The sequence below is a fragment of the Echiichthys vipera genome (assembly GCF_963691815.1).
Source record: "Echiichthys vipera genome assembly, chromosome: 3".
Classification (NCBI taxonomy): Eukaryota; Metazoa; Chordata; class Actinopteri; order Perciformes; family Trachinidae; genus Echiichthys; species Echiichthys vipera.
In genome coordinates this window covers 5,232,615-5,304,703 of record NC_139828.1, presented here as the reverse complement: position 1 = coordinate 5,304,703, position 72,089 = coordinate 5,232,615, and the positions used below count along the sequence as shown (strand labels likewise).

Below are 72,089 nucleotides of genomic sequence, written 5' to 3'. Positions count from 1 at the left end.
GGGCCAATAAGGCTACGTCCCAGTGACACCAAAGCATTATTGTCACAATAGACATGTACACAGCAGAATCTTTCCTCCTTGGCACTGTGTATGGTTATGAGGCCCAGGCAGCTGGGGTTCGATTAATTACCTTGGCAGTAGCAGCGTTTGGTTTTTGTTCTGCACCGAGTGCACAGGGGTGTTTTAGGGCTGTTAAATTAGGTCTCGGGAACAGGGGAATGCTTGCACCAGATTCAAGGAAAATTACAGCCGGTCAGATCACGAGGGAAGAAGCCTCTTCTGGAAGCTCTCTGTAATTTAACATGGCTGTCAATCACTGTTTCTACAGGGCCCCCAAATCCCCCTGTCTGTAGTGGGGATAAAACAACAACACCAGAGATTGGCAACAGCTCTGTTTCTCACTAAATATTCACCAAAACGCTGGAAAACAGATGTCCAATATTCATACTCTAAATGAATGTTGATAACTGAAGGTTGGTCTTGTAAGCCAGCCAAATGACCACATTCAGTGTCCCAATAAAAGCACATATCTCCTGTATGTGTGAAATAGAAACTTTGTGGGGGCGGCTGTGGATCAGTGGAGAGTGGGTCGTCCTCCATTTGAGAGATCGGCGGTTTGATCCCCAGCTCCCCCTGTCCACATGTCGAAGTGTCCTTGGGCAAGACACAGAACCCCCGAATTGCTCCCCGTGCTGCATGGGTGTGTGGATGTGGTGTGAGTGGTTAGATTAGATGGTATGTAGATGTCCACTGCCATCTGTGTGAATATCTGTGTAAATGGGTGAATGTGACAAGTAGTATAAAAGCGCCTTAAATAGTCAGAAGACTAGAAAGGCGCTATATATAAGTACAAGTCCATTTACCATTCCTGAGTCATGCGGTTAAAACTGACTTTGAGTTTGACTAAATGTTCACTGGTACAAAAAAAAGCTTCTAGCGATCACCCTTCCTTGTGTCCAGGTTGATGGCCATGTATTTTTTTTTTAGGTTCCACATTTCTGATCCCAACTCAAAGTCAGTTTTCAACCGCCTGAATATTATCACATGTTTCAGCACCTGTTATAGTGCCTAAAAATCAGTTTGTTGATTTATTGAGACATGCCGTAATTTTCCGTTAGAGGTTCGGATGCCCCTTGTATTACTTATCACCCGGGCTATAATCAATATTTTTAAGAATGTATTTAATGTCATAAATGTTAAAACAGTATGGTGATGTTAAAGAGGTGCATTCAGTGACCAACCTACAGAGAATTGTTAAGTTTAAATACATATTTTTCGTAAAAAGCAACCAGTTGTTTGTTTTCATGTACAGTCGTGTTCATAGACTTTGAGTCGAGTGCTAGCATGCACGGAACGTACCAAAAGCTGAGTTTGACCTGACTATTCTGTTGTTACCACTTCATTTCCCTTGATTAACATTTATTGTAACAATAATCAACTCAACTTGAAACTCTTAAGAGACTAAATCGCTAAAGACACAAGCCAGGTTGTGTTTATGTGTTTCCACAGGCAGGTGAAAATTGAAAAACATCTTTTGGACTTCATTAGTCTTCATTGAGGTGCACTGAAGTTAGGGTGAAGTCAGATAGTAGCAGAAGTTGTCCTTTATTTTGTCTTACATACACACATCAGTAGCATGCATTTTGAATGTATATATATTTATTATTAGATAAAATACTAAAAATAAGCCCTAAGCATGGTAAGCATTCTCATTCAGTATCCATGAGTGACTGATGAAAATAGTGAGCGAGTGGCTTTTGCTCTATGGCCAAAAAATGCAAATCCATTCTGCTAAGCTCCACTGTAATTGAAGTAATTAATTTGTGCAGACAGATATAAGGGTATTATGGTAATGTCTAAAAAAAGAAATCAATTTCTCTGCATAATGTTGGAAGCGCTGGTTTTAGTAATACTTCAATGGGGAAAGCCAGGTTTTAGTTCTGCTTTTAATTTGTGTGTTTAATCAGGGCCACAGAAGAAAATCATCAGTTCACTCCATGGTTGGGTGCACACTCTGAGATAGGCCTGCTGCTTTTGGATACTTAAATATTCCCTTTAAAAAAAAATGCTCTTCATCACAAAAAGCTATAAATCATGGGTGATTCAACTGATACTGACACCTTATGTCCAGCAGAGAAACCCCCGCAGGGAGCAATGGGGTGCCTACGTCACTGTTTGACAAATTGAAACCACGCCTTAACCATAACTGTTGACGCTGTTACGACTTTACACAGAAACAATAAGTATCTAAGCAGCATTGGTACATTATGATATTGATTATTTAAATGAGTGCCCATAAAAATGCCTTAGCAATCACATTTATGGCATCTTCTCTTTTCCTGATGAAATGAAAACTGGAGATAGTGACATCTTTAATGACAGAGGAAGATTCAACGGCCAACTGGGCAGACAGAGCACCGGCGAGCTCATCCCTGATAAATTAACTGTGGACAACACAGTGCCAAACCCATCACTGCTTGGACAGCTTAAGTAGAGGTAGGTGTAATAAATGATTCAGTAGTCCCAAGAAGTAGGGTGTCAATTTGTAATGTCCTCCAAATGCCCAACCACCTCTACCTACATCCACTGCTTACAGATTTGTCTGAAACCAGCTGTAAATTTAATTTTAATGGCACAACACCTTTCGCTGAGTCATGCACTTTCCCCCCTTTTGCCTTTCCCCATTCCTCGCTGCTTTTACAAATGCTGTCACAAAACAGTCTTTCTCTCTGCCTTGTATTATCTCTGTCAGCAGAGGCCCCATGGATCTATCAGGCCAAGCTGGGAAATACAGATAGTGACAGGGGTAATGTGGACCGGGTCACTTCACATGCCTTAACTTGTCTCTTCTTCCAATGCTCAATCCTTTGTGAACCGCAGGTTGAGAATTTATCAGTACGGCTTCCACTCAGCTTTGTGTCATTTGTTTACTCTGTTCTAGCTGAAGCAAAAGGTTGGAAAAGGAGAATACACCATGAAAAAAAGCCAAGAAAACGTTCCTTTTTACAACACTCCTTGGTTGCAGTGAGAAAGCTTTACATGTAAATACCCACCTCACCTGCCTTAATCCTAACGTGGTGCTGCAATTATAGATGCCATAGGTTTATTCGACTTGCCAAATAACATTTTGATGCCAGCAATGGTCACAGGGAGCAACACATCTACCCTCAGGAACTGACAGACAGGAACTTGGGAGCTCATTGTTTTATCATTTCTAAGGTTGGCCCAAGGATTTGTTGGGGAACAGAACGCGCACAAGGCCGAGCTAAAGTGATCCCATCAAAAGCCCTTTTGCTCTTTTGCTGAGCTGCCCCCCTCGATATTTTTTGTTTTATGTAATTGTGGTGCCATAAATAAGAGTAGCCCATAATTGCTTAAGTAAGATCACGTCAAATCACCATAACAGCCAAACTATTTGACTTTTTGACAGGCATGCCACACATGGCACAGGGGTGGACAATAAACAAAGTGATGCAGACCACTGCCCTATGTCCCCTATGATCTGAGACTTCAGCATCCAATGGTTTAGTTGCCATTGAGGGCTCCTGGTAGGTCTTTTCAAGTTGTGGAAATTATTAGCAATGAATGGTAAAGCCAAAGGGATGCCGTGTGTATAAAAATATAAACATATGCTACCGAACAATGTGCAGCGCCACGTCTCTATGTCTCATATGTCTTACAACACAAACATAAATATAAAAGTAGCCATTTCTGCACAAGTAAAAGCATAAATGACTGAGCAGCTAATGATAAAGAACAGCTCCAATCAGCTTGGTAAGGGCTTCCAACAAAATCAGTCAGTCATCAAGCGTGGGAAGCCTGTGAGATATCTTGCTACAAAATGAATCCTAACGGTTGGACAGGGCATTTAACTGCACAAAGGATGGTTCGATCTCCAGGGATTGAATGAATATATGCATTACTAATGAGTGAAGATCATTGCTAGCAAGTGAAAAGAGCCATGTACACCCGAACCCTTCTTCCATCAATTGTGATGCTAAAATACTGATTTGTTGCTCATGTTTTGAGGGTAAACAGAATTTCTGCCTGGATAATATTCACAAGTTTTTATGTACTGCATGCAAAGGGAGTTTTTCTATTTAAGAATTTCCCCTGTGTGGATCAACGAAGGTTATTCTATTCTTTTCTATTTGTTTGGGTGTACAAAATGTGGTACCGCGTAGGGTAAGGTTTAACAACTGTGGTTTGGTTTAGAAATAAGATGTCTTGTATCGAGCTTGAAATAACTATAGACTTTTTCTGCATCAAACCAGGCCCAGGAAAAACATACACATGGCTATTGTAAGAAATAAAATATGATATATTGAGACATTTTACACATTTTTCAGTATCCTTTCCTGGGTTTTTAGGAGAAACGGTTCACCAGCCCAACATTTATATAGTATATACTATATATATATAGTTTTTGGTTTAAATAGTTTATTTTTAATATGTGAAAACTAAATGATCATACATTAATAAAGAAAAAAAATGAGAGAAAAATAAATGTACAATAACAAAGTAAACAGAAACATATAAATTCTGTTTACATATCCGAAAAGGAGTGGGAAGAAGTATAAACATATTTAATTGTATCTTTTTAAGAAATGATCAAAAGCTGATCTTCATTATTCGTCCATTCCTGTTCAAACGTGCAACAAAACATACAGAAACTTCTCCCTGCCATACAAAATAGGATACTTAATTAAATTTTATTGGAAACCATTAAATAAAACCTGTGACCCCTGCTGTATTTCTTTAATGTATGGACATTAACAAAATATTTAAACTTATACAAATAGGCTCATTAACTTTAATGCAGGCATTATGCGATGCACAAAATGGAAGGACATGTAATAAAGAGTGTCTGCTGATAGAAGTCAACTTAATATTTAATACAAAATCAGGACTGTGGGCTAAAAACTTAATAGGGACATCATTACCTAAAGCAGACTGGTATTACCAGGATTTTGTATTGCGATATTATTGGTGAGGGTCTTGCTTTTCGATGATGAGGCATCTCTTTGATAAACTGTGTTTATAGACTAACGTAGGTTCAGTTTACTAATGATAATGATGTCTAAGTCTATTTTATTTTTCTTTTTTTATTTCATTGTAGAATAAAGGGAACATGTGAGGTACAGACTGGTGAAGATACACATTAGCAGCTCAGTGTGAGAATAGCCTTCTGACTTCCCCTTCGAGCACTGATGTTTAAGAGGGGGGACTCTCCATCCCATGTCTGGAGACAAATTGTTTGTTTGTTCTTTTCTGTCAGTGCACACACACCACCCCCAACAAGTAATAGTGTTGATATGAGGTCTCTTGTACAGAGACGAACTCTGGCTGTTGTATTGAAAAGGGAAGGCTGTGTGTGCTGGGATGGCCATGGGGGAGTTTTCACTTTCATCAAGGAGGTCAGACTCTCAGCAAGAGCTTGTTGCTGCCTAGTAGTTTATCTGCAATACATCATCGGTGATGGATGGGTAATGGAGGAGCTGTAGCCTTCTCATTCACAGCACTATATCATTTCTGATAAATCTCCAAGCTATCTGTTCATTGGGTTTCAGTGATAGGCTTCATCCATGGCAGCATACTGTAGGTATGAAGCACACTGGTCTATCCATATCTAGCATCTCAATTCCACTTCCACAAGAGAACTGACTGATAATGCCTGCGCTGTTGAAATGTGCAAAACTACAAAGACGGATACCCGCTGTGCTGCAGATCACAAGTATTTTTTTATTGGTATTTTAATGTTTTAAACATTATAAAGTAGGCATGTTAAAAAATAATGAATTTAAGCAGCAAGAAGAGAGTTGGTTGTATTGGGAGTTATTTGTCAAATGTTTATTACAGCTGAGTTTTGTTATTATTATTATGGCTTAGATTTATATAGCGTATTTCTCAGTACTCAAGGCACTTTACAGAGTCCAGGTTCCATTCACTCACACAGACATACATGGTGGTGGTAAACTACGTAGTAGTCACAGCTGCCCTGGGGCAGACTGACCGAAGCGTGGCAGCCAATCACCGCCTACTCAAACATACAGCAGTCATACACATTCACACGAGGCAAGGTGGGTGAAGTGTCTTGCCCAAGGACACAATGACCATGACACAAGTAGGGCAGGGTGGGGATCGAAACACCGACCCTTCGGATATTGGCCGACTCGCTCTACCAACTGAGCCACAGTCGCCCCGTTGTTGGCCAACGAACAGCTTAACAGGGGTTAGTTGTGAGTTCAGTTCCTGACCTAAGGGCCGTCTCACTTTAGCTGATTTCTTTTAGCCTTTTAAGAGATTTGTGCAACTTTTTTGTTGTTGTGAGTTTACCGCAGAATGATAATTAGTTTTAACTCCAAACTCAAGTAAAGCACTCTAAGCATCCAGTATCACATGCGCATGAAGAATAGAATATTATCTGTATGAGATTGCAAATGTGATCCGTGTTTACTCAAGGGTAGACAAAGCAGCTTACCTTCCTCATTCCCCTCCACAGTAGTTTTATCAATCCTACGATCCCCCTGAATTAGCAGCCACACTGTTAAGCGCTGAAGCTGTCATACCATGATAAATATCTTGAATGAAAACACTGATTACTATCACAACATTACTGTTGTTGCTTTCAGCTGAAAACAAGGTTATCTCACCTTTTCTAACATTGCCTCTGGTATCAACTAATTCTCTTCTCATCAGGGTCATCATTAAGCCCCATATTGGCCATTACACACTGTTGTTTATGGTATAATAAGTACAACAGTAGTGTGCATTTGGGAATTGGTTATGATATTATGAAAGGCTCCGGTAGATTAAACATTAACCCTGAGTACCAAAGAGTGTCAGTGGGGTGGTTCTTGAGTTTTCAACAAAGGGTAAATAATGACGATAGCTACTGAACATCTTAAAAAGTTAAGAAGGGAAGGGGTAGAGTTTGCTTTGTGATGATGCAAAAAGTTGAATATTCCCTTTGAGCAGTTTTAAAGTTTCTTCTGTTCATGAACCTTTTGTCCTGGGTGTGCAGTGATAAGCATACACCATAATAAACAAGGTATGATACTGCTGGCACTGGCTTATATTCTAATACTGAATCTGGAGTGCAGCAATAGATAGAAGGTAACACAAGATAGCTCAAGGTAATCTGTATGAGGTATATCCATCCCCTGCACCAAATAATCCTCGCTGTTTTAAATATAGAATAGATAACTGCTGGTCTGATGGTATTCTGGGGAAATGATAGATGGTGAAATGGAGGCAAAATGCATGGGCCTTTAGTCCAACAGACCTAAATTCATTTCACAGGACTAGTGGAATGGAGTTATGTGAATCAACTGTCCTCCATGACTGCCTGAGGGATATTGGAGACGGCTAAGGTCATATTATAGAGGCGTTCAGCTTTTGTGTGACTGTGGAGGAATTGCCTCAAGAGTTCGAAGGAGCCTGACTGTCAGGCATTCTGCTATAGTAAGAACTACTATAAGCACAGGATGGGGGTAAAATACAAAGTTTGCTTGTAAATAAATGTAAAACTCAAACAAGCATGAAAGCCAAACTACATACCTCCCCCCCACCCCCCAACACACACACACACACACCAAAAAAGGTTATATCACTGATTCAGGAATGACTCATGTTTGACATGGACGTGAACTCCTCTCTGAACAGGCATTAGAAAACGAAAAATGACAGTTAAAAAGGGCAGGTTACACGTGACAGGCCTCTTTCCCTATTGGAGGAGTCGTCTCTGCACCCGTCCAGACAGTCACAGAGCTAAAATGAATGTGATGCTCTACAGACACTCCCAGGTCCTAATGAGACTGTGCTTAAGGTGTAAATTAGTTACACAGTCTTGCTCATCACAGACACTGGAGCGGCAAATCCACTGGGTTGCTCCAGTTCCACCAGACATGATGGAGATCCATTTCATGAACATCACTCATTAATATGCTAATGGAAGTCATTAATGGTTGATAGCGACATTAATGGAATTACAGTACTTAGCAGGCCATGGCCCGGTAGAAAGGGACAACGTTTCCAACTAAGAGCCATTTTGGAGAGGGAAAAAAATTATTTCTGGTGAAAAGTTGCTGATGAAGTGTCAAACAAAACACACTCACATAGTGGTTAGTAAATATCTTTTGTTTTCGGTACTGTGAATAGGCCACTTTTGGTAAGGCTTTAATACACATACTCTAAGTCACTCATCCAATCAAGTGTTTAAGTGATATTTTCTTATTTAAAAGTTTAACTGTAATGATCCCAGGGCTATTCAGCACCATGGACAGTACCCCATCCACTGGCGCATCATCTACAACACCAACCATGGAGCTGGAAAGGTTTGATATGAATGATAAATGAATTAGGATGGAAACGTGGATGAACGTGCTTCGAAATGGTTATGTTAATGACACATTTCTCATAAGTTGTCACTTTTTGTGGCACCGTCCTGATCAGAATTGACGGAAATATATAGAACAGAGTCACAGAATTTGGCACAAATCTCTGCTGGGACGCAGCATAAATCAACTTCAGCACCATGGACAGCTACAGTACAGCACAGCAGAGCATACTAAACGGACACTGAAATACACAGGGAACTGGGTTAATTAGCAGCATACTGAGGCCGCTGTGCCTGTAGAATTTCAAGACCTGATTGCTTTCGCAGATTAATTTCTTCCTTTTCTGGGTAGATTAATATTCTTTTCAGTAGCCCCATCAGAAGTCTGAGTTAGCAAATGACCTATGGACACCACCAACATTGTATATTGTATGTGAAACAGCAGCCTAGCACTTTATATTAGAGAAATGTCTCGGTTTTCCTCTCTATTCATAACATGCTTCTGTCACATGAAAAGACTTATTGCAACCATAGACTGTATAAAAAATGGACGTAGCATACCCGTAGGGGTCCGTTCTCTCAACTTGATCCAATCGCCCTCACCTACGGGAGTCGCCATCTTGTCAGACTTTGATTTCCTCTGACCAGAAAAGGGCATTGATGTGATGTTGGGGAGAGGGAGATATGTCCATTTTGCTGACGTTTACTTCTGAGGTGAAGTGAGAGCCAGCAGCTAGCTGTCAATCAAGAGGCCGCACCCATAATTATTCAACTTTAACCTCCAAAAAAATAAAAACTAGCCTGGTACAAAAAAATATAGTGTTGTTATGGAGATATGACCTAAGCATACACACTAGAATGTTTTTGTGTACCAGGCCTTAAACAGGTTTAATTTTACTATAAAGACGGCCTGTTTAACATGGGGGTGAATGAGAAACTGCTCTATTGTTCAAACTGCTCCTAGTGGACACTCGGAGAACTGACATTTTTGGCACTTCCTAGATAGATCAACCAGGAAGTCGATGTGGTGGAGGCTTGGTTGCAACATATGTAGGGTTTTTTATTTCACATTATGATATCCAATATTCATATCAACTATTTAGATCATGGGCTTAAAACCTACTCACCAGAAGTGTCCACATCACTCAGGGATTTATTATGTGTAATTCACACAAAAGAATCTGACAACCTGAACCATTGAAATCCTAAATTCTCGGATTTTGAGCAGGGCACTCTGAAATGAAATCAGGTACCTCGGCGTACAGTTTAACAGCGCTGATCCCTGTTAGTATAATGTGAGCTGTCATAGTCATTATGAAAATGCCAGCTCATATTCATTCACTCTGGCTTCAGTCTCTCCTGCATGGTGGTTTTAGCAGAGCTGCCTTGGCATTGCCACTTAATGACTCATGGTCCATGCATAGGCATGCTTCACAAGACAAAACCAAAGGAGATTATGCTCAACACCTTCACTCTCCTCTGACTAATGTGACAGCTCAGACAGATAAGGACTTAAATGTTGACGTCCTAACTGGAGGCGCCTTTTGGACTGGAGCGGTTATAGGGATATTCAATTACTCCCGTTACCCCCTTCATAAATAAGTGCGACATTAAAGGAACTATATCAGGGCATAAAGTTAATGACAAGAGTGGCATTCCGCTCAGTGCTTTTCATTTAAAGTGAGGAGAGGGAGACTGTTAACAAAACCCTTGTTATCATTCTCGCCACGTCGCCTACCTTGGTCTACACTCCTTTGGCAGCTATTACAGAGGGTTACTTGTGTCTTAAACATGTGACTAAGTGAGAGAGGGGGACTGGGGAGAGCTCAGGCGCCCATGCCTGTTATCTGCTGCTGGGCGCCTACCTACAGTTTCTACAGGATCCTCCGCTCCTCCAAACAGCGCTGCGGAGTAGGCGGGTCAAGTAGGGGAAAAAACGGCACTGGGGTGGAATTCATAACGGGATATTTAACCATCTTCGTGCGGCGGCTGTCCGCGTCCCGGTAGCCGCATTACGTCGCATCTGCCCGACTTTGGACCCCGTCGGTTTCTGGCTGAAACAAATGCGCAAACGCGTCTTTTCTTTTTTCAGTTTTTCTTAATCGACAGCCCGTCTGCGCTCCTCGATACTCTCCTCCTCCTCCTCTCTCCACTGCTCGTCTTTTCTCTTGACTACATCTCCTGCTGGAAGATTTCATTTTGTAAAGTCATTATCCCCAGAAAGGTCAAAGCCTCCGTTTCAAGGAACTGAATTACACTGGGATAAGCCGACTTTTCACCCCCCACCGGCGAAAGTCAAAGTTTCTCACTGGTGTAGAACCGTGCGACGGATTGGTCCGGAGCAGCCTTCCTTCGCCGACCACTTTTACCTCTTTTCGGATCCCTGACTTTGTACTCGTGTTTTTTGGAGAGCCGTTTCTTTTTCTCCGCGGAGTTGCTATTGAACCCTGACAAACTGTGAAATGAGTTTACAGTATCTGCAACTGGGAGCCACCGAGATTCAGCAAGATAATGGGAAATACTGAGTTGAACTTTATCAGCTGTTCCAAACCGCGGTGAGTTCTTGAAATTACGCATTTATTTGTCAAATGTGGATGTGTGAATATAAAGTAGATTTCTACATCTAAACAACCTACCTGTGGGTATTTTCTCCTGGGGAAAATAAAAAAACATACCAGCGGTGTGTTTGACCTGGACAGCGCTCTATAATCTGCTGTGCTGTGGCATGTGTGGGATGCTTTCAGATTACACATGCAAAAACAAACTCACACACACTCGTTGTGCTGCCGAACGCTTACACAATATTGCTTTTCATGCCTTGTCAGTATTAACATGAACAGACTCATCTCCTCCCTTTCTCACTCCCCACCTCCCCCTTTACTAACACTGCCATCCTTTTATCATGCCTTTCCAACAAACATCTCTAATCTATATTCCTCCGGGTGTATTGGCATTCCCGCCTGTAGAGGATCAGATCTCTAACACCACTGTGTGCATGGAACAGGGTTTGCCAAACAATAGCAAGACAGAAAACCCAGCTCGCTCTCAGCCTTGAAAAAAAATAGAAAGTCCCTCTGATTTTATAATTCTACATTTCACCCTCAAGCATCACCCTCAAAGAAGGCACATGAGTCAGGACAGCCTCATGGGAATGGCAGCGGAGGCTCTGATAATGAGCCAAATGCCCTCAGAGAAAACAAATACCATTTAAAATGCAATTATACTGGCCCAAGGGCAGGCTTGCATAGGTGTTATTTGTCATATTTTAAATGCATCCTTAAACCAGTATCTATGAGTGAATAGGCCATTCCGGTGGCAGGAAGGTAGTTTCGTGGCTGAGCTTTACAGTGGAGACAAACCGAATCACTGCTGTAATTCTCATTGCCACTTACCAGTGTTAGACACAAGTGCCAAAGTCTCAGAGTTTTTATAGGGCCACAACAGGGCCACTGTTCAGCGGTGTCCTCATCTATCATGGGAGACTGGTGAACCCGACCGTGACCAGGCCTGAAAGGCACACGGTCTCCTCCTTTGAAAAGATATATTTCTCTTCTAATACCGCTCGCCAGTCCCACAAGAAGCGTGAAGTGACCAGCTCAACATATTTCTACATTGTCTCACTGTTAGGATGTCCAGCCAGTTTAGATGTCCATGTGTCGACTTTAAGGCTTGTGCGTGTGATGATGATGGGACCAGCGGCCTGTGATGGGCTTACAAGGAGGAGATCAATTGAGCTTGAAAACAAAAAAAGGCAAATGTGACTGAGCAGACAACCATAAACTGTAGGCTTCTAGGCTAATGCCAAAAAAGGAAATACATGCCTGAGAGGATTGCTTGTTCTTACAGTTCAGTGTGGGGTGCCTGATAGGACTGGATGAGGCATCGTTCGTAGGTGTGATGGCTGGGGAGAGAATGGAGAAGAGGAAGGAAACGAAAGGAAATCATCCACCTCCCTCCCACAGCTACTGTAAACACGCTACGAGGGAATGAAAAGACTGGAGAAAATTCAGTTTTGGTTTGATGCAAAATGGTTCTCGCTTGCTTCGCTTTGGGTAGAGGACGGGTGGGATGTTAGAAAGCTAATAAGTGTTTGACTTAATGAATGTGTGAAAAAACCACTGCAGTTTATTTGATCAGAACAGATTTTTTTTGCTGGGAAGTAGGAGTTGGAAGAGGCAGGTAAAAGTGCAGTCTGTAATATGGAGATAAGAGGTAGAAAGAAAGGAGGGAGGAATGAAAAAGAAATGGGGAGGAGAAGAAGAAAATGATTGATTATGTGAGTGTTGGTATTATTTCGGAGTGAAGTTTTGCTAGCATCTGCTCGCTGTCCACAGCCCATTATTTTATCATAATGATGAGTTTGACTTCAATCTAAACTGATGGAGCAGCAGCAGGGAGAGATAATAATGCACAAGACGAGGACATCCCCCCCAAAAGTGGAAAAAAGATCTCATTTAGGGATTTGAGACTGACAAGGGAATTAAAATAGAACTCAGATTAAGTGCGACTGGCTCTAAACCAAAATCTCTCTCTGCTGTCTAATTCAATGTTGAGTCTGAAGATACTCTTTAAAAGAATACGTACAGACACGTCCATTCCCTTTTTTTAACACAGTGTGGACTTCTTTGCACTAAAATCAGGCGTTCAACTAACCAACCATTCGTAACCAAAGATAGATAATGCTTAGATAATGACTCACATTGTGAATTTGCGTCAAATAACTCCTCTAAAAATAAGCTTATTATTGTCACAAGAAATCCTACTTAAAGCTGCCTTCAAGAGAAACTTGTGTATTTTCGACATGAGAAATCAATCATGTGGTCAGTGTTGTGAAAACACTCAAACTCCTTCTTCCCTTTCAAAGAATGGCTGAACTTAAACAAGATGACACAGAACTTACAGTCCGGAAACATTGCATTGTACATCGCCAATCTTCTATAGTGACAGAAAATGAAGAAAGAATAGAATACATTTATTTATTCATATATATCGGAGATCAAAATTAGAGAACAAATTATAAATACTTGATTTATTCTGAAATGCTGTTACTTTTTATTGTTCAGAATATGATGGGATATCCGCTGTGGCTATACCACTGCTGTACTAGCATGTTTTTTTAAATAACCAAGGCACTTGGCAATCTTTTGACAGTAACCATTGTGTTAGAAGAGAAGATTTGAACAATGCTTTCTTTGGGCTATAGGATTCATAAACGAATACAAAATTCAGAGGCCCTTGCTTTAAATGACTTCAGCACTTTTTTTTCTGCAGCAGGAGTTGGGCCTCTTTTACAGCTACAATACATGGCAGAGTGAATGTAAATGTTTATCTGAACTTCCTTCGACAACACGCAATACCTTCACTGCAGTTGTTTTCCAATCAGCTGCAATTTTCATGCAAAACAATGCCCCCTTCACACCGCAAAACAGGTTAAGCAGTTCCGTGAAGTTAAGAATATTAAAACAATGAAATGGCCAGCCGAGAGTCAAGATCTAAACCCCATAGAGAATCTCTGGAAAATCCTTGGCGACATAGTAATGGCTAAGAAACCCACTACAGTTACTGTTTTTTTTTTTCACAAAATAAAGGTTTTTGTTGAAGAGCCTTGCTGATTAAAAAAGCCAACATGCTAGTACAGCAATGGTATAGCCACAGAGAATATACAGTCTTAAATCCCTAAATGAGACATTTTTCCCAGTTTTGGGAGATATTTTCTCCTCCTTTGCATTATTCTCATCTTCTTGTATCCATTATCTCCCTCTTACTGCTCTTCTCCATTAGTTTAGATTGGAGTCAAACTTGTAATTTTGATCATTATCATAAAATAATGGGCTGTGGACAGTGAGTAGATTGCTGGCAAAACTTCATCCTGAATTAATACCAACACTTGCACAGTCAATACTTTTCTTTTCATCCCCATTCCTTTTTCTTTCTTCCCTCTTTTATTTATATATATATTTACACTTTGCTCTGTGTGTTTTCAAAAGGCCAGTTCAGTAGAACATAAGCAAAATGAGGCCAGTTCAGTAGAATACAAGCACAATAAAGAAAAGGAGAAGGGTGAGAGGAAACCATCCCTTTAATTTAAGAGCAACCTCTGTCAGTGTTTGTCCAAGGCCATCAGCAGAAGAGGTCTATTTGTGTTTTACTGTGATTTATAGAAGCCTCACTCTCTGTATGTTCTTGGCCACTCGGTGATTTGCTGCCATATAAAAAATGTGCAAGTGATACGTCTACTGGCTGGGTAGCAATAATTAAAGTGACTTTTCCCCTGTTTCCTTTCAATTTGAGTTTTTACGTACAATAGCTGAGGGTGATTTGCTACGCACTTGCAGATTAAAGATTGCAAACTTAATTTGAACTTGTTAAAAGCTGCACATGTACACACGCACACAGACCCCCAGCTGAGTAATTGATTGAATCGGCCTGAATAATAAATGTGTTATTGCTTCCATAACCATCAAAAGGAACATACGCACACATACAATCTGACAACCACTGTGTTAAAAATGGTTTTTGGGGAGCCTGAACTGACGAGAAGCAACTTTTTGGAATCTGTTTTCATTTGCATATTTACATAATGATGTAAATATTTGATGTGTCAGGTGACTGGGCTCATCGCTGTACTATCCATCTTCCTTAACGATCTGTCAGTGTTTAAAAAAAATAAAGCAGGGTTTGCTGTGTTTGTCAGTTCATTGCTTCCTCTGGCCAAATTGTTGTTGCAAGAGGAATTATGCATTGGCATGGTCTGTTTACATGCTGTCCTGTAAGATGTAGAGTATCTTCGCCTTGATAAGTCTTTGGTATGGCAATTAAAATGGGATTTTACAAAAACATAGTTTCTGATGTGACACATGGTTATGCTTCTTATATAGACGTTTCCAGCCTGGTTGCTAAAAAATGTTAGCAATGTGCACTTCTGCAAACCACAGAAATGTTCACAATTACTGTCTTTGGCACCCTTTCACGTCTATATGTGATGCATAAGGCTTTCATTTGACTCAAATGTAAAAGTATTAAGTTAATATTACAGAAACAGACCAAGTGCTCTTGAAGTCAGGTGATGTGGTATAACAAGCCTCAAACTCCCCTTAAGGTGGAGGCCGTGGTGGTATGTTTGGTCAAACACGCAACAGATCTTCGCCCAGGAGACCATAGTTAGTTCTTGCTCTTGATTACATAACAAAGGTAGTAACAAATGATATTTTTCTAAACATAACAATGTTATTTTGATTCCAAAACCTAACAATTATTAATATATATATTCATTTACAACATTAATCTAGTACTGCGACCGCGGAACATCAAAACATGGTTTGTGTCAAACAGGAAACGAGAACGGGTTGCAGCTGTTAAAAAACATTTAGATGCAACTTTTCTGTGGTTTGCAGTAAAGTAACAACATTTTATTCTGGCAACTGGGTTGAAAGTCCCACAACGCATCTGTGGTACTTACATTTCCTGTTAATTGGCTGCCCTGTTGATCAGCCGCTTTCATTTCATAAGGAGAAAATAGACAGAATTACAAACAGTCCAACGCAAACCAGGCAGCCCTGCTATTACTTAACATAGTTTTATCAGCTTTACTAATTTAATGATGACTGCTTATTAACATGATCTGGATGACTGATGACACGTTTCAGATGTCAGCGACCTACTTCTGTTTGGAGTCTCAGAGACACCAGCTGTAAAACAAGGTTAGATACAATGGATTTTCATATGCTCTCTAACCGTGATTGATGTTGGCAGTACTTTTCTATGCAACACTACCCCTCCAGAGTCCCCAAAGTCCCCAATTAGTTTTCTTGGATCCTTTTATGTGAGTTTTTTTTTTTTCTAACAATTTGTTCGTAAGAGTTCTAGCATGGAGTTTGAGCCTAAACAATAAGACATTATATAAGTTAGTATGTAGGATAACATACTTGGCAAACAGAGGGAAATAATTGTTTTATTCACTGTAATAACTTAAAGGTAATTTCTGTGTTTTCTGATTAGCCACCTCTACCAGCTTCAAATCAGTTACAAAACAATATTGATGGCTGCTTTAGGGTTTCATTCATGTGAACAAAAACACATGTTGTTATGGGGCACTGATGCTCTTGTTCTTCTTGGAGAAAGGTCAGAAAAAAGAAAAACATACCTTATATTTAAAGGTGAAAATGTTGTTGATTTATGAAATAAATACAGTACAGCAGTGTGGTCTAAAGTACCTCAAACAATGAAAAGGGAAAGACATAAAATATGCTTAAATATACCATCCATATAGCATTCTCGTCAATATAGCTGCAGCAAATGTAAATGACAAATGTAAATATCTTTCTTTGTTGTGCGGTTTCAGAACTCATTTACATACAAAGAGGATTAAGAGATGGAGTGTTGCAGCGGAAATACAGATTGGCATAGCTTAAGTCAGACTTTACAGTCTTAAAAAGCAAGAATTATAAAAAAAAAACACGTTAATGCGCGTGAAATTATGATTTATAGCGTCCACAAAATCTAAATTAAGAGCATTAAGGAAAATCTCTTGGGTGGGTGAAGAAAAGTTTTGTGTTTTTGAGAACCTTCACTTAGATCCACATCTCAAGGAGGCTAAATGATGTATCCAACAGAACAGCAGAACAACACCCATACAACAGTTTTGAGAAAAAGAAACACACCAACACTGTACATGCACTTTAATTTGACCTCCCTCACAGCAACCTAGTTCTGTTGTTTGTGCACTTCTGCTTTGATTCTTCATGTCTGATGCTTATTTATGCATGTTTGTAGATCTGTACACGTGTGTGTTCGTGATTGTGCATGTAAGCACTTACAAAGTGACATTTTATTTCTTTGATGTCTTCTTGCTAGGACACCATGGGAGCTCATCCTTTGTATTTGTTTGTAAGACAGCCGGATGAGTGCAACTGGCAGTCATATATTATAATTTCACAAAGGCGGTGTTTTACCGCTGGCACTGGTATGAGCAGTATTGTTGACAGTTGTAGGAGGGAAGATAACTGGGTTAATTAGGGCCAAAAACCTCATTAGTCAGCACGGAGGGGAAGATGTAAAGTTTATCAGTTCCTGTTTCCCTACTTTGAGGATGGTTTTGGGGTTGGCTCGCAGACAAGTTACTACGTGGATCCTGTTGAAGAAATTCTAATGAAATGTTTTAATCACCCCACTCCCCTCCCCCCTGTAAAGAGTTTCCTTGTTCAAACATGTTCAAAGTGTGAGATATCTCCAAAAGAGACTTGTTTCAATTTGCATACTTGCAATGCCAACAAAGAGGATCTGTTGTGGTGGGTGTTCCAATCATGGATATGGACACACAGCAAGAAAACACACATACAGTACCTCTGCACGCACACACACACACACACACACACACACACACACACACACACACACACACACACACACACACACACACACACACACACACACACACACACACACACACAAAGGCTCAGGTAGGTGACCGTTACAGGTCTGGCAGCCCACAATAGGCGAACAGATGTTTAGGGCGTGAATGCTCTGTTTTGTCCCGGTCTCCAATGAAAACGGCTGCTGAAATTCTCAAGAAAGATTAGGCTTGGGAGTTCCCACATCTAATCAAGCTTACGGTATCCTCCAAATGACAGAGTGAGAGTCAAGATCCAACACTGCAGTCAGTAGCCAGCCAGGTCTATAACACTGGAAGGGAACATGTAATTCTGGCAGTTACACAAAGTTACAGGAAGTGCTGCAGTACAGCGTGAAAGACGTGCTCCAAAATCTTGTGAAGACGGATAAATCCATTCATCACAAATGCCACACACTGGCATGAAAAGGCCAATAAATTGGCTTGTTTCACATGTTCTCTTTAGCAAAATCAATTGAGATATTAACTCAAAGTGGCAAGACTGGTAATTTAGTTAATTTAGCTCAAGGAGTCTGTGAATCAATGACAATTTATTGAATAATGGCAAAAATATCATCAAATGTAGCTCCTATGGAATGGTCTCTTTCACTGAATAACATCCTTTTCCTGAGGCGGCTAATTTTAACTCAGCAGTTGAGGACCCAACATAAACAAATGTTGTTTTTTTATCATTTGAATGCTTTCTGATCAATATTCTTGACAGTTGTTATTTCACACTGAGGTTCCATATAGCTGCAGGACATGCCAGGCCCATACTGTGTACGCGGTCCCTTATTGTAACCAACAGTAGTGCTTGTAATGAAAAATGCTTTTCACTCACATTCCCATCATTTTGTTGATTTTTAACATCCTGCCTCAGGTACATTTTGAAGTATCTGTAAATGACAGGCATGTTTTCCTTTTTGCTCGACTGTTGGTCTTCCAGCATTGACTCCTGCTTGTAAATATGAAGTTGTGATCCAAGGACTGCTCTGAATCAAACTTACCTTGTCCAAATCTGTTTGGTTTACATCGAGTTTATCGAGTCCTACTGGATCATGAGAGAATAATCTTTATGTAAGATATCTGCATATGAATGCAAAATCTGTAGGCAACAGCACTTGATTTTGGTGTCAAAAGCATTCTGGTGTCCATTTATAATGCATTTGTAATCTAAGTAGAATTGACCAATTGCGTGCAGGTAAACAGTTGATGTGGAGAAACACAGTGGAATGCATCGACAAATCTAACCTGGCTCTCCGGATGAACACTGCTGGCATCCACTATTCCCGCTATCTTTTTTGCAAGGGTGCCATTGATGCATCCAGGGCTTAGAACTGCCCAAGACAACTGTGGTTGGTTTAAAGAAATGTAAATTAGCAGAGCGTTTGTCCCAGAATGAAAAGATGGAGTATGGACTGACAATGCGACACTAGGCAAAGGCAATCTGGCAACCCATCGGTCATCATGTGATGACAAATTAGCTTTTCATAAGCTTATTATTTTAAATTTCTCCATTCATATACAGATATCTGGGATTAAAGATTAGTCGTCTCTTAGCTTGAACTCCATCCTCACGTCTCAAGTTGCTAATTCGACTGTAAACGATGACCGGCAGCCAGAAGAGTAAGTCTTTGGCCTTGATATCTATTATCTTTTATCTGGATATTCGCTGGCTGCACTTGTGACCCTGACATATTGTCTGCAGACTTGGGCTCGGTGATTAAACGGATATGTAGGCGATAACAACGTACATTTCCAATTTTAGGGGGCAATATCTTTTTTCTTTTGGCCATTGTCTTAACTTTATTTATGCTTATTATTTTTCCGAATTTACGCTTTAATTAAAAAGTAAAAGTCATTAGAAACAAACAAAAAAAAACAGTAGTGATACACAGCACTTTTTGCTCTGTCATTGATCTGCTGGGCCTTTTGGTCAAGTAACGACAAGACACTAAACCTTTGCAGAGGACAGGTGTCATCGCAGCCGACTTGTTAAGCACATTTACAGCTGAAGTATTTGATATTCAGCGGCGCTTACTGAATATAGCCTGCCACTTTGACGGGCAATGGGCGTAAAAATGTTGTAGAGTTTGATCCACCGTTGGCTGTGCCTCACTCGCATGGCCATTTGTTTAACACCCTCCTTCCTCTATCGAAGTGGCAGAACATAAAAGACTTCCAAATGGATATTTCTTCCCTGCAGGAATAAACAGGACCTTGTCATACGTGTCATTTAAAAGATAAATAGCGATCCCTGTGCTTTGTCTCTGCTCAAAGAAAGGTTATACATTTAGTGTGCAAGTGTGCTGGACATTTTTTAAACATATGAAAGAAAAATAGTGCGTCACATGACAAGGCTGAGGCAATTGTGCATGGGGGCAGGCGAGCCATTTCTAAACCTTGAGGGTCCCATAACGGATGTTTTCGAAAGAAGGGAAAAATACTTCTTGCAGCTCATATCATTTTTTAAATTGAACTTAAAACTATGATTACTTTGGTGCTCTGAGAGTATGCCTGGCAATGTTTTTATAATCTGAATGAGATTAAGAAAACATTAGGAAAGAACATTGTCATTTTAATAGCTAAGATCTACATGGATAATGCCACATCTTGTTTTTCAATGATATTATTCATGGCGTTTGCGTGTTCAGGCACTGAAAGTCCCCAATACATTCATGTGTGGGAAAATCTGTTCCCACATCATTTGCACTCTGCTCACAATACCATTGAGAAGACCTCACAGGAACAAACAGAGCTTTCATTTTATAGAGGTCCCAAACAGCCCCAGGTTATTGGTGGCCCACGTTGTGAGAAATCATATTTGAGTGGATTCACTGCAGCCTGGGTGCTTGCCTACCGCTTGAATTGAAAATTCCTTGTTGTATCACACATTTGATTTGTTGTTTCTACATTATTATGTGAACATTTCCTGCCTCGAGGAGGAGCATTTCTAACGTTGTTTGATGACAAGCAGTGTTTGCATAAGGCTGGAAATGTGACATAATGCCCTTGTAAGTGAAAATGGCATGTATCTGATATCTTCCAGGCAGCTGATAACAAAGGCTTAGTGGATGGCTTTGTTTGGGCGATAATGTGATTACAAGTCTGGCGCAGACCTGTCTGAAAACAATGAATGTTTACAGACAGAACTGTCATAGCGAGTGTGTGGAAAAAACAGGATATGAGTCAAAAGTGGGTTTTAGAGGTATTTGAGAATGCAGAGGAGGAAGAGAGTGGGTTGTTTGGGGAATGAGAGACAAAGGAAAAAGATTAGAAGAGTGAGGAAAAGAGAGCAAGTGAGCCACGGGTAAACCAAGAGTGTTTTCCTGCATCAGCTTTTTGGACAGCTGCCTGTAGGATGATAGGATTAAAGGGTGTTTTAATATGACCTCTGTGATCTATTTTGCTATTAACACACCACACACTCCCCTCTCACATAGGTCACAAAATGCAGCATGTAAAGCAAGGCAAAGTCGAGGCGATAGGTAGTTTTGGATCCAGCTCACAAATGGTGCTGTTTTGAGGCCAATTTTATTGCATTGTAGACACAGGAATTTGATAACCTGATGCTCTATAACAATAAACCAAATAATACAGTGTCATATTTTGTCAAATTACGCAGAATGTGCAACATACTCTTCCTTCACTGCTGTTGAACACAGTCTGTGCTCCAACATGGAGCATGGCAGAAGATAACAAAAGCCAGGAAGACAGCTCTGTCTGTGTGCAAATACACTGTTCAACACTACTGAAATGAGAGGAGAAATTGCTAAAGGATGCATTCACTGCTTAACTGTATCAGCAACAATAGAGGTTAAGAGAGACTTGGGGAGAATTTGCTATGTTTCATTGTTGGGTAACTTTATCCCTTCCTATTACATGCTGTTAGTAGCTGTTCTGTGCAGGTTTATGTCTGCACACTTGAATCTGGGGACTTTTGACCTAAAGTAGAGTTAAGGCAGGGACATACATTGCGATCATAGTACGACTATCATATGGCAGCATGAGCATAATGGACTATTACAGTCTGGTGATGACAGTTGGGATATAAAATATTCTGAGATTTTTATTTTTTTATTTTAATCATATTAAGTGTGATTAAGTCTCTGTCTCCTCTCCCCAAGCACCACAGATCTTTGAAAATGATTTGTGCAAATGCTGTGACAGATCTGAAAATGACATTCAAAAGGGACACGCTAAAGGGAACTCCACTGGTCTGTTGACAGATCTTGGGGAGTACTATATGTAAAGAAAATGTATAAAGCCGTTTGTGGCTGCAGGGAGCTGCAGTCTAAAAGAATCCATTTAAGTAACCCGAGGCAAATTATAACTTTGAGATGTCTGCAGCACACTTTTCATCTCTGCTTAAGGGGAGAGGGTTTGAGGCTACATTAGCTGCATGCTGACCTAAAACTTAACTAGGCTACAAAAAATAGTTCTGGTGAACATGCTAGTTTTCTCACCTAGCTGAAAATAGCTGGTTTCTCAACACATTCTCAACAACAGATTTGTATTATAACTTCTGCACAAAAATCCATATGATATCTTACAACATATTACATTTTATTTAACACTATGCAATAGGTTCGTATATCTTACAAAATATGACAGACATAGATTTGTATGATATCTACGTAATATGACGTTCTATTTAGCGCTGTAAAATGGGGACAGCAAGTAGACTGTGACAGTTAAAGGTTGAATATGGAGAATGAGCAGAACACCATCATTCAGTGTCTCAAGATCGTAGTTGCAACAACAAAAAATAATTCCAGCAGTTGAGTTGCCAGGTTGGTTGCAGAGTGTGTCAAGTGATCAGGCTGCACCATGTCAGTGATGAATCATACAGGGTAACCACTAATTTTGACTAATCAATTAAATTGAAAACAGTATTTTCACGTTAACCAGTCTTCAACTGGAAGTCTTTCTTTGAGTGGTGTGATCCATTAGCTAGCTCTCAACTCAAAATTATTCTTTGTTTCTGTAGCTACAACAGACAACCCTGGCAACTTGCAACGCCCAACGCTATTGGCTGCTACAATGGAAACAGAACGTGACAAAAAGTCATTGTCAAACCTATAAAAAAATGTTTTAAAATATTAATTCAGACTAAATATATTTATATTTTAATGGAAAAGCAATATTTTTATTCTCTACCCCTTAAACACCCCGTGGGTGCATTATTTAAAAACAAATATATATTTATGGCTTTTAATTAAGATTCTACATATTCAACCTTTAAGTTTAGGCAACAAAAGGTGAAGGTGCTACTTGGTTAGGATAGAGCAAAGGTTGTGGTTTGGCTTAGTACTTCCGGGACATAATCGGTCCCCCAGGCGAAAAGTGCTGTGTATTGGCACCCATCCACCACCCTGATCCTCCCTACGTGGACTCCAGGGCTTTGATAGCATGCCACCTGATTTTCTTCTGTGCTCCGGATGTCATTTCTACAGTCATACGTATGTGGATTATATACAAATCACAGTGCTTTACTTTTCTTTGTTATATGTACCAACAGTGAATGAGAATATCCTGCAATTATTCACTAACAAATAACTTAACTTAACTGCACACACGTTCACAGCTCTGTTATCGCTTACTTCATTTTCACCATCACACACACACTCCATCTCTCTTTCTCTCCATCTTTCTCTCGACCGCATAATCGCTGTATAACACATTTTAGTTGAAAAACATCTTTTTTAAAAATTCCTAACGCTTAAGCCAGGCAGGGCTTGCAATACACTGGCAGAAACCCTGTTTGTCAAAACAGTAAAAATTACACATATTGGCATTGAAACCTCATTATCATAATAGCACACTTAAACATTACTATAGTGTATGCACACACACACACATACACACACACACACACACACACACACACACACACACACACATACAAATGCAGACACACTCTTCCACACACACTGGGGTCAGGCAGGCCAAGTGTGGGGAGCTATGTAGCGATGTCCGACTGAAATTAATTTCCAAATTGCCCGAACATCAAGTCTGATTAAAACTACTAAATTAAAATCATCCACGGGAAGAAAAAAAACAGTTAAGAGTTACTTTTTAAATGTTTGAGCATGCAGGAGCAAGATATGGTAGTGTTATTTATTAAATGTTAAATCTGTTTCTGCACTTTCTACCTCCAGCTGTTGTGCGCTCTCTCCATGCTGTCTGCTGTTGTCTGAGAGTAATGATTTTGGAAACCCACGCACATGTGCACACACCCACACACGCTCATATGGCTGAGTTAACTTGACAGATTGTCATCAGAATACTGTAACGGGACTCACTCAAACCCTCAGTGCAACACACACACACACACACACACACACACACACACACACACACACACACACACACACACACACACACACACACACACGCACACAGTAAAGGGGTATCACTGTGGGGGTAGATGATTGACGGGTCTCTGGATGGTGATGGAACCTAATGTGAATCCTGGACAGCAATCTGAACAGCAGGTAGTCTGATTAAACACAGCAACCAAGACTTGTTTTTTAGCAGGAAAAGTCTTTCTCCCAGTGTGTGTGTGTGTGTGTGTGTGTGTGTGTGTGTGTGTGTGTGAGTGGGTGAGATAGAGGGAGAAAGTATGCATTCCTTGATTTGCATGAAAGTACAACTCCTAATAGTAGCAGTGTTGCAGTGTTGCAGTAAAGTGGACATTGAAGTATGATGAGTACAATTTTGATGATAGCAGCACAGCAATTATACGCTGACTCAAAGGGATGAATTCACAATGAGAATATTATACTTCTACCAATTTTGAGTTGCAAGGCAATACTTTTATATCAGACTATCTATGTAAATTGTAAAGTGAGGCAGATTTGTGCAGTATTGATCAGTAATTTAAGGCATCAGAAATGCCTTAAATCTGTCCCTTCACCTTGAGTGTGTGAAAGGCTGCAGATTCAGTGCAATAGGGGTAAAACCTCTTTTGCTTCCTGTGCACTCAACATAATCTGTACATTGTATGTACAGGAAACATTTTTGTATTTCTTTTTTATTGCTTTTGTACTTGTGTACAGTGTGTGTTGTTTTTTTTAAATCTCGTCCACCTAACTGCAAACTCAATCTCCCATCTGGGATAATAAAGTGACTGAACAAGTAAAGTTTACAGTATTGTCTTGTGAAGGACGATCCCAACTCACAGGAAGTGATGACTCATACCAAAAGTGAAATACTTTTGATCTAAATTTCTCCTCTCCCCAAAGGAAGATTGATTCATAGCAGAGCACAAAGCATTTAACTTTAAAGTGTGGTGATTTTCTTTTATTTGACGACTTCTATATCCACCAGCCCCTGAGAAAACCAATTTTAGTTTTAAAGAGTTTGGCTGTTACTTTTATTATTGACCAGTCGTTCATTCATCTTTATAGATCATCAATAAATCCTCAGGTCTAAAAAAAAAATGTCTAAAGTTGACGATACCAATCACAGTTGCCCCAGAGTTAATTACATTTACATTTTGTAATTAAAACCTAAAGTCTGTTTTTCTTTCTGGTGGAAAAAGTTTAATTTTAAAGTTGAGGAAGGTTAATTATTGTTTGGGTCGGATTAAGTTGATAGTGGAAGACAAACATTAAAAGGTATGATAAAAGTAACCAACCACATATTGTAAGTTTATATAGATTAATTATGCAGCATCTAGCATGCACCCGGGCACCAAACTCATGGATTTATTGCATTGTGACTGAAGTTGTTCTGTTCTGCAGCCAGTATTTCTACAAAGTTCTTCATAGTTAGTGAATTACAGCCACCTCAACTCCACCCACATTTTGTATACGTATGTCCTTACCTGATCCTTATGGATGCACTCTTGTGAAAATTATATTGCTTGCAATGAAACATGGTACTGTTAAGTTAGGTGAATTTGAATTAAATGGTAGACAAGGATTGAAGGGAGTGAACTTTCATTTGTCTTGGTTAAATTAACTCACACATTTTGTTGGTAAAGGCACAGATTAAAGTTGAGGACAAGGAAATTCCAAGGGCATTGTAGTCTAAAAACACATGTTAAGGTTATCTGAAGCAGGGTTTACAGCTGCAGAGGGGTTTTATTATCTACTTGCTGACTTTTTTTTATTGTAACATCAAAATGATGCAAGGGAGAAATTCAATACAACTGCATTTCTGATATCTGTGCACACAATGGACAACATGTTTTATAAAAACCCTATTGATGATTATTCATCAGCAACACTTCATTGGTTGTCCCGTGTTTTCAGGCAGACAAGGTTTCTCACGGTCTATGTTCACAAGAAAACTGGTCGAGACAAGTCAAGACAGAATCATGCTGTAGTCAGTGCAGGCACTGTCTCTATTTGCTGTCTTTACTTCACATCCTGCTGCCTTCCAAACCCTCAACCTCAGGGAGTCACATGATCAGGTCTTCAACTGGATTCATTAACTGGCACCAGAGAAAGATATTGATTTGTTATTCTGTTCTACATCATATTATGCAATAATTCTAATGTTGCATATGGCATTCACTTTCACCAGTAGTAGTTTGTTATTGCCAGTGAATGTGGTTAGATTGTGAGATTCAATTTGTGACATCCTGCTGAATTTGAGCGCATGAAGTGGTGTGGATCAAAACAAGTGTGATGCTGTTCTTGAGGGCTTTGTGTTGGTTTGAGCTAAGACAGCATTGTATTATTTAGCATGCACCAAAACAAAGATGACATATTTCAGAGAGTGTGAATTGTTGCCTCAATGTTTAAAGTTGTTGAGTCAAGGTTGTTCTTTTAGAATAAGTTGACACCCTCAATTGATGTGTTTGGTTCCTACAACAACATGTAAGTACAGTGTTCAATAAAATATATGTTAAAGTCCCAGTCGGCAACATTTGTTTGATCATATTCACTGAAGCCGACACTATGCTTCGATAGGACAACATAAATCATCCAGTTTTACAAAAAAATGCACCTCTACGTGCACGTAGAGCCTATTGTTTGTTCTGCAAAAATCCACAGAGCCCGTATGATCCTGTCCACTCAGTACAGAGCTGACTCTAAGGCACAGTTCGTGCACACGCTACAGATCCCCCATCCCTGCTCACGCATGTCGCAATATCTCAGGCACGTGCCTCAAGCTAGGCATATGCTAAATGACGTTAGCAGTTGTTATATATGAATAGGTTAGCCAGCATACCTCCATGTAGCATGTACTCCATGCTGTTTATTGATGAGAGAAGACACAGGCACACACAGGAATCTGATACATGCGCAGTGATGAGCCCTCGATTGGAGAGCGCAGAGGAGCTTGTTGGTAGCAGGGGAGGGGTGTGAGAGTTGTAAACATTCAAAATGTGTCCTCGATCTGCTGGACTTACCGACTGCAGCTTTAAAGAAACTGAGAAAAGCAGCATCCTCACATTTTAGAATCCGCAGCGAGTGGACGTTTGCTTGATAAATAACTAAAATGATGACTGACCATGTCACATGTCCGTGCATGAAACCACCTCTGTTTACTTATGTATGTTTGTGTTTTACTGTAGGTGTTCGGGGGCCGTTGAGGTGATGCAGGTCCCCCGGTCATCCCAGTGGAGGAGCCAGTTAACCACAAGTGGCTTTGGCCGTTGAACGCCTCCTCCCCCCAACCAACCTCATCCCTCCCTCGCTCCTTCCATCTCTGATGGCTCTATGGGGCGTCGTCAGTCTCAGCCTTCACTGCTGGGTTTGTTTACGGACTGCGTTAACAGCAGCAGCAGCAACGGCCAGCCTCCCCAATGAAAAGCCTGGGGGCCCTCTGGACTGGCTCCTGTCTGATAAAGGGCCTTTCCACCACTCCCCAGAGTACATTGACTTTGTGGAGAAGAACCGACAAGGCTTCTCCACCAGATACAAGATATACAGGTGAGTCTTGAGAGCATGGTGACGAGACACTTCATACAGCGTTTGTTCTGCTATAATACCACTCATATTGTATGAATGACAAATCTCCCAGCAACCACATCAAACCGTCTCCATTGTCCTTTAAAATATTGGCTGTGTGTAAATAAAGGCCACATACATAATGTAATTAAATGTATGTGTTAACATATTAAGATTAGTATTGCTCACAAAGTCACAGTATTTTGTCCTCAGCTACAGCCAGTACTTAAAAGTACTTAGTGTACTGCAGTGTATGACTCAGCTCATTTAACATGAACAAACAGCTCATTTGTGATTTGAGCGTCAGCAAAAATTCTGTGGTGTTGTGAAGATGCCCCCAGCCACTGCAAACATTGGATTTCTCACATTGTTTGTGAGCTAACATGCTACTGGGACATGTTTAATCAAGGAATAGTTCAGTATTTTTGGGAAACACTCTGGACTGAGGTCAATAGCACTTTTGTGTCCGTGCGGTAAATGTGAAGCTCTCTAAAGATAAAGACTGGAAACTTGCCTGGCCTGGCTCACTTTCTTTTTCATTTAATCTGTAATAGAAATAGTCAGACACACAACCAATTTACACTTTTTTTTGGTATGAATTAAACAGCTTTATATTCACCACACACATATAAGAGTGGCAGATGTCCCATGAACTATTCCTTTAAACGGAGTTAGCGATGACACAGTTAACTGTTCACAATCACAGCTGCCTAAAGGCTAAGGAACTCCAATACAGCTATCAGCACAGTCACTGCAGTGATTATCTACGATTAACATTTATTTCATTGTGTTTATGTCTTTATGCTAGTTTTGGGGAAAATGTTCTGTACAGGGAATTTTATAATAAAGCTAATGATGCAGCATCATTTGTGGATGGCGGATGAGAGAACTCCTCCATATTTTCTTTAATATTGAATATTTTTTGTAAGTACGACACACCTAACAGTCAGTTATTATGGTGTTCATCATAATTAATGTGAACTGTGAACTTCAGCACCCTTAAGCCCACCTAAGCCTTATTATTCATGTCAGGTAAGGAGCTTATTAAAGCACTCTAGTGAAACTGATGTTGCTTGTAATGAAATAAATCAGGTGAAGTTCAATAAAATAATAGAAAAGGGAGTGAACCTTTATCCCTCTCCATTCAAGTAACTTTCAAATGTATAATATATCTGTAATACATCTTGGTTTCTGAGAGAAGGTCATTCCAAGGGTGTTTATTCTAAAAACAAAATGTGATAAGGTGCTGTAGAGTGTGGTTTATTAGCAGACCATTTACTTGTCCTTGATAACTTTTTCATTGTCACATCAACATGGTTTCCGGTATAAGTGGACAGTGGACAATATGCTTTATGAAAATGCTATTGATGGCTATATAGGAGGCAGAATGTAGTAGCCCGTTGTCATGCAGAAAAACTTTCTCTCAGTCGATGTTCACAAGGTACCTGACACCTATGGACTCATGATGTGTGTATATAATTCAGCCTTGTTTCCATCTCCTGGCTGTACATCCCATTCTGCTCTCTCCCAAACCCTCAGAGTCAACTGCTCAGGTGGTCAAGTGATGTATGTTGATTAGCATCTGGGAATAAAAATATGATTTGTCATGACAGCAACACAGTCTCAGTTATCGGCATGCAACCGAATTAGCGGAGATTGTGTCATGAATCATATCCGTCATCATTTAGGAGGATGTTGTCCAGGCCTCTGGAAATAAATAGACAGGGTTCCTGACATCTATGGATCCCTGCGAGGATGCTTTATGGCCTCTGTGATCGGTTGCCGCGTTAAAGCTTTTTTGTATTTTCTTCTCTGGCAAAAGGCAGCGATCCGTTGGAGCTGAGCTGCATGGGCGGCAAGATTAATAGTCTTATCATGTGGCCAAGTGATTAGTGAGCTCTTAGTACTTATTACTCTGCATTATCACAGAATCCCCTGAGAGGCCTCTGTCAGCTACAAGGTTGTGTTTGAGGCTCTCTAGATTACCACAATGCTGCATTGATTAATAGTGAAGATATTAAAAGGAAAAACTAACCTAAAAAGTAAATAGCTTGTAAATCTTCCTAAATTGAATTCGCTTGGATTCAGTCCCATTCAATTTCAGAAAGAAATCTGACGACGATGGGAGGAATACGGCTGTGTGGAAGCTTCTTTTTTTCTGTTTTAGTAAATAATAGCTCTCTTTCAGTGTTGGTGTTGATGGGGTGAAATGTGGTGATGATTTTGGCAGTTCACACCTGGAGCCAGCTCATAAAAAATTCAGTAGGGTTGTTTTATTGAAGAAAGTGGGCCCACTGTGATATTTCAGAACTCCATAGCAATGCTTCTGCTGTGTAACAGTGGTCCTTAAATTTTCAAATCAAGCTCCAACCCTTGTGTTCAGACAGGAAGAGGAAGCAATTCACTGTGGCAGCTATTTCCAACCTTTCTGCCATTTCTTAAAAAAAGGCAAATAAATGTCTACTTGTCACTTCTCCCCACAGGTAGAACTACGTCCGATAAGGAAACAATAGCCTTTGTTGGAACTGCTCACAGCTCAGACTGTTTCATTTGATTATCAGCAGAATGATACAAACTAAAGTTTTTACTTCTAGTTTTACAAAATATCCCGAACCCTCTGGATGCAGCAGTGCTTAAGCAGCTGTACAATGCAAACCGTGCCTGAATTAAATCAAGTTTGCAAAGTCTGCACAAACATTTCTTTTTTGCAACATTTCAAAATGAATGTGACCACTAGTTTCAAGAGTAGTTTTACAATACGGACAATGCAAATTACAGTACATATAGTGTCAATAAGCCTTACTGTGCATCAACACATGATGTATTAAACAATGGGACCCTTGTGGTTACCTGCAATAAGTTTCTTCTACAAACTAGAGCATGTAGGACAGACCCACCCTTTAACTTCATCAAAAGAAAGCTGCTTCCTATTTGATATAAGAGCCACTTCAGGCACAATGAACAACAGCAGATTTCCTAAACCACAGGGGAGTCTGCAGGTGCTCTGAAGAGGGTTGAGGTGAGTGTTTTAGAGCAGACTCCCTAAGCACTACCGCTCAACATCTCAACGTTACATTCTCACTGATCACGCTTTGTTTGGTCTCTTCTCCAAAACTTCCCTCAGAGGTTTTTGCATCTCCAATTTGCTCCTTGTAGTAAATAGGCTGGTGAGGGAAGTTTTTCATCCTTGGGACATTTTTCCTAAGCCGCTGTTTAAAATATCCGAAAAAAGTATTGGTCTCAGCACAAGTCATAAGAGACACATTTTCCCTTGATTCAGCCCCGTTAATTGCTCAGTTTTCACTGTGGTTCTCACTTTTATTCAATTTGTTAATGCTGCAGGCAACTGAAGGCAATTTCTCACTAGTTAATCTGCCTCGCTAAAGTTTGATTCCATATAGAGCATAAAAGTGTAACCACTGTAAATAGAGTACCCATTACGGTCTCATATCAGGTTTTTAGCCAGACTAGTAGCATTGATAGATGGCAGTCGGTTGGTCTACCACTTTGTTCCAGGCAATATCTCAAGACATATCACCATATATTCCCAATTAAATGGCACTTTTTACAGACAAAAACATGGCTGTGCCATGGGTTCACCACTATCCCCTATTGTGGCAAATATATACATGGAGGAGGTAGAGGACAAGGCTTTCACTACTTCGAAGGAATAACACCGCGACATTGGTTCAGATATGTGGACAACACATGGGTTAAAATCAAATTCAAAGAGGTGCAAACTTTTACCAAACATATAAACTCAGTGGACAGAAACATCAAGTTCACCAGAGAAGAGGTCAAGGACAATAATTTGCCTTTCTTAGACTGTGATGTCCATATGGAGAATGACAGGAGCCTCCACATTGGGGTATACAGAAAACCCACTCACACAGATCAACATCTACTGTTTGACTCTCACCACCCCCTGGAACACAAGTTTGGAGTTATCAGAACCCTGCAACACAGAGCTGATAACGTACCCACCAGCTCACAGGCCCAAGGGGAAGAATGCAAGCACCTGAGAGGCGCCCTCACAACTTGTGGTTACCCCAGCTGGACCTTCGTGAAAACTTCTTTGCTTCCAGAAAGAAAACCAAAGTGGTTGAAAAAAAGAAAAAGAAAACAAGAGAAACAACATAGCCATCCCGTATGTAGCTGGGGTATCAGAAACTCAGGAGGATCTTCAACAAACACTGCATCCCTGTGTATTTCAAACCCTGTAACACACTCAGAGACTAGTACATCCCAAGGACAGAACACCCCACACCCACAAAAGCAATTTGGTGTATGCTGTCCAATGTAACGAGGAATGCAAAGATCTCTACATTGGAGAAACAAAACAACCACTACATAAACGCACGGCCCAACACATGATAGCTAACTCCTCAGGCCTGGACTCTGCGGAGGAGAAAGCCCGCTCCTTTGATGACAACAATGTCCAAATCTTGGACAGAGAGGACAGATGGTTTGAAAGAGGAGTAAAAGCAGCAGTCTATGCAAAAGTAGAGAAACAAAGTCAAAACCTACTTCCCACCAACAACTGTCACTCCAACGGCGGTCGTTGACACGTGGGGCACAAAGGGTTCCAATGACATCATCGGCCTTTTGAAAGGTTAAATACATGGATCTCCACAACAGATAGTTGGACCAGTCCCAGCCTGGTCAGATGCGTACATGAACTGATGAAGCCTCTTGGATGAGAGGTGAAACGTCTTCATAGACAAATAACCAAGTCCTGTTGCTTTTGACTGAAATTGCTTTAGGGATAACAATGAACTGGACAAATAAGAACATTCACAGGCTCAATAAATATCAGATTTTGTATGGTCATTCATGGTCTCCAGAGGATTAATCCTCTTGAGACCATGAATGACCATTGTGGTCTTGGGTAAAATGGCCAAAATATTGGATTTATTATCATTAAATGTGATTCAGCTACATTATTAATGTCTCCCCCAGGATGAGTTAGAATAACTTTGGTAATTCCTTAGCTTTAAATAAATCAGTTCAAATTTGTACTTTGTCCAATACTTTAATGTATGACCAAATGCCTGCAAAGTAACTTTGATAAGCGTTGTGGTTATTGCTACTTAAAAAATGTTAGCATGCTGAATACACTAAAAACTAAGTGGAACTAGGGCTACATTGTGAACATTATACCCTTTGATCATCAGCATGTTAGCGTTGCTATTGTGATCATAGCATTTAGCTCAAAGTACAACCTCGTAGAGCTTCCAGCATGGCCATTGACACTTAATCTTGCTGACTTAATTCCATGCCAAAAAAAAATTGAAAAGGACCCTTCAATTTATGTTTTTTGTGACCTGCTTTTGCTTACTTTGACTGCTTACAACTTTGTCACATTATGATGTAATTTATGATACAGATGCATGCATGGTAGTGAGACAGCAGCTTTAGATTCATAAACCTTAAACAGCTTTTTTGGCTTCCAAAGTGTCACAATATGTTATACCAAAATGTTAACTACAGTTATAGAGCCAACAAGGCACAATGACACAGAATGATTTGCACCTGCAAGCATCTCTTTGTCTTAGCGGTTGCTGTGCTGAATACACATTGTGTTTCTTTTAATGTGAGGGACTTGCATGGATAAGTGCCAGTGGCCATATTGCTTAGATCAAAGAAAAGTGTTGTGGACAGATAGATCTTAAACTTGTGTATGTTATAAAAATATAATTGTCTGTTCATTTTAGGTTGTGAGGAACATCAGTTTGTGCAGAAGAGAGAGCATAGGTGATTAAAAGTGACAATGTTATTTTCTGGTCTGGTCTTCCTCATGTGTAGTCCAGATCTCTGCTAAATCCTGATAAATGCTCAATGACAGGAGAAGATGGATCACCAGAATCTGTGATTCAAGTTACAGTGTTTGAGCTACCTCAGCAATGGTGGAGTAATAAATTCCCACCATGTTAGCCCCCTACCTAATCCCCAGCCTCTCTTACTGATTGAATATGAAGAAATTTATTTTAGTCGTCTGAATGAAATGAAAGAGGGTTTTTGTTGTTGTGTCTGTGTGTGTTGTAGTGATTCAACTGACAGCATTCCCATTGCTTCCAGTGCAAACACAATGTGGGCCTTCCGCCTTAGCCACCTGTCCACATGAAACACTGCCAAGGGAAAGCAGCCATATTCACCAGGGTGAAGGCAGCAGTGTTGATGTGTATTCGGCCATGTTCTGAGCATATTGAATTTGTATAATGCATGTGTTGATTTTCTACGGGATAAGATTATATTAGAAACAGAATTTAACTGGAAAATCCAGAAATCTCGTTTCATATTATTAAACTGCTTAAACATTAGGCCACATGCTGGCAAGTAACAGAAGTAGAGTGGCAAGATTCGACAGCCTTAAGTAACAAGTACCAATGCACAATCTAGAAATGCTTCAATCTGAAAAACATGCAAATAAAAGTCACTTAACATATTTTAAGTATGAAATACAAAAGTACTTTTTCTGCAGAAACATTACCCCTGGAACATATGACATTATTAAATGGTGAATTTCAGTATTTCCCACTGATATGTAGTGGACTAGAAGTATAAAATAACATAAATTAAATGAATTATGTAATACTTAGTTACAAGGCTGTCAGCACTTTTCTTATTCACAGTACAGTACATGATGAGCCAGCCAAGAAAAAGGCTCCACTATGAATTTGGAGAAAATTTGACAACTCAAACAACTTGGCTATGGTAGCATTCAAAGTGTTAAACTGATTAAACTGATGTACCTTGGCGAAAAGGAGCAATGAAATTGATAATAATAATGACATAGCTGGTTGTAGGGAAGATTGCAGCCCCTGAAGTCGACTCCGTGGTGAAACCCATTTCGTTTGCTCCTCTCCCTGCAGGATGAACCATTTGGCCTTTCGGGGTTTAAGATAAGACGGGGCTAGCTTATCACAGTCAACGATAACTGAGGAAACGAACGACAGCAGGGATTTGCGAATGCTCTTTCTATACCTTTCCTCCGCCCCCCCCTCTCTCTCTCTTTCTTGTGCTCCCTCCCTGTGTATTACTCTACAGAACGTGCTGCGGCAAGCAGCAAAGCACAACTCGAGAGACACAGTGTCCCATTTGAAGAGGTCATTTATTTGTATGGCATGAAATGAGGTGAAGATTAATAGCTACACTAGATATATCTGAGCAAGAGATTAGTCAAAGGCTTTGTCTGAATACTACAGTGTCAGCAAAAAGGTCAGCAAGTACCACATATCCATTTAACACTATTATGTTTACTTCCAACTCTCTGCCTACAATTTCTGTTTAATATTGTGTGAATCAGTGTCTTGGTTCATGATTGTATACGTTAAATTGAAATCGATGTTAGCTGCAGTTCTCTGCCAAAAGCGTATTCTAACTTTTGCATGCAGCAGTTTGAATTCTCTGGGATTTTCACTGTGTATCATTCAAACATCTGGGTGTTTGAGCTTTCCTCATTACTCCTTGTTTAATGTGATATATACCCTTTCAAAAGGCCACACTCCCTCCATCCATCAAGAGCAGCCAAGGTTGTTCAACCTCTTCTGATTACAGCAGTCAAGCTTTTATGCTGAAGAGAGAAAGCATTTGACTGATCGAATAATACAGTTCACATAAATTCACAGAATGTTTATTTTCTTGTCACACAATGTAATCTGACCAAAATAATGTCTTAGTCAAGGCAATTAGTCTTGTTCATTTCGGCGGGGCTCCTTTGCGGTTTTCATGTCCGCGCAGAAAGAGGTTATTTTGGTTTCTTTCTAAAGCATCAGGACGTAGCTCTTCAAAAAACTTTTAAAAACGAATAGAGTGCTCTCTGAAAAGGCAGACGGCTCATTGAGGAACATTTTTTCCCGTTCCTCTCTTCTCATATAAGCATGATTATGTGAGTAAATTGGGGGCAGTGCCAGGCGGATAGCAAAAATTGGCACCATACTCCTATTGCCTCCGTCAGAAATTTCAAAGTAATCACGACCGATCCGTTAAAATTACATCTGTGATATCTGCCCGTGACTTCATAGCTGTCTCTTCATATATTCAGTGCTATGTGGATTTGTGACAGAGGGAAAGTGCTTGCAAAAATAAATACAATCTCGCCCATGGCCTAATATCAGAGTTTTTTTCTTTAACCATCAAAGATAGTTATGGTCTTCAAACTGTGTCTTCGTTTTTTTGCAAGTATATTTAGCTAATTCTGGTTACAGATGCTGAAACAGGTTATTTCTCCGTAGGTGGGCATTCTTATGTTTCGTTAATTTACCATCATGATTTCACATTAATATCGATCCACAAATAAATTGCCTTCATTAACATTTGCGTTATTCTCACTTCCTCTAGCTCTTGATGAAAGGGTGGATGAGCCCTGCAGCTCTTACGTTTATGAGAGATCACTTTTGTTACAAAATATTTCATGAAAGGATATAGTTTTTTAGACAGAGACAAAAGTAAACTGTTTTTTGGGAGTCGAATAAACTAAAAACCTTTATGTCCTTTAAGCCTCTGAAATGAAATGTCAAAGAGCATTCTTTTATTTTACAGTGCAAATACTATGAACTATAAAATGTATAAACTATGATGGGGGGAAAAAGTATAAACTAGTGCCCTTTCATAGTTAGGCTAGGATGAACCCTCCTTTGTGCTCTGCAGTAGAAATATTTTTTTGTCTTATATCTGACTATTTTTGCCTGGATGTGCTTACACTTGTTCCTTCAGCTGCCCTTTCATAGCTGGCCATTTTCACTGTTATAAAACAAGTTGATTTTAATAATATTGTTTCTGAAAACCTGGAAGTAAGATATATACAAGACAAGATACTGTATGTGGGTGAAACCTTTATAAACAGTCTCAATTTAAACATTAGTATTGATGTAGTGTCTCATTTAATGGTTTCTCTCCATTTCTTCTTCTACTGAATTCTGAAAAGACACATAGGAATGTTATATATATCTATATATAGATATATATAAAGAGAGAGGTACGGCACCAACAATTACATTTGTGATTTAATTAAAAATAATTAAGATGCATATAAATTGAATTAAAGGTAAAGTATTTTTCTTTTAAGGAAACATAAAACACATAATAAGCATTGATAGTGATAGCATTGATAGTGTAGAAAAATGTTGTATTTCCACGTTACATAATTGTGCTAAATTAGCAGCAATCAACATCAAATTAGACAAAACACATTTTTTCCTTTGTATATTACTGACTTTCCCAATTACTGTGGTTGTCAGGTTTGACAAAGGGGCCTTCAACATAAGCCAACAACCTAACAAATGAGATTATAAAATAACCTTGGAAACAGCAGCTGGAGGGTGCCCACTTGTCATTGAAATGTAGATTTCCACAACAACAGCAACCTTAAGGACTTCTCATCCATGTTTGCTTGAAAGTTGAAAGTGAAACTGTAATTGAGAGAACAATCTCATCATCAGCTAAAATAAATGCTTGAAAATGGAACAACTGTCCCAGATTGTCTTTATATTGTTCAAATCACATTGGTGGGTGGAAATAAATGTCATTACCTTTTTTATTGTATATGACATATTTTTGTTCGAGGGCCTTTAAGTCCAAAGCAAAGGTACAAATTTGGGATTACTAAGGTGTATGCTCCCTTCTGAGAGCATATTTTCTGTAGAGCAAACTGCTTTGACCTTACATTTTTGATCTTGTGCTGCCTTAGTCATAAAAAGTTTTGCCGTTGGTTCTTTTATCCAATTTGTTATGACAGCAGGTTAAACGTGGTCAGAGTACAACTTTTAGCCTCGTCTGCTCTGGTGAGAAGCACTATCATCAAAATGGGTTCATGGAATTTTTCTTTGGGAGGTACTGATCTAAACAACCGGGCATTGCAGTCGACTTCAAATGTGAAGGCAACGACTGGCAACTGTGTGTGTGATTGGAAACTGGCATCCATAGACACAAGGTTAAGTCTACAGTTTCCATGGTTCCCATTTAGCTTCCTATCAGCCTGTTGAATAGCAAGTTCTGTTTCACTGGTAATATTACATAGTGATATAGCTCTTGGGATGTAAATGTCTTTCAGTCAATCTTGCAGACTGAAATTGTCTGCATTCATTTAAAGATTGGCTTTCCATTGAATGGATTGCCATAATTTGGAACATAATATAAAGATTTTGGTGATCCGTTGACCTTCACCTGATCCCTCAACTTCCCAACCCTTGCAATAATCAGATCAACATTGCAGTTTTTAAATACTTTGGTTGATGCCCACATTCCTGCAAAACTAATCACCTTCCTGTTAATTAGCAAATGTTAATGTTAATGCATAATAACATAACGAAACCAAACTAACTACATCTACCGTAAATATTATATCTGCTTAATATCATTGCAATTGTATGCATGCCGCCATGTTAGCATTAGCATTTACCCCAGCACCTTAATACATCCACACAGAGCTGCATGTAAAGCTAGACTTGTGTAGTAGTAGTATCTCAAGTCTTAATATTGTGTCAGCCTTGTAGAAGAAGTTTTATCTTTGCTTTTGCTCCTTTGGTGATTAACTTCACACTCGTGAAAATTCTTCAAAGCTTCACAGTCATTAGTGTCTCAGATCAAAATGAAAATGATAAAATGAGTTACTTTCTGCCATCAACATTACTGAGAGGGTGCCAATGTACTCTGTGTTCCCATATCAACTGCCATAAATGCAACATTATGTCCACTAAAGTGTGTAATGAATAGTGATTTACCATTGTAATGTCTTCGATCAATCTCGTTCCGAATCAAAACAGCAAATAAGGAAGGATTTTAATTCACCAAAGTGAAATGCATCATATGGAGATTGTAAAAATGCAGACTTCTCTCAGACTTGTTTGTGTTTGTGGAGTTATTCAGATAAAAGGTGCCATGCACATCCATCTCTCTTCTCCACACACAATACTCTCAGCCTAAAATTTGCACTGTTAGATCACATGTCAGGCGGGCACAGAGAGACACATATAAGTCTAATTTCATATGCTCTCTCAGTTCAGCTGAGTTTGAAACTGCAAGCCCAGCAGTACACGAACATATCTGTGAAAGGACACTTCCCGTGAAAATCTTCCACTAAATCCCCCATGAATTTTAGTAGAGTAGCCCACTATAGACCAACTTTGTATCAGTTCAAAGAGTTTTCTCTTGGGCAGATGTTTTGCAAAAATATACTAGAGAGAGTGTGTGCAGAGTTCCAGGTTGGTCTTTATTGATTGAACATCCCTTTCCTTTGGTTCCTTGAGTTTTGCTGCAGTTCAGTTTACAGGGTGTTTTCTGCATTATAAATTTTGAGGCAGCCGTCTCGCTGAAATTGTCTGCCACTGTGCTGGAATCTTGATTGAAAATCATTATAGTTCTATTGAAGCTCAGTGACGTTGTTTTCAACTCGGTTCAACCAACTCGACTGTAGCAGAAGGGGTGCGTTTGATTTCAGCTCCGGCTGCAGAATGAAGTTGACGAGCTGATTGTGTTCCTGCGGGGCAGAAACTGCACTTTCAGCATGACAACACACCTTTAACGTCAAATTACCAGGAGCAACACATTTTCCACAATATACATTGCATGTAACTCATTCTGAACTGTCTTTGAATTGTGTCTGAACCTTCCCTGCAGCCTTTCACTCGACAGACAAGGAGTGAGATAGCTACTGCTTAACCATCCTGTGCCAACTTGCTGGTATCCAAAGCCTCCCAAATAAAAAAAGCATATAGCCTACAGAAAAATATGATGTTTAAATATTCTGTTTTTATGTGTGCAGTGGGGGGTTATGAAAAACTAAGCAATAGCCCGTTCAATGTTTTAGATTTTCATACTCTTCAGTCCACCTTTTAGATATAAAAGTCTCTGATTTCCAAAAAGTTACTTTTAAGATGGTCCCTGGTGTATAAACATCATTTTTCTCCTCATAAATGTTACATTTGGAATAACCAAGATATATCTTTTATATGCAAGTCATTGTTTTAAAGAATTGGGTTGATCATGGAATACTACATGTCTGTCAACTGCTTAACAAGGAGGGTCATTTGTTTACATATAATTATTTTTTATCAGAGAATACAATTCCTGTGCTTCCTTCCTTGTCTTTGATGCAGTTCCTTTAGTTGATGAAATTCTACTTTCTTCTGCAATCAGAGATACTATCCAGCAAACCTCTCTAGAGCTTTATACAGGAAACTCAGATCCTGTTTTTGAGCATAAAACTAATAAAATATGTATAAGGCGATTGTTTTGGTTCTTGGGCTGTGGGTGACAGAGATGCATGAATGAGAAAGGTCATCTGGACATGGTTTTGTGCACATAACATTAGTTCAGTATTCAATGGCTGGGCACTCCATGCACGTGTTACCTGTACCCCAAATTTTTACTCCCCTGCCCGCCTCGGCCCAAATTTTGTCCGGAAAAAAACCCTGGTTTACCATGCTGCCATCTTTTTTACCTTCTCATAATGCATGTTTTAGGTTTTTACATGAACGTAGAAAACCTCAGTAGTTTGAAAGCTGAATAAGACAGATAGGCAAGAATAAAGTCCTGCCTTAACAGTCTACACAGCTTTATTCAAATTCAGCTCCCTTCCTGCTCCCTGGAGTGGCACTTTTCTGTCATATAAAAGCTGTCAAATATGTGATGCAATCAAATATGAACATGTCCAGATATATTATAATCAATGAAGCATTAGAGATTCATACAATTCTAGCATATAAACTGCACTTACTGTATGGTTGAGGTCAGGCGCAAAGTATTGGTTGTCAGAGGGAAAGAGAAGAGCATAAGAAAAGGCAACAAAGGCTGACAGAGTCTTTTGTTCACACTGCTTCCATTTATATATATACAATTTTTGCTCCCACTTTGTTTCTCTCTCATTACATAATACGTTCTCTGTTTGAGCAATGGGGCGATTTCTTGTACAACCTTGCACTTTATTCATTTCGACGTATATCTCTGTCATGATGGGCTATTAAGGAAAACATCTGTCAGCTGTGTAGCAGGAGCACAATGACAATCATGGTTTCAAGTGATACCAGGTTTTTGTCTCGATGTTTTTTTTTCTTTACACTAGCTTTCTCTCTTTTTTCTCATTCTCTCTTTCTTTCTCCATCAATCCACTTTAACTTTAGGTCAGACTGTGTCGGCATGGTCGAGGGATTTCTTACATTGCAAAAGCACAGAGTGACATAATGAATTAATTTTGCAGCTTTCTACCTCTTTTTCTCTGTTTCTCTCTTCTAAGTTATTTATTCTGCCTACCTACGCAGCTTTAGGTGAATGGTGTTCCTATACGATGATGCTATAGATGCAGAGAAGCTGAATTCACCCTCTGCGGGCTCACTTATTTTGCGTTGCTATTGGGGCTGATGATGTTTATTTGATGATTGTTTTTATGAGGAATTCATCTGTTGATTATGTTTAGGCAAATTAATAATTCCGTTTATTCATACAATATCCAAATTCTAGGAAAAGCTGAAATAAAAAAATGGCAAGTACTATTTTTTAAATTGCTTGTTTAGTTCAACCAACAGTCCAATCCCAAAGAGGATTGGCTGTGGAGCCAGTGAATGTGGAACATGTTTGGTTCAACAAATTACTTAATAAATGATTTTTAAAATGTTGTATTTCTTTTCATAGACTTATAAATTGATCTATTATTTAAGTTCTCATAACCTTTTGACTCATGACTCTTAACCAACCTCCACTGTTTTAATCCAGGGAGTTTGGGAGATGGAAGGTGAACAACCTGGCAGTGGAAAGGAGAGATTTCTTGGAGTCTTCGTTACCTCTGACTCCTGAGTTCATCAGGAACATCCGACTGCTGGGCCGCAGGCCCACCACCCAGATGATCACTGACAATCTGATCAGGAAGTATGGGACTCACTTCCTGTTGTCAGCTACACTGGGAGGTAAACAACAAGGCTTACTGAAGGAGGCTGAGACACGTCTCTGAGCTTTGGGGTATGACATGCACAATGTAACTGGAACTGCTATGTTGAAGAGTTAGGTGGCTCTAGTAATGTGTTTCTCGCTCAGGTGCTCTTTGGTTGCTCTGTCTGACAAAACTTTTTGGGAAAGTTCAAATGTATGGCGGATATATAAAAATCCACATTTTTCATATACTATAAATACAATCAATCATTCCCATGATCTATGATAGTGTGCCAGCAAATGAGCCCTTTGGCAACTGCAGACCAGATTTTACTGTTCTGTAAAGGTGTTGTAAACCAATGACATGCCGCAGTGACTTATCCTTTTTTTACCGTCCTTGGGGAATATTGGTTTTGATATCTCTATGGTAACTTATTTAACCTTTTGAATACATTTGCCAACTGACTCCACTGGTATTTAGTTCTTCACAAAGTCATGCACCCCTTAGTTTCATATTTAAAGCACTACACTGTAGCTCAACATGTTTGCAATTTCCAATAACAAAGGAGCAAATATCACATTGATGTTAAGAACAATGGGGCCTTGATTTCAGACAGTCTTAGACTAAAGTAGCCTTCTCTTTTTCAGTTAGTCCTGGGCGAATATTGGTTTAGATATCTCTATGGTAACTAATTTAACCTTTTGAATACATTTGCCAACTGACTCCACTGGTATTTAGTTCTTCACAAAGTCATGCACCCCTTTGTTTCTTATTTAAAGCACTACAATTTCGCTCAACATGTTTGCAATTTCCAATAACAAAGGAGCAAAAATCACATTGATGTTAAGAACAATGGGGCCTTGATTTCAGACAGTCTTTGACTTGATTAAAAATGAGGACCCTGCAAATATGGATTAAAATTATGTTAACTCAATACAGCAAGTATCAGAGAACGATTTTTGGACTTAGGTAAAGTCAGCTGATGCTCATGCTCAAGTATTGTTGTTGTTATATTCCAGTAGAGCTAATGAGGCAAAGTATTGCATTGTAGCAGTATGAGGGAAGAATGCACTTTTAGGAATGATTTCTCTCCCAGATGATATAGACCTCAGTAAAGTATACAATTTGCGTTGATGAAAGCTTTTAGAGTTTGCTTCCCCAGGCGTTGCATATGGAAAACAGATTGACATGGCACAATAAATCAGTCACAGTAAGTTACTGAACAATGCATCATGGTTAAATAATATGCCACTGGCAGTAGAGATATTGTAATTCAAAGATGTACTGTATGAATACTTGTAAAAGCCTGTGTACTGTAAACTCGTCACTTTCAGTTAGAGTCGCCCCATTTCTGGTTTTTGCATCGTGATAAATCAACAAGCATAAATGGTCCTCTGAGCGAAGGAAAAAGAAGGGAAAAATACGACTTAAGATGCCAGAAAGGTCCAGGCAAGTATTGCAAAGCCGATTTGCTGTTATAGAGCAACACTTGTCAATTATTTTAGACCCCACTTCTGGCTTAGAAAAGGTTGCTGTTGTGAGTGGCTGCATATAATGCAACCCTACCAGCTGCCCTAGCTGATGCAGCCCCTTTGGCTCCCAGCCAGCACTTAGTGGTATGAAGAGAGGAGAATGAGGAGTTTGCCTTGGATTGTTGCCATAGATATGCCTCTGTGGTTCTGAATGGATTGCCTCTGTGTTCAGAAACATATGGACTTAATGAAATTAATAAATAGATTGTGATATTAAGAGGGTGCCCTTCAGCAGCTGAGGAAGAAAGGCAGTCGGCAGAAATATGGCCCTGAAGCATTAACACTGCATTAAGATGAGGAATATGATGTGCAGTGTCTTGGGAACTCTCAGGCAAAGAGTCTGCTGCACCATGGCCCCTAGACTTATGAAGGGCTGATTGGTGGGATCAGTAGCTACTGATGCAGTGATGTTGCCTATCCTAATTGTGGTAATTATGTCAAAGTGTTAACATGTAGATTAATTGGACTAAATTAAAACAAAAAAGGTATCATGTGCAGCTATAAAAGAGTGCCAAATGCAGACAGTCAACTCTAATTAAAAGGAAGTTATCGTGAAAATATCTGACAAATTTGGCAAACTGTTTGATTGACACAGGATTTGTAGGAAGTGCAGTGACTAAACACCTCAGCAAATGAGCTTAGCACCAAAGATAGATACACCAGAAATCACTTAAAATAATAACTATTAGATTTATTTATTTTGGGGGGGGGGGGGGGGGCACACCTTAGCCTTTGAGAAGCCCTTAATAGTAACACATAATGTATGAAAATATTGCTTTTGTGCAGGAGAAGAGGCCTTAACGATATTTGTGGACAAGAGGAAACTGAGTAAAAAAGCAGAGGTGAGCGATTACTCTGGTAACTCGTCCGCTGTGACTCTGGAAGCCCTGCACCAGCTGGCTGCCTCCTACTTCATCGACAGGGAGAGCACGCTTCGCAAGTTGCACCACATCCAGATCGCCTCCACTGCCATCAAGGTAATGCCTTTGTATGTCTACTGTTGAGTTCCTGGGGCACATTCAAAGGCTAGTTCAATGCCTTGATTATCAAAAATCCAATCTTCTTTAATCTTTCATCAGCCCAGAATCAAGTCAATGTCATTATATATGACAATAAGCTGAGATGGTAAAAAAGGCTTGTGGGATACGGTCTCTCCTACTTTTTCAGCAACCTCTTGTTGTTTATGTTACACATAGTGTTTAAACTGTTTTCCTGTGTTTGAATACCATATTTTTTCCAACTCAGATTTTTTATTTTTTCTGAAATCATCAAGTAAATGTAAACACCCTGTATCCATAGTGACAAATGGAGACATATGGCCAATTCACTTTAAAAAAAGACCTTTAACTAGACTTTAAATAAGCCAAGTAGCTCATTTAGGCAAAATTGGGATGTAATAAAGTCTAACGAGTAAGTAAGTGTAATGAGTAAGTAAGTATAAGAGTAACTGTTTAATTATTAAGTCATTTACACTGAAGTTGGTATCACCAGTATAAAAAAGAAAGAAGCACTACAGGGAAAAAACAAAGTCTTTTCTTCAACAGCGGAGAGCAAGTGCTCTATTCCAAGAAGCCAGGGATCACAAACATAAAACGCTGTGCTCCTGCTGCCTCTTTTTTATCCTTTGTTATAAACCACCAGACTGGTTTTGTTAGTGAGCATGAACAAAACCATGTTACATGAGTTGTGGGTTGAAGGATTTATCTCTCGCTGCCAAATGAAACTGCTAAAATGGGAAGCTGCCCAGAGAAGCTTCTTATAAAACCCTACTTTGAACAAAAGCAAAGACAATCACCATAGCTAGAAGTGATATGATATGATGAAATTCACAGCAGTCCCCCAGGAAATATGTGGACATAATGACTTTAACAATTTAAGAGACCGTTTATGTTTTTGTCTCTGATAACAACATTGCAATGCGATTCCTAGCAGGTTATAAACATTAGCCAAAATATAAAAGCTGACAAGAACTTAAACAGGTGTTAGTCAAGTAAATATGATTAAAGAATACTGTACTAAATAAGTAAACTGAGCCACAAAAAAGTTTATTATGTTCTGTTCACCTATTAATCGTATGAACAGTGCTTTAGAAACAATCACAGATTCCAAGTGTATTTCAATTGTATTTTAATTTTAAAGTTTTAATTTGTCTCTTCCTTTCAGGTTTCATTTGCAAAGACAAAACAGCATTTCTAAAAGTGTCATGATTTCCTTTTTATAATACAATGATAGGGATGATGAAAATAAAGTGGAAGATGATGGTTTTTATCAGCCTGCATGTGATGAGATATGATCTTGAGCCACCGTGAGCCCATCAGGTCTGGAGGAAGCTCCGTGATGAGCACATATGGTGGGGAGGAAGATAAATGAATCTTGTGAAACACAGCTTGTGACAGGTTTCTGCCTCCGGTTGTCACCTGCAGGCGGCATGGGGTTAATAGGGCCATGGAGCAGAAGATGACCCTCCTTTCCGCCTTTTTCATTACTCGTGAAGTATAGCTTTCTATGTTGTAACAGAACATGAATCAGAATCCCTGTACTTATATCAAAGCTCTGTCCTCTCACTCCATTGTGTTCAGGGACTGTTGGGTATTTCTTTTTAGAGCGAAGGTGGGCGCATCAGAGGTGCTAAGGCAGATGCTTTTGTCTGCTCCATTTCTTTGGAATTTGGATTTTTCTGTAGCTACAGAGAGGGAGAGAGTGTGCTTTCATGCTCCAAAGACAGTCATCTGGTGTAACTGACAGGTGGGAAGTGGAAAGAGGAGAGATTCCCCTCCATCACCTTAGAAAGTGAGTCAAAGCAGCGACACATTCCTCGGCACTCATGCATTTCTACAGGGCGTTGACCCACACAGCAGCTGAACAACGAAGCGCTCCTCTGCATGAGTCTGAAATCGAACAAATTTAGGAATGAATGAGAGAGGGCTGGTGAGACAAAGACCCCCCTGCTGTCTTCATGCAAAGGGGAAATTGAAGCTCATTTTGGGAAAAAGCCTGTTACTGTTGAGCTGTGCTGGAGATTTACTGTGGAAATTTGGGCTATTACAAAAAAGTCACAGCACAGAGCAGTCTGTGATCAGGTCAGCTTGTCTGTACAATGAGTAATGCCTTGAGTTGTTCGAGAGTGTCAGGGATCATTTCTGTCACAATGAAAATTTCATAGACTGAATCAATGAAAATATCCCCACCTGGCTCCATCAGGGCCAAATTTGCTCGTCTGTCTGCAAATAGTGATGAACAAGGTGACAGCCTTGAGTGAGGAAACAGCAGGAATGTCTGTATTTTCATCTCATGGGCAGCCTCTCAATTGTTTTGTGTCCTCATCATGGCAGAGAAATTCAATTTTTGTGTTCCCTTCCGACTCGATTGATTAGTGTCTGCACTATTACTGTAGATAGATGGATAACTTGACCAAACTTTATTTTTACAGCATATACAAGGACACAGATACAAGAATAAAAAGTTGCGTAAAACTATAACAAAAGAGATTTCAGACAGATAAACACAACACAAACAGTGTGACAGTATGCTGATGCTTACTTTTGTGTCTGAACCAGAATCATATGCCCCCGAGCTTATCAACTCAATCAATGCAGGCATATTTTTCCTGACAGCGTTGCATTGCAAAACAATGACGTCAAACTCATGATTCTACGCTGCTGGAAACAACAAGAAGGAGTCATGGCTGAGGATGAAATTATTCAAAGCCTGGCGTTATAATAACATAAGCACCATGCAGGCAGGCTTAGAAGAGTTTCTCTTTGAAAAACCTGAAAACCTAAATATAAAAGAAAGCTGTACAAATATTCTCTCATTTCATCCACACTGTGCTCAGACTCAGAGATAATAAAACTGTTGCGTTGGTGATGCAAACTTGAAAATTGATCAGGAATCATTAAGGGAATCGATAAAGAATTGGACCTAAAAGCAGAATGGGCACCTGCTTTGGGATCAATAAAATCTTATCAATTCCCAACCCTAATCAAATGGATATGCCAATGGTGTTGCTTGTAGTGATTATCCCCAACTCCTACATCAAATACTAGCTGGCGGGTGAAGAAAATTTAAGATAGTTTCCTCAGTAGCTGGTGCAGACCATAGACTGTATAAAACATAGCCGAAGCCTCTCCATTGAGGTCTTTTCTCTCAACTTGATCGTTCTCCCCTACGGGAGTCGCCATCTTGTCAGATTTTGATTTCCTCTTACCAAAAAAAGGCATTGATATGACGTTGGGGGGAGGGAGATACGTCCATCTGGTTGACGTATTCCTCCGAGGAGAAGTGAGGGCCAGGTGTTACTGGAGGCCGCGCCAGCAATTATTCATAAACTTTAACCTCCAATAAAAAAAAAAGTAGCCTGGTTCAAAAAAATTCAACCCCCTCAGTGTTGTCATGGAGATATGACCTAAACATACAGACTAGAATTTATTTTTTTTGTACCAGGCCTTAAATAGGTTTAATTGTGCTGTGAAAACAGCCTGTTTAACATGGGGTTCAATGAGAGATTGCTCTGTTATGAAACCTGACCCTAGTTGACATTCGGTGAACTGTAGTTTTTGGACCTTCCTTATTGGATCAACCAGGAAGTCGCTGTGGTGGGGGCTTGGTGTAGACCAAAGAAGAGCTAAAAGGAGAATATTGGATTCAGTAAAATGAGAATATTGGACTTACATTCATCAAGTGGATATGAATAGTGAGGCTGCTAGTAGTGCTCTATTGTATGTTTGATGAATATGTAGCCAGACCAAGGAAACCTACTTCTAAACCATAGAGATCTAGTTAGAAGCTACACAACTACAGAGAGCTAAACACAGAGAGAAAAAGGCTTTCTCTGGTCAGCACATGAGTTGGAGAGACATCATGGCCATCGCTGTTAGACGTAACCGCAGCCCTGCTCAGAGGCTGTTTTGGTGGGCGTTCGTCCTGCTCTGGAGAAGGTCCTTCTCAGGCGTAGATCAGCATGCTATAACTGTTCATGGAAATGAAGAACGCCGTGGTTGGGCTCGGCATGGCCCAAAGTGCAGATGGAAAAAAATGTGTTAAATATCCCATGGCAATATACAGTAGCAGGCAGTGACAGTGAGTCTACTTCCCTCTAGTGGCACTAAATCATTTAATATGCTTCCAATTTGGATCATATCTCATCTCCTCTGTGAAGCTATTTAAAAAAAAAGCAGGGACATAATTAATAAACATTCAGTATGTGCTAAATGTTTGTTGTAATGCAGAGGATTTCAGTATTTAGAATTACTCATAAAGTGTATGTGGCATTGATCAAAACTTTCTGTCCTTCTCGTGCTCCCACTCTGCTGTTTAAATGAGTCACTGAATACTTTGTATGCACTATGGCGCCTGGACTAAAAGTTCACAACATGAAATAAAAATGAAAAATACATCACACCAAAGAAAGGCACAAATCTTCCACAAAACTCCAGCTTTTGCCTCATTCCCTCCAACAACCACATGCCATACAGGTGGCCAATAATGTCCTATTAAGAATTTTTAATATACCAGAATGTATCTACAGTGAATAGCAGCTGCTATGCAAAACGGAAATTGAATGCTATGCTCATCAGTCAACGTTTTGCCATATGGCATATCATATGGCATATCAAATAATTCCTTATAAGGATTTAATATTCATGTGGTTTGAAACCAACGGTTGTATCTCATTTCCTCACATTCATATCAGCATTACGATCCCTCATGAGGGAAACAAGGGATTGATAATGTCATATGAATATTATTGTCAAAGAATTGCACTCAAATGATCTTCATTTTCCTTTTCTCATTCCCAGAGGATATTTCGTCTTCCTCTCACAAACCCCTTTCTTCTGGATTAGGCTTTTGATTAAAGAGACCAGGAGTGAGTTTTTGCTTCCCTGCAGCAGGGGCCTCATATGAGTTCCCAAGCCCTTCAGCCCTGTATGATTGTGTTACTGATCGACTGACCCTCATTGTCTCGCCTCATCCATCTGTCACTTTACACCAACTGTCCTCTGACAAGCCTGACCAGGACAAATCGCTGAACAAAATATGGTGTCCCAGAACCACAAAGAGAGAAAAATGAGAATCAGTTAGATGCTCATCGCCGTGTCACAGCAACAAAAAGGGAGAGCACTGAAATAGGATCTCTTGCAAATGAAGTGAAAAAGGGTGCTTTGCTGGAGCGGCTTTGTGGCAAAGGTCAATCGAGATGTCTTCAATCAGTGACGAGACAAAAAAAGAAACGAGTAGCATTCTAAATGACTCTCACACTCTTACAGCAATTTGGAATCTAAATGAGCTTACCCAGTTCTGCCGTTTCTTCCACATTAACGAGGACAATCGATTGTGTAGAATTACTTTATGTAAGCAGAAGAGAGAAGGTCATTTATGTTACATGCAAGACATGTTTTCTTTACGTCCCCTCAAACTAAAATTTAGAACCACCGTTAAATATTTTTTGTAAATGAATATAACTTAAAAGGTTGAATATGTAGAATCTTTATTATAAGATATATATTTAAAAAAAATAAAATGACCACGGGGCGTTTTGAGGGATACAGAATGAAGTTATTGCTCTTCCATAAAAAAAAAAAAATATATATATTTTTTGACGGGTTTGACAATGACTTTCTGTCACATTCTGTTTACATCATACCAGCCAATAGGCATTGCGGGCTGCCAGGGTTGTCTGTTGTTGGGCGCAGCTACTGTAGGCTGTACAGTAGCTGCTGTAGGCTACTGTAGGCTAACGGTACCAGTAACTAGTTAGTAACATTAATTGTTAGTCAAACTCCTCTGCAATACTTGTTTTTATGGTGGATTTGCCAGAGGGGATGAGTTCAAACAGGCTCAAACAGACTCCGGTCTCCTGTAGGCTACTAGGCGGGGTCGGCTGAACATAGCAACCCGACTGCTGGATTTATTTTTTGTTGTTGCAACTATTATCATGTGATCACTATACTCATTCTTCGTATTCAACCTTTAACCATGTTCTTAAATGGATGCTGTGTAAAATGCATGAATGGGAATTTTATTTGTTGTTGCCCAGGTGACAGAGACCCGCACAGGTCCTCTTGGATGCAGCAATTACGACAACCTTGACTCTGTTAGCTCGGTGCTGGTTCAGAGCCCTGAAAATAAGGTCCAGCTGCAAGGTTTGTATGATTTTTTTTACCAGTGTTATTGTGCTTGTCATGATATGTTTTAAAGATTATTCTGAAAAGTATATACACATGGGATGAACTACAGCAAAATACAGATTTATAGATTTTATAAAGTAAGACATAAGCTCTGCCAACACTATATCACCGCTTTACTTTCACTGTCAATCCCTACGTCCGCAGTTCTATTACTATACTGAACCTAGCTTGGTTTCACAGGCTTGCAGGTCATCCTCCCAGACTACTTGAGAGAAAGCTTTGTGCAGGCTGCTCTCAGCTACATAGCCTGTAATGGAGAGGGTGAATTTGTGTGCAAGGACAATGACTGCTGGTGCCATTGTGACCCCAAGTTCCCAGAGTGCAACTGTCCCTATATGGACATCCAAGCCATGGAAGAGAGCCTGGAGAGGATCACAGAGACATGGGGGATTCTCTATAAAGAGTTTGAGGAATCAGGTAAAATAATGGATTTTTGCTCCCCTTTTTTGCTCCCCTGTCACATTGCAGGCCTCCTAAATGCAGGAAAATCAAACTTTTAGAATATGAATCATTCATACGAGCATTCATATGAGAGGGAGTGAGGAGGAATTCAAGTGTTTTATCTGCACTGTTAAATCTGAGTGAAGTTCATATAGGTATGTTCCTCCCTATTTTATGATTTATAGGTGAACTATAATAGCTGGGTCCTGGAACACTATCTGCATGAAAAAATGACCAGTGAACCAGGACAGGATTAAAAAAACCCAACAGCTTTCGGCTCTGATAGTTTACAATATTTCTTAAGGAGATTAATCAGCTATAAAACCCATTTATTACAAGTCCAGCTTTTCATATCACTAGGGAAACAGAGTTTGAGCTGGAGCACTTAGCATAATGTTTGGTTATTATTGCTGTGATTGGTCACCCTGCCCTGGTGGTTATTACTCAGGTAAAATCAAAATGGCTGTCTTTTTTCCACTCCTTAGATTCAGCTGAAACGTGCAATTACTTTCAAAGTTTATGTTTAATAGCTGGGTATCTAGTTTAGGACAGGAACGTGCCGAGAATCCTGAATCCTAAGTGTTATAAAATATATGACTCCAAGAAGTGGTCGAAGCATTGAAAAAGATGGAGATCAAAGAGTCACTCACTCTCGTACCAATGCTTGTTGTTTGTTTTTGTTTTTTTGTTAACATTGAACCAAATGATGACAAAACAGGACTTAACTATAAAGATTAAAGAATATGCTTCTACAATATCCAAAGAGTAGACCCATTGTTTTAGGCAAGGGTTATTGTAACTCATTGTGAGATGCTGTTGCACTCACACATTAAACATAATTAACTTATTTCACGTGCAATTTAAGTGATGATGACGAAGAAATATTGAAAAAATTGAAATATTGAAAAAACATAACAGTGCAGTGTAAAAGGAGACGAGTGCACGTTCACGTTTAGGGATAAAAATGACAAAAAAAATACACTTAGGTAAAGCTTCACCTGTATCAGTACACCAACATTCCCATTTAATAAATGCTTTTAGCTTCAAAGTGGAACCATCTTGTGTCTTTTATCCTCTTTGAGTTCCACTCAAAAATGTTTGAGCTCACTTTTCAAAGCACTATCTGCCAGGTGCTGTGTCCCAATTCAAGGTAATCCAAAGTCTACATTTCTTGGCCCAATTGGCTGCCAAGGTCTGTCCAATTTCAAACTTTCCTTCAAATACAACTGAGGAATACAGCCCTGTTTCGCCTCAAACTGGAGGACACGACGGTGCATCCTCTGTGTTTTATAACATCCCACAATCCCAAATGCACCGGTCAATCGTTTAATAGTGTGTTGAGGTTCACAATCAGAAAACGTCCTGTAGCCACATTTTATTTGTGAGGTATGTCAGTTTGTCATTCTTGACTGGTAAATATATTTTATGAAAGTAGGAGGTTAATAATAGAGGCCAAGCATTAAGTAGCTACCATGACATGTTGTAAATACAGGACAGAAAAATCAAAGTAAAGTGTTACCATGGGGCCATCATATACATTAACAATGACTTTTTATTCATCACCTTGGGGAAATATGTTTTTTTTATTCTGTTGTTATTTCACTTTATTTACACACACATATGAACATGGATCAGATGTAGAAATATGTCAAAGTTACCAGAGCAGTTAGAGTCAAGGCACCTCAGCAGTGCCCAGGAAGTGAACTGGCACCTCTCCTGCTACTAATCCACAAACCATACTTGATCCAACAGGGACTTGAACTCGCCAATCAAGCCAAGTCCCTACAGATTGAGTTAGTGCCAACCATATGTTTAAGTAAAATGTCAAAGCTTTAATGAAAAATCTGGTTTTAATAGACAAACATCTGTTGTGGTAGATGTCCCCTCGAATTTGTCTTTTCTGTGGTTATAGATGAATTCAAGGCATTCTATGCGAGACTACCCCAGAACTACTTCCTGAACGTATCAAGCATCCAGCACTTGTGGTCTATGGACAGCTCGTTCCAATGGCGGTATGAGCAGCTGGAGAACAGCATGCGAGTCCTCTCCAGACGAGCCCAGAGAGTCATCTTCAAGCTCTTCAGCCTCAGTAAAAGATGTCACCGACAGCCCCAAGTCCGCCTACCAAGAGATCGGTGAGCGCAACTGCTGAAACACGCATCTCATGTGTACTGTATATTAATTATATATGTCTGACAATTTGATATCATTTGACAAAGCCTTTTTGCATTGTAGTTATGTTTTTGTACATTTGTGTTTGATGACAAGGTTTGCTCAAAGCTCCTGTACATCTAGTCACAACCTGCAGTTCTCTCTATTGTTATGACCAGTGAAATGAGGACCCAAGCGCAGACACAGGAAGTGAGTTTGAAGAGATTTATTGCTAATTTCTTGGAAATAGAAACTGAGATAAGGCAATAATCCCAGACGTATGGCTGCTGGATTTGAAGATGGTGGTGCTGCGGCACAGTAAGGAGGGGTTGGAGTGAGAGATGAGGAGCTTTGGTTGAATGGCCAGAATTACAGGCAGACTAGCTGGTTGACAGGAGGCAATGTGGTGAACCTAGGAAACAGAGATACAGAGATAAAAAGTCTAGAGCCTGAGGGTGTGTACCACTAAAGCGGAAACAACGATCCGGCAACGAGTGGGTGAAGAGCTGCGGTAGAAGTACTGTAGAGCTAATGGATGACAGGTGAGAGCACTGAGGGAGGTGATGAGCTGATTGCAAGAAGGTGCGTGAAGTTGGGAGCCAGGAAAGGAGCCTCATCCATGCCCGACACACAGACAGAAACACAGACAGGGAGAGAAAGACACAGATAGTGGGAAACACAAGAAACACATCCAGCCCCTTCTCATTTCCAGGTATTCAAATACCACCGTTTTGTCCGCACCAGCTATGACATCTACAGTTTTCGGATGTTAAGACGTGACGTAACGCCCTTTCAAAACATTCCGTTCCAGGTCCAAGCAGATCCAAGCCTTGTATTTCTGAGACGCTGCAGTGCCGTGTTCCCCGTTGTTTGAACAGATCTGAGTTTTGAAATAACAACATAATTGTCATTTTACGGCTTTCTTATCGATGAGAAAAGATGCCTAACTGACAAAAGAGGTGATCGTGATTGTTCACGTTCTGCCGTTGTCGTCAATTTTATTTCAACGGAGCGTTTGGACCCGGAAATCGTATTTGGAAAGGGTGATACATCAGAATTAACAGCCGTATATACTAAACCAGGGGTGTAGGTGGAAGTAAACAGGCTACCATTGCTGTGGTGGCATATATACTTTTGCAATACCCTTTTAATGATTGTAAGGGATTACAGTTTTATCTAAATGCCATTAAAACAGGATAGCTATCTAAATCTCAAACTATGAAGGAGCTTTACCTTTGCAACAACAATTTAGATTGCTTTTTATAGACACATATCTTTTCATCTTGCAGATAGTCATTAATGACCTTACCTTGCTTACTTTGCTTTTATCTGCTGCTCGGGTAAACTTCAACTTCAGAAACCCACACATCCATCAAATCTTTATTGGACTTCATGAAATCTTTATGAAATCTTCTTATTGATTCATTTCATTGGACTTCATCTCCATGAAACCACACTCTCTGCATTGGTTTTGTGGCAGCAAAGAAGAAAGCTCCACTATTACAATTTTGTATCATTCTTAGATTCAGAGATTTATTAAATTCTTTATGGTCAAGGTTTAGTTTAGGGAACCAAAACCACTTGGTTAAGTAGTGAAATATTACCCTCAAAATTAAGTGAAACGAATGTTGGCAGCAGGACACATAAAGAAAATCTCTGCTGTCAACACTGGACATTTTATAAATCCTACCTTTCCCTTGGATCTTCTCTGTGAATTTTTCTGTGATGTTATTACACTATAATGCACCTTCAGTCTTAGCTGTAAAGAAAGGACAGACATTCTTCACAAGAGGTCACTTGTCAGTAAAAAAATAGGCAATTTCAAGCATTTGAATAATGCTGGTCAGGACAGTTTCAGAATTTAAGGCCGGTGTTTTGAGACTGAATAAAATTCACATTCACTGAGGCTACCTTTCTCCATTAGAGGGGCTGATTGCCGAAGGTGATGAATCCAACCATTACTGTCAGTCACAGAGCGCTCGGATCGACTGAGCTTCCACAGTAATGGAGGCGGTGCTAGAGAGCACAACACATAAATCAACTGGCAGATTAATCTATACAGTGCACTCTGTTCAATGTCCAGTCTCTCAGTTTCTTTTCATCTTTCCTTTTTTATTCTCAGTCCTAATCTGCCAAATCCACATTGCCAAAACACACATTAATCACTGATCTGTGCAGCTGATATTCCCATACATGCGAAGAAAAGGAGTGGGAGCGTCATCACCCTCATCCAGGCGCTGTTTATCTGTGTTTTTTACCGCCACATCAACTACGAAACTTGCCCTTTCTTTTCACTCTTCACAGAAATCTTCATACTACAATAGAGATTGAGAATGGGATCCTTGTCAGTTTTGCCTGAGAGAGAAACAGAACCCCCCCCAAACAAAAAAGTCACTTTCCCTTTAACATCCTGTTTGAGGCATTTTAGATAGATGAGAGATATGTGATTGATTTTGCTTCCTGGGGGCTACTTTTTCTCTGCGTTGACAATTATGAGTGAATAAGCCAGTGGAAGCATCAGTCAGCTCGGCTTTTATTAGGCGGGTAATGATAAGACTGCACAGCACACTTTGTGCCCAAACTTTTTCACCATTAGGCGTAATGATACACATTGCCATTCAATTGATGTTTTCAATACTGCTTTAATCAGCTTAGGAAAAGTCTTTTATGTGCAAAAGGCTTCTTAACCAAAAAAAGGTGCCAGATCTTTTCATATATGCCAAGCTCTTGAATGCTTCACTGGAGGAGTCCTCTCATCTTTGTTTGATTATTAAGAGAGTGCAATTAAGATTTGACTCAAAAAGTGTTGCATAGCTTTTTAATTAACTTGTCAAGTAATTCACTAGATTAGACCAATTTCATCCTTGCAGCCTCACACCATTTCAATTACATGAATTTGAACAGAGGGACAATGGCCAGAGGGCGTGATTATTGCATATCATCAAGCTGCTTTTGCTTGCTTGCTTTAGTGTTATATAACTAACTGGTTTGCCTCTGACAGGAGTAATAGGTAAGGTTCTCGAAATAATCACAATACTGAACAATGACAATTGATTCCAGTCGCCAACATTTGTTTGATCATGTTCACTGAAGCCGATAGAACAACTCAAGCTAGGCATACTCTAAATGGTTAACTGTGAGTTTTATTTTTTTATTGCCCAACCACACGAGTGCAGCCTGTTATAGCAGCAGATCAGTGGCAATGGATTGAGATTGAAATGTTCAAATATCCCATTTGGGTGTTCATATTCTTCAAGCATTGCACATTACTCCAAGCAAAGCTCTATATTTAAGTATTTGCTGGTCTTGTGTCAGGGAATCCAATATTTTTAATTTAAAAGTCCACCAATCCCCCTGTTTCTTCCCCCTATCATAATTATTAACAGTAGAAACAGAGCTTGAGTCTTTTGAATCCCTTGCTGAGAGGAGTTTATGTAGGGTTTATCAAAAAAACGGCTACAGAATATTTGGCTGATTTCACTTTTTCATGTTGTGGTGACTGCTCCTTTAAATGTGGCATAAAAGTTCAAAGACACTGTGATTTACAGTAGGGGTTTGGAGGAAGAGTTACAGGAAGCAGGGATGCTCTACATGCTAAATGTACAACAAATGTACAACTGCAGCCTTGTTTTGGTGACCACTTTGCTCTGCTGAAGCCATCAGGGCTGAAATGCATGGCAACAGGTAGCGCAGGATGTAAAAGAACAGCCCTTTTGCATCATTTCCCCTGTTTTCCCTTAGGGGGTTTTGATATTCAAATCAGTGATTTTCTGAACTCAGACTTGCTTCTAACTGCCAAGCTCATAATAAGGTTGGGACACAGTGGAAGGATGCCCTGAATGTAATCCAGCAAACATTTTCAGATTAGCATAAAGTTTACCACAATACACCCTATTCAAGAAAAAGGGTTTTTTTCTGAAAGGGAAAGCCAGCGGTATGTACTGTGCATTACGACTCTTCAGTGAGCAAAGAGGATAAGAGGCATACAGGGATCACAGTCAAGAAAGTGCTACAGACGGGAATCAAACTCTGGGCCACATGGGGGAATTATATGTACGTCTGATAGTCAGTTACCCTGCAGCTGAAAGGCACTTCTAATATTTATGTCACAAACTGATCAAAGACAACTTTCTCTCCCTGCTGCCTCTCGCTTTCTCTTCCTTTTCAAACACCGGTATTTGTGCTCATACTCTGTGTATGTGTAACCTACATTGATGAGGAACTTTGTGACATTAAAAAAACTGGTATACTTCACAGTAATGGGGAGTATGCATTTACATATAATGCTGATATATAATGGTTGAAAAAATGTGTTGAAATAATGGCAATATAACTTAGTTTTTAATTATTCCTCATGCGGGTGACCATCGAATTGACATTTTTACATTTATTAAATTAACATATAGTAATGAAATGGCAGCTTCACCTTTGGCTACTTGCCAATTCTACTGCCTTTTTTTCTCACCAAGGACCCAGCTCTTGCATTTTTGTGTTTCTTGCTCCCAATGTTTAGTTGATTTTAGTTTATAAAAGGATAGTGTGTGTGACTGTCTAAACCTTTTTACCTCATATGTTGCCATATATGAAAAGACCCAAAATAATAAGCCGTTTCCACATTTAAAGAAACGTCTTTCACAGAGATCCTTTGACCTCACCTAAACCTTGCTTACTTGAATCCACTCAGGGCTATCTGCATGCCTCACATTATGCTGATTATGTTTTATATTATTTTAATGAGCAAGCTGTCTGAACAACCAGACAGGTGTCCTGGACCTAATAAAGCAGCTACCTATTAAACCTGCTCATCCGATAAGCCCTGCTCAGTATTCACTCCCTCCATGACTTTCTCTCTCTTTTCCTTTTCCTTCTGTTTGTCTTTCCCTGGTGCAGGCCTCAGTCTTACTGGCTGAGTCATTTGCAGTCTCTCCTGTATTGCTCAGAGAACAACCAACTTGGTGCATTCTCTGAGGAGCTCCATAGCTGCAGCTGCCGATACGAACACAGCCCCTGTCAGCTGCCACCGCCATGCTCTGTAGGGGAAGGCTCAGGCTGCGCCACATGTGCACCAGACAACCACACCCGCTGCGGGAGCTGCAACCCAGGCTTCGCCCTGACGCAGGGGGCTTGCAGGTCCATGGTGGCGGACTCTACAGAGAACTACCTTGGATTTGAAACAGACCTTCAGGATTTGGAGCTGGGCTACCTACTGCAAAGAGCTGACCGCAGGCTAGAGGTATTTTTTTCTTTTAGCTTTTAGTTTAATCGTGTCAGCTTGACCAAGAGCTGAGGTGTCTTTCAGAGTAGTATCCTGGGGAGCATATACTTACTCAGGGGAGCCACTGAGCATAATAAAGTGTTATGCTGCTGGCTACTGAGAAACTTCATAGTTTCCCCATGTTTTTCCATGTATTACTCGTTTTGATGTTATGCACATCTGAGGCAGCTTGTGGTTCATTGAATAACATAGAGAATAATTTACTTTTTTTTTCAATTCTCAAAGACGCTTTACACATAAAAACATAAAATAGACATTCAAACAGGAAGCAGATAAAAAACACTAGTGATGATGCATCTCATCCTAAAGGCTATACATTGGACAGAGAGAGAGAGAGAGAGAGAGAGAGAGAATTAGGGAGAAGATGCAGAAAGTGGAAGCAACCCTTGTACCTATTGTATTGCCTTTTAAATTGTTTCCCCCATTTCCATGCCTTCATTTTTTTCTGAAGTGAATGTTTGCTCTACAACATAATTGTGGTGCCCAAGGATGTGTTAAGAGAACAGGATAGCATGTTATGAGATGGCACCCCAAACATTTAAATATTTGTTACTCACTCGAGTTTGATTCACAAAAGTGAACAAAACTTTTGCTTTTTGGACCCATTGCACATGCACATTAGAATGTTTTTGGTGCATCAAAAAGTCTTTATTTTTAACTGCTGCTTCTTTTAAAAAAAAGTTTCAAATAAACAGTCCTTTTGGGCCAAAGCATGGCCTGCAATTACTACACTTACATATATATTGTACCTGATAACCACAATGTGCCTTTTTCGATCTGGGCCTAGTACTTTTGTATGTCTTCCTGTTTTATCTGCCAAAAGATAGACCTCACAGAATGTGTCTGTGTGTCTAACAGGTCCACGCAATCTTCATCAGCAATGACATGCGACTCAACAGCTGGTTTGACCCATCATGGAGAAAGAGGATGCTGCTGACGCTAAAGAGCAACAAGTACAAGTCCAACATGGTCCACATGCTGCTGGGAGTATCCCTCCAGATCTGCCTTACAAAGAATAGCACCCTGGAGCCTGTCCTTACTCTATACATCAATCCTTTCGGAGGGAGCCACTCAGAGAGCTGGTACATCCCTGTCAATGAGAATTTTCCAGACTGGCAGGCCACCAAGCTGGACCTGCCCTTCGAATGCTATAACTGGACTCTGACACTGGGCAACAGGTGGAAGACATTCTTTGAAACCATTCATATCTACCTGAGGAGCAGGATAAAGACTCAAGATGGACTGAATGACAGCATATATTATGAGCCCTTAGAAATGACAGATCCTGCTCGGAACCTGGGCTACATGAAAATCAACAGCATCCAGGTCTTTGGCTACAGCATGCACTTTGACCCGGAGGCTATCCGTGACTTGATTCTGCAGCTGGACTACCCATACACCCAAGGGTCCCAGGACACTGCCATGCTTCAGCTCCTGGAAATACGAGACCGGGTGAACAGACTGTCCCCTCCAGGTCAACAGAGGTTGGACCTGTTTGCTTGTCTTCTGCGGCACCGGCTCAAACTGACTGCCAGCGAAGTGGTTCGCATTCATGCCTCCTTACAGGCCTTCAGCTCACGTCTGCCCAATTCGATGGATTACGAGACCACCAAGTTGTGCAGTTAACAGCTGCTTGAAGGGATATCTGGACTGTCCTCAAGAAGAACCCCTGGACATAAGAATGGTGTCCATTGTGATGAAGATGCTAACAGTTGTGTTCTGTCTTAATGGATTACTAAACTGTATGATAAATCAGTCGAGAACTGTCTGTGGACAGCTGAAGAATGTACTCATCTGGTTGCTTTGGTTTGTGTTTGTGGCAACTACCTTCAGAACTATATAATAAAGATTAAAGTGGATCTGTGAGATCTGTGAGGAAATGCACAGCTGTTTCAGAAGAACAACTGAATTCTACAGTAGAAATTCAAATAATGCTACATAAAACTTGAACCATCCTGTTTCAGTATGACTCTGCTCATTTCTACTGTACCTCTGCCAAATGAATGGACATTTTATGGCAACAATGCTATGGTCTGTTTGTTTGTAACTTTTATATGTTCCTTTGCTTCAGTGACAGTGTACTTTCCATGAAGACCAGAATACAGTGGTGTCAGTCAAGATTTTGTAGATAAATTGATATTAAAACATCATGTTATAACAGATTCCGGTTGTTGGGATATTTGTCATGTTACTCTTAAGAAGCTTGAAAAATTAGTAATGTTAATGACTAAGATGTTCCATGTGTCTCAACATTTTCTGCTCACTTCCACCACTAACATAGACTCACCAAGGATATTCTGTTCCAAGCACAAACATCCCAACATGTAAACAGCTAAGGAACGTGAAACATATCTGACTCCATCCAGCAAGCATATCAAACAAACAAGGTAAACCATGGTATGTTTATATCAAACATCAATCTCTAAACTTCCACATATCTTGCTAGGGTTGGAAACATGATGAATCCATGGTACATATTACAGCCAATAGCCTCCTTTTTGACTCTGCTGGTATTGTTTAATTTACTGAAAATCAAGACTACATTTCCCATGGACACGATTTAGTTCCACTGTATTTGAACCTATTAGCTACCCCTTTCTTTAATAACAAACAATACCTCTTATTTATGTCAAACACTGTATGTAATCCGATGAGGCAAACTAGTGTGAAATTGACACTAAGCAGTATGAATATTAAGAAGTTATGTGTTATTCTCAGTTTTACTCACTTATTCTGGAAAACCATCAAGTTGAATTCCCTTTGAAGTCAAATACAGTGTAGAAGCGAGTAAAGGACAGAGGTTGGCTTCAGCACATGACTTGAGTCCAGGTTAAAGACTATTTTGCAAGTAGCATCCTACTCTGATTGTTCGATCACACATAAGACTTGAAAACATGGCTACACAGAAACATGCATTTTAACAAGTGCAGCTGACTTCACCTCTTGCCTCTGTCAGTGCATTTACATGCAGTTTAAAAACCCAATTCTAACCGGGTTAAGGGCATACCCTGGTTTCTTAAACACCATGTAAACACCATATCCCGGGTAAAGACTGGAGGCTTCATATCCCGGTTAACAGACCTGGATAACTCCTTTAGTAACCGGAGTTCTCTGGCATGTAAACATCTTATCGGGTTTCTCGTCTGCACATGCTCTGTGGGTTATAACTCCCCCTCCAACTCCGCGGCGGTAGCTTTTTACCCTGAAATAGAATAAACCAGGAAGCAACGGCACCGAAAACAACAATAGAGCGTTACCTTTAAACCAAGGGAGGACTTCGCAACGGCAAGTAACATTACTACCAGAAGAAGATCCATTTCTGTTGTTATTCTGTCCAAAAGTCCGCCATTTCTGATTTTGACAAAGGTGAATCGGAAAAATAGCTGTATTCAGTCCAGCTGTATGATGGGCGGAACGTCACCTACTGTACTGGAGGTTGAGTTACTCCGTCATTTTCCCATTCAACCCCCTCTCATGGATATGGGGGGAACTTCAATAATCCGATTATTACCTTAACCAGGGTAATGCAGATTTCGGGTTACTGACCTGCATGTAAACGCACTGACTCATACAACGTAACTGCAACCCTGGAGCCTTATTCAATACTCTAAACTATTTTTTTAAATTACTTACACCTTACACAAACATGTATGTTTGTGTATAGACCTCTGTGTGAGTACACAGCCTTGCTGGGGCTGCACAGATCCAGTGTAGACACTGACGGATCAGAGCAGCTGCTGCCTCTGTTGCGCGGCCAGTTTAGACAAGGTGATGGGTCCAAATACCAATTAAGCTCAGGCAGCACACAGCACTTTCTGTCCAACCAAAGCACACAGCAACTCAACCTACCATTAAGACAGTGTGTGTCTCTATGTTGTAGTATCAGTGTGTGGAGACACTCTGTGAGGAAGAGGAAGAAAACAAGAGCTTCACTTTTAACATCAGAGGCCATTTTGTACCGCTGGTGTTTTTTTTCTAATATTTTAGCATGACCACAATCTCACAATCCAAACCCTTGGGTAATTGCTCTACTTGCCATCGGTTACCATAACTACCAGATCTACTAGAATACCAGTTCATTTGCCATGTCCTCAATCTCTGAATAAGCGGAAGTGTTAATAGCAATGGGAATTAGGGCTCATCGTTCTTTTTTAAATACATTTTTTGAGGGGCAGGTGTTATATATTTATTTGTGAAAATCCATCAGGCATTGTGCATGCATGCCTATCTCTCACACATGTTGGAGAAAAAGTGTCAATAAAAGTTTGGTGTGTTTTCATTATGACTATGCATCCTGGTGCCCCCTGCAGCTGCAGCTGTTGTCACTGTCATACAAAAGAGCTGTGCAAAAGAACCGTTTGATTTGCGAACGTCACATCACTAGATTTAGAGGTGCAACTGTGGCGTAAGAGGTAGAGCGGTTGTGCTTTTAAAAAAAGGTTGGACATTCGATCCTCGCTACATCCTCGGCTAATTGATCTGAACGCTCTTGCGCCTCACAGTGTAGGTCAAAGATTCTGTCTGCATTATTAATGCCAGGTATAAAATGCCACCATTAATCTGTTAACATGCACGTGCCCAACACTGGAGACCAAAGGGAAGTCAAGCACCCGTGAAGGTTAACAGTCATCACCTCAATTTGTCTGTTCATCCCATCAACTCCAACTCATGTCAAAAGCTACCATTGTCCAATGGGTTGTACATGGATGGGTAGTGTTTGAAGAGATGTGTGAGTGGTGGAATGTATTACTAAATGTCAGCGCATCCTTTCCTGGATACGGCCATGTCAGTTATGTGGGGGAAATAAGTGCTCCACCAAAGCATGAAAAGCGCAAGTCAGAGAGAATGAGCGACACATTGTGTTTTTTGAGTATGTGGTGACTTTGTTTCAACTTTTAGGTCACTAAATGTCCAAAAACCATCCCTAACAGCTGATTATCACATTCTTTTATAACTCTGTTGTGTGGTAAAGGGACTACACAACAGGAAACGGCAGGAGAAATAGTAATACACTTCACTCGAATTCACCAAAAACGTCTGCACAGTGTGAGTAATTAAGGATATCAATGGTGAAATGGAGCTCTGAAAACTAAATTCTGCACTCCCTATGATACGTGTTCCTTCTCCAGTCAAATAAAAAGATCCCAAGGTAGAAAACCCATAATTATGATATTGCTCATCCTGCAATTACCAGACTCAAAATCTGTGCTGCAGACACCATAATACATTATTGTGAGCTTGTAAATAGCAAAATGTTTTATTCCGCCAGTGTCTCAATGCAGCCTCCCTTATGACAATGTGAATGGGTGGCAAGAGGCAAGCTTTGATTAGAGAAGCACTGACCTTAAGTAGTCGTCTGTCAATCAAAGGATTCAAATGAAAGAAACGTCCATTCAATTTACTGTAATCCTGTTTGATTAAATTCATTTTGTTGCTTTTTTCATTCTGCTTTGAATGAGCCTAGAGGGAAATTTTACCCAAAGGCAGACAATTTATACTGATGATGACCTTGGACAGCTTAAATCAATGCTTAGGGAAATGAACAGCTCTCATTCAAATTGAGAAGCCAGGCCAGGCAAGTTACTGTGTAGAACAGCATTTCATACATTTGACTAAAAGAGAAAAAATGAGAAAAGTGGATAAAATAAGCCAGCATCTGCTTGAAATAAAAGCAACTGCAAACATATTGAAACTCAGACCACCTTGAAGTTTGCGCTAGATCCGTTCAGCATTGTAGCCAGAATCATCTGTACCATGTTTGCATTGAATCTGAGATGTATCTTAATCATTTTAAAGAGCAGCTGCATTAAAACATATATATTCTTTAACAGACTGGACCTCAGAGAGGCTCATTACAATAGTCTGTACTTGAAGATTAACAGTGGATCTGTTTTTTAAAAAACTTGTTAGGACATGAATTTGTGTAGATTAAAGATGTATACCATGGTCTGTGAGAAGACCATTCTGATTGGCTGCAGGGTGTCCATTACACCATTTTGACCTACACCTACTAAGTAGTTCATGTGGGACTATCTGCTCAGCGTTCATAATTGATATACTAAATTAAAAGAAAAAGAAAAATCTGTGCCTCATCCTCTGAACACCGCAGGATGGAGACTGTAACACACAACCTGTGAGAAGTAAGTTAACACTGCTCCTCTGAACTTTGCATCACATAAGCTGTCAACTCACTTCTTCAGGCTGCTGCCCAGGTTTTAACTGTTAAACATGAAGTCAAATAATATTTTATATTTCAGTTGGTCAACCGTACACATTATTGACTTTGAATCTTGCTTTTAGTGTTAGCTTTCTGAATCAAAGCTGGGGTTCTATGAGCTGAACAGACTGAAAATATCTCTCGTTGGCAGGTTGATTTTAAGATCCATCCTATTTACTGGAGCGATTGACAACATTTTCCTTGCATGAGAACCTTACGGGATGGGAAACAAGTTATTAGTCAAACCCAGGGAAAACCAGGAAGTTATGTTTCAACAGGTGAATGCCCTTAAATATGTCCTATATCAGGTATTGAAGGACTCTGACAGAGGCAGCCATCACACTGTTATATAACAGACTTACTTTGTTGATATTCATATTCATTCACATTTAAAATTCTTTGACCACACATTACCTTAACCTAGCTAAATCTTGTTATATAGACCACGCCCATTTCAACCTCGATTTATCTTTTTTGCATATGCAAAACTTACTTTTTCAAATTCCTCCGAGGCTGAGTGTCTGATCAAGATATGACCTGGCAAACGTAATGGGCCATAATCTAAATATAGAATTTTAATGATCTTAAAAATGCCCAAATTATAAAGGAACAACTTCCTTTAGATTACAGTCAAAACAGGAAGTGCTGTGTTTCTTCTCTAAAATGTGCTATTAACACAAACCCTGGTAATCTAGTTTGCCAAAAACTTAATTCAATGTGAAGTACCCCCCTTTATCATAACAGTTTATGTAAAAACAAAAAGGTTGCACTGGGGCATTCTGTCATCTTGGTGCTGAGTCAGGTTGCTTCTGCTCTCACATCTGTCACTCTGTTTCCTGCATTAATTCCTGCCCACATTTGCACAATTATGTATGCTTGCACTTTATAACAACTTGAGGTGATCACTAACCCCTGAGTGGAGTGGAATAAATGACTGTTTTGTCACTTGACAGTCAGGAAATAAACAAACTTGTTCGTGTATGATGTAACCTCAGTCTCATTCCAGAAAAAAAAATAATATCAATATTGGATTCTGGCAGGAAGCGTGAATGTCAATGTCACCACGGGTGTGCATTCTGCTGCAAAGTGTACAGCTACAGCTTCCATACAGACCAAACTTTTCCTCCCCGGGGACACGACAGTGGAACGATACGGAGAACAGGAGGAGAAGGCAAAAGGTAACTGTCGCCTGCCAATAAATCAATACGCTGCTTTATTACTTCACAGAACAAAAGGCTCTGCAGCGAGATCGATTGCACCGTCAAAGGAGCCTCCGATGAGAAAAAGAATATAAATAAATAAATTATCCTGGCATTTGGCTCCTCCGTCCCCACGACCAGATCAGCATCAATTTATTACTGATATGATGGTTTCCACCTGATGTGTTTTTGTATAAGCACAAATCAATCCTGAGTTTATTAGCCGTTATGATGCATTGTAAAATGACATTACCCAGGGTGCCAGATGAATGCCATTCATTAGGCAGTAAGGCTGCATAGACTATGGATGTGCAGAGAATGAGAGACAGACAAAAAGGTGATTTGGAAGATAGAAGTTTTTGGGGGTTGGAGTGAACATATGCTCAAGTGGTTATTATGTTTTTCAGTATTAATTATAATGACAGATAGCATAGACGGTACAATGATAATTTCTCAGAGGAACATCACAAACATGTCCTAATTTAAATTAGATAGATATATAGATAGATAGATATTAGATAAACCAGCTCATGCATGTTGCAAACATGGTGGAAAAGCAGAGACCACCACAGCAAGAAATGATTTGCCAATAACCTTTTTATGACTATACTTATAGGCAGTCATGTACACTAATTTCAGAGGTTAAGAAATGAGTGCCAAGTTTTATTCATTTATTTAATTTTAATGAAGAAAACAGCAGATGTGTCTTAGGATAGAAGAGAATAGAGTGTCCTTGTAAGTCAAAGCACAAGCACAGGAGGAAACAGCATGGAATCAACTGCATGGAGGATGAGAGACTGACTTGCACACTGCTTCTACTTTCATTATGGAAATTTTCTTTCAAATGTCACACACAACACCATAGTGGCAAACACCATTCAGACAGCCCAACAGTACACAATCATACCAGGCTTGAGCTGAATGCTGCTCAGAGGTCATCAAGAGCACAATGTGAGCTCATTTTAGAGCATTATAATTAAAGCCAGATTACTACAGCATATGTTACATACAGCGCTGCATGCAAGGGTCACTGGTTATGTAGGATACTGCTGGGAGGCTGGATGGCAATCTAACAAAATGCTATATTCATAGTGTATCAAAATCTTTATTATAATGTTTAATATAACTAACTAATACTACACATACGATGCATAATGTTCATGCACTGAAGAGAAGTGATATGGTTGCGGACGCAAACATATATTTCTGTTTTTTCCTTAGCCTGTTATAAAGATGGGGAATCAACACAGCACACATCTGATTAGACTTGATGAACCCTGTTGGATCAAGGAGTAAATGGAACACCAGAACATTTGCATAGTGTCCACATGGCAGTGAATACTAAAAGTAAAATAAGGAGGGGTAGGGGATGAGAAAAAGAAGCTTTTCCATCATTTTGATCCAGACAAATCATCGCATCCAATACTCTGGAAAAAACTCCAGCAGCGTGTGATAGTCAACAATCAGACTTTAATATTAATACGCAGAGCCCTTTGTAAACACGCATTTAGAGATAAGATGAAAGACACGCAAAAACACGAAAGAATGCGGACGGGTTTAATGGGATAATTGGATGTGAAACTGTCATCCCGCCCGGTGAATGACTCGTTGTGAGAGGAGGGTGGCTAGACAGCAACAAAAAAGCAACCTAATCAGCCTGGCCCTCTGAGAGCCATTTTATGCTGCAACATCAATTACAAAAGAATTGCTTTAGGGATCCTCTGGCCAGACTTTCCAATGCATCACTTATTAGACAATCCTTTGCTGTGACATGTACTCATCAGAGGACCAAGGCACCAGCGCTAGACAAGGTCATTTATGAATTACTTGGATTTCTGTCACATTTTTACAAATACACTGCTCCACAGTCAATGTCTGCGCCTGTCTGTGTGCAAGGGGAGTGGAGTGTGAAATCAGAACTATCTCTCCTCTGGATAACTGAGGATAAGTTGTGCAGTGATGCTTGAATACAATATTACTTACCTGCCTAATGTTCATGAGACGAATAATGCTAATATAAAATGTGCTCATTATTTAGTTTTTCATCGAGGTACTGAAGGTTGGAAGACCAAAATACACCTTGAATAAAAGGAGAAATCAGAGTTTGATAAGAAAATTAAATGCCTGTTCATTTTTTAAAACGACTTTGGATAACTACCCATCTTAACACTTAAAGTGTTAAGTACTTAAAGTTATAATCCGTAAGATATGAGATTTATTTGCTTCCAGCGAGATGTAATTGCAGACGAGCCTTTTCTTTCACAGCCCTCCGTCTTGTCACATGCACAGACGCTATGCTTCTTGATTATGTGCCCTTCTTCACTTCCATTTGTTTTTTCTTTCTTTTTCTTTGGACTGGAAGGTGAACGTTGATCCTCCATTGTGAGTCAGCGGTAATGATATGGACATGCGCCGGTCAGACACATCAGAGCGAGCCTTGTATCATGTCGTACTCAGGCATTGTATAAATATCCAAACGGGAGACATGCATGCTCTTTTGTAAACTTTATTTACACCCATTCACCTCACTGCTTTCAGTCCATCCCCTGTATGTCACCCTCTTAAATCCATACATACACAAATGTTCCTATTACACTTGTGCCCTTAGTACAAGCCTGACTCAGAAGTTGGAAGTTCCTGATTTCCGGTTAAAATGAAACTGTCACAGTCTGCCCTCTCTTCATCTCATTCACCTCTCAGCACTTTTCCACTGGACCCTCCTTCCACTCACCTGCCTGCCTGCCACACCCTCCTCATTAGCCCAACTCTCCTTACCGGTTGCACTCAGCTGCCTCAGATCACCAATTAACCAGGTATATAGACCCTCTTCACTATTCTCACTCTGCCAGATTGTTCTCAGCTCTCATGCAGGACTCTCCAGCGATTTCTGGACTGCGTATATGGTTTTGACCCTGCCTGCCCCTGATCATCCTGTCCCGCCATCTTCCTGGTTATCACCTCTGCTAGTATTTTATTTATTGGAGAATAATTAGAGCAGTCTTTTTTTATATTTCTCATACATTTTGTGCTTCATACTGACAGCTAAAACTTTACTAATTAAACCGTTGTTCGTTCTGACAACCAAGCAGTTTTTTTCCCACTTAACTTACCGTACTGTCCTCTGACTTCAAAACCAAGGTACCTACCGAACCGTGACTTTAGTGTACCGCAACAGCTCCTCGACTCCCTGACTGGCTTTGACTCTCCTTTTGCCTGTCCCTTGTTGTCCAATAAAGTTCGTTACCAACTGAACCTGCCTGATTCTGTGCTGCATTTGGGTCCACAAACTATACCTGTTACAGAAACGCAGCATACACTTCAGTGACTAGCTCCACCTGGGCTGACTGACTGGCTGCTTCCTTTTCTGGGATTTTTCAATTGGTTTATCTCGGTTTATAATTGTATCTGTAAATAAATGTCATTCATTGTTACACCTAGTTACACAGCAGCTGTTTTCTGCAAAATCTTTGGGTTCACTCTTTATGCTACTTCCGATGTCCCCTAGACAGCAAACTAAGGTCAAAACAAAAACCTTTAAAAGGTATTGGGGGTTAGGGAGCACTTCGAAGGTAATGCTATTCTGCATTCAATGCACAGGGTGTTATCATTTAGCTTAAATGTTGTGGTTTAAAATGAATTCTTGGAAAGTGAGGAGTACATTTTGTACATGTTAAATAAAGTTATAAATCAATCTGTAAAGTAGCTATAGTGAATATAAATGCTAGATGAATGTGCACTATTACAATGTTAAATGCAATGGAGTAGCAGTGTAAAGATCACAATTACAATTGTGTACCTCAACATAAGTACAATGCATTAGCTTAAGCTGCCCGGTGAAGTTTCTGTTTACATTCAGTGTTGGTAACAAAAGCACATTGAGGATCCTTGACGCTAACAAATGTGCTGAATGTTTTATCATTAAACAACTTTTGAGAGGAAATTTTTTATTTGTTTTTGTTTACATTCATATTTACCATTCAGGATTCATCTGTTTAATGCTCGCGTCCATGTGTGACCTGATGCACAAGAAAAACAGGGGTGCAAATCACTGAGCAACCAGTGGTTAAAAAACTACACAGAATACCTTTTTAAATGAGTTGCTGTACAAATATGAGCTTTAAAACCTTTGTGCCAAAGCCTTCCTGTGTTCAGGTTGTAAGTTTTAAAAGCTACAGTATCAAGAAAACATTCTGCAATATGATTAGTATGAAGATGGTATTTTGTGTATGACTTATCAAGGTTAATGTGATTATATCTTTATGATATTATTAGACGGCACATTTTATCTCTCCCACAACACCAGTTTAATTGAAAAAGCCTAGAAATCAATAACATATTATTATTCCAAGACCAAATGAGATGATAACATGATTGTATCGAGCTTTTCTAGTTTATTATCTAAGTCATGACTCCATGTAATGATATCAGCCACTACTTATATCTGTCTTTCTCTCTCTATCTCATGAGGATACTGATTGTGATTTATGTTTTCTTTTGCAAAAGGATTTTAGTGCCATTCTTACTACAACCACATCATTACATACATACATCACAGGTTGAAATGTACCAAAACTTACAGTATTTGAGCATCCATTTTAATTAACAGAGATTCTACTTTTGTACACAAAAGATAGAAGAGCTAATCCAATCACTTCACAGTCAAACAGGTCTTAACATCCTTAAGAATGATGATTCAAGAATTTGGAAGTTCATGAAAAAAAGCAATACCATGTCGGAAAAAGCTCCCCATCCAATGACACACACACTTCAAATCAAATCCGTGAGCTGCCTGAAGTGCTGGGAAATGATCATTAGGAGCCTCAGTGGCACTTGAAATGCCACTGTTGATGCGCCCAGGATGCTGCTCCTCGCAACCTCATGGTGATACGTCTCAGCAATCAAAGAGAGAAGATGCGTACCGAACAGCCGGAATAATTAAGGTTGAACCAACAAACATAATCAAGACCCAATCAGGCAGTATTGTTGCAAACAACTCTGCCTGAAGAAGCTTGTGTTCATTTCCTGTATCCAAGTGGCCTGTTTGCATTCAAATGAGTATTCTGCACCAAAGAAATCTTATGCATGAGGTTTAGCAGTTTTTTTTGTAAACCTAGTCACTAGCATTTAACTGTACTCGGCACCTTTTTAGTGTCATTTTTGTCAACGTGCAGGTGAAGGGTTGGTTTAGACAACAAAACAACTTGGTTAGGTTTACGATAAGATCATGGTGTGGCTTAAAATAAGTATGTTTGTTCAGGCTGTTCTCAAGTATTTTTACTTACATATAACACCGAAAAGTCATTTGTGCAATTTCCACATATTTATTTTCTGTGGATTGCACGTTTTTGTTCCTGAAGAAAGCAATTTACTGTATTAAACCATGTATTAAAGGCAAGAGACATAGTACAAGACAGCAAATCTCCATTTACAGAGGCACTTTGGAGAGGTGGATGGGTCCCCAACATACAGGACATTCAAGAGTGGGGTTGGTTTCCTATTGACGTTCATATACCAGACGTACTAAGCCAAATCACAATCTTTTTCAAAGTTGTTTTGATGCCTAATCCTAACCTTCACCTTTTGTAGGCTAAAACTGGTCATCTAATAGTAGTTTTGGTTCCTGAACCTAACCGACAGCAAAAGCAAACGTCACGGTCGATTTCTGGTCCGACGTCTCGTGGTTCACTGTTTCATATGATATCATAAAAATGTTTGTGCAGAACTTTTTGTACGATATCCTACAGAACTGTTGATGAGACTACGTTGGTTTGCTAAAGGGGTATCCAGTGCGTTAACAGGTGACGTGGTTCTGACCATGGCCATGACGGTATGTGATGGGTCGGGATGAGAGTGGCTTGCCCAATCCCATACACAATACATATTCATTCTAACCAGGATTTGTGTACACACTGAGTTCACACTGGATAAAATGACAAAATTAAGAACTTTTTAAAAACTGAAATCTGCATTAATACTAAAATGTTTGATGGATGCAATGCACTGATCAAATGAGATGCCGATCTGATGAGACTAACTGTGTCCCAATTCCATGGTACAGGTTTTGGTTTAATTGGAAGTGTCACTTCAAAGTCAAAGTTTAATTTATATCAACTGGTGTGCATGTTGGACCATTTCCTGTAAATTAAGCAAGTATAAATGGAAATGAAAAACACTGATTTCTTGTATACTATTTGCAAAATGAATGAGTTAACATTTATCGTCATCACATTAAAAACAGTATACTATGAAAATCAGTGCACACTGCATACAGAAATGATATAGTATGGCATTGGGAAACAGTTGCAATGGTGATTAGTACACCATGCATACGATATACTGTTGTTAAGTAGAATAAAATTGGAAAACAGAGACTGTATCAGGAGGTCTAAAGAAGAAATGGATGTGTATACATTCTAAAAATAACAAAAAAGACTAAAAGCAGAACTTACCAAAAACATATTGTGGTGAGTCCGTAGTTCAGACAATATGATGAAGCTTGCTGCCCAAACCCCCACATGGATGCAGAAGGGTGTGTTAAATTACCCAACAGCCTTCTATGCATCATCTCATGGACTGGGTAGTCTCGTCCCAA

At 39.8% G+C, this 72,089-nt stretch overlaps 1 protein-coding gene across 1 annotated transcript; it reads left to right on the top strand.

Annotated features, from left to right (window-relative positions):
• Window positions 1-27,395: 27,395 nt before the first annotated feature.
• On the top strand, window positions 27,396-59,707 carry brinp3a.2 (bone morphogenetic protein/retinoic acid inducible neural-specific 3a, tandem duplicate 2; the record flags this gene model as incomplete). The annotated part of the gene is made up of 8 exons (XM_083940185.1): window positions 27,396-27,616; window positions 41,342-41,532; window positions 43,814-44,004; window positions 50,064-50,169; window positions 50,395-50,631; window positions 52,568-52,790; window positions 57,697-58,039; window positions 58,940-59,707. The coding sequence occupies 8 exons, from the start codon at window positions 27,396-27,398 to the stop codon at window positions 59,705-59,707; spliced, it is 2,280 nt and encodes a 759-aa protein (XP_083796311.1).
• Window positions 59,708-72,089: the final 12,382 nt, after the last annotated feature.